At 43.0% G+C, this 72,089-nt stretch overlaps 3 protein-coding genes across 3 annotated transcripts in view; all 3 read right to left on the bottom strand.

The window, feature by feature from the left end:
- Positions 1–10,264, bottom strand: part of mx (interferon-induced GTP-binding protein Mx) — an 11,486-nt gene extending 1,222 nt beyond the window's left edge. The window contains 11 exon segments of the mRNA NM_001171901.1: positions 367–606; positions 757–833; positions 1,024–1,182; positions 1,358–1,499; positions 1,720–1,842; positions 1,942–2,020; positions 2,161–2,359; positions 2,456–2,594; positions 2,719–2,873; positions 3,083–3,220; positions 9,919–10,264. Coding sequence (NP_001165372.1) covers positions 367–606; positions 757–833; positions 1,024–1,182; positions 1,358–1,499; positions 1,720–1,842; positions 1,942–2,020; positions 2,161–2,359; positions 2,456–2,594; positions 2,719–2,873; positions 3,083–3,220; positions 9,919–10,108 — 1,641 coding nt within the window. The 5' untranslated portion in view covers positions 10,109–10,264.
- Positions 10,265–21,017: 10,753 nt separating this feature from the next.
- On the bottom strand, positions 21,018–26,821 carry LOC110494493 (interferon-induced GTP-binding protein Mx3). The gene is made up of 12 exons (XM_021569609.3): positions 26,368–26,821; positions 25,436–25,573; positions 25,085–25,239; positions 24,837–24,975; positions 24,542–24,740; positions 24,288–24,366; positions 24,066–24,188; positions 23,718–23,859; positions 23,373–23,531; positions 23,097–23,173; positions 22,699–22,944; positions 21,018–22,458 (listed from the first exon to the last, which is right to left on the bottom strand). The coding sequence occupies exons 1-12, from the start codon at positions 26,555–26,557 to the stop codon at positions 22,234–22,236; spliced, it is 1,872 nt and encodes a 623-aa protein (XP_021425284.3). The 5' UTR covers positions 26,558–26,821; the 3' UTR covers positions 21,018–22,233.
- An 11,685-nt stretch (positions 26,822–38,506) lies between these two features.
- mx2 (Mx2 protein) lies at positions 38,507–50,800 on the bottom strand (the record flags this gene model as incomplete). The annotated part of the gene is given in 12 exon segments (NM_001124751.1): positions 38,507–38,856; positions 38,956–39,240; positions 39,373–39,449; positions 40,098–40,256; positions 40,569–40,707; positions 40,790–40,912; positions 41,031–41,109; positions 46,163–46,361; positions 46,463–46,601; positions 46,741–46,895; positions 47,085–47,222; positions 50,551–50,800. Coding segments are annotated over 12 exon segments (1,908 nt in total). The 5' UTR covers positions 50,741–50,800.
- Positions 50,801–72,089: the final 21,289 nt, after the last annotated feature.

The following is a 72,089-nucleotide window of genomic DNA, read 5'->3' as shown; positions in this document are numbered from 1 at the left end:
CGATAAATTATGCCCAATGCTGTCTGGATATGTGTGTTTCTGCTATAAAGGATCTCAGTTGCAATGTGTAAGAGACTCTCAGAGAATTCATTGATAGACACTGAATTGATCTGAGAGTCACAGGGTTGTGATAGAGCTCATATAATTAAAGATGGGCTTTGATAACTAACTCTGACTTGTGTGTGGTTTGTTCTCATGATTTGGTAAATAGAGGAAATTTCCACGACAACATGCAATATTATAATCTAGCTTTCAGGGAATTGGTGAAGAAATGAGTTTAAGAATCAGCAGTTCCATTCAATCTCTGAGTTAGTGATTTACACAGTGATTTACACAGTGCTTACTAGTGATTTACACAGTGCTTACCCAGTAGTAGGACTTGAGGTGCAGCATCATCTCCTGTAGGGTGGCATGGTTGTCTGTGCTAAAGATCGTACTCCTTATCTCAGTTAAGGGTTGGTCTTCGTCCTCCTCCCTCTTCCTCTCACACAGACTGTGGCTGTAGGTGCTGTCCTGTGTGTACACTATCAGCTCCATCTTGAACTGAGTCCTCAACATGGACTCAGCTGTAGACTCATTCACCTGCTTAATGGCCTCAATCTTTGTCTGTAGTTAACAAAACACAACTCAGTCAATCAACAGGAGATAAATGTAGTTGGTGCATGTCAGCCATCTCATTCACATACAGGTTGATGACCAACTGTGGGAATATCAGAGATAAATGGTGACATTAATATTGCATGGTGTGAGATAAACCTTCGCTGATTTCAGGAGGTTAGGAAATCCAGTGAAGCTGCTCTGAGCCAGCAGTAAGAACACCTTCCTAACGGCATCTAGAGAAGGGAAGAAACACCATAACATCACTCTGACACAGGACTCACAGATAGATTACATTCTTGGATGGAAAATATACATAAAGAATCTTGGCTTTATAGTTTGGCAAATAGGGCCCCCATATTAAATAAAATCACAAACTGGGTTTCAGTATATGTATAAAATAAAATGATCAAACATATACTATACCTGAAATCTCCTTCAGTTTCTTGACTGCTGGTTCCTCGAGTTGTTTGATCTGGTCTTTCACCATCACCTCAAATGTCTTGTAGTTGATGAACCCTGGGAGCTCCCTTCCACGGTACGTCTTCTCATAATCATCCACTTCTCCCTCAATCCTCTGGTTAACTGTAATATACAAAGGATGTCACTGTTGCATTAAATTAAATAAGCACGTGTATAAGCCTTCCTTGTTGAATACAAATTTGGTACAGAAATCTAAATTCACATAGCTATTATTTGTTATCTAGCACACTGAAATGAGCCATTGTTTTCGATGGGTGTGTGATAATAGTACACTCACAGATTTCTCCAGAGCGTTCCAGGTGTAACTTCCATTTCCCAAACTCTTTTCTGAGTGTGGAGAAGACGTTGAGACGAACTCCGCTTTTCATCTCCTCCCCAGTGCTCAGGTTGATGGCATCTTGGGTGAATGCAGTCACTTTCTGGGACACAGAAAAATAAGTTGTTGGATACATGGAGAGGGATAGACGGATAGAAAGAGAAAAAGCTATGGATATAAAATGTTATCAACTTTCAAATTATTTCCCGAATTTTCCAATTTTGCTAACAAAGACTAACATGACTGGGTCAAGAGTCAAGGTCAAAGCAGAGTGAAAAAGACTGTAACTAAATAATCTGGGGATTGCAGGCTGGGGGACTCACATCGATCAGGAAATACAGCCTCTCTGCCGAGTCCTCAGGGGGTCCGGTACCATATCTTTCCAGCTCGGCATGTGTCTCTGACAGCTTTGCCTCAATCTGCTCTTCTAGACGAGGCAGGGATTTCTAAAGGGCACAACGCAGAGTCATGGCTTATGGCAACAGTCACTCAGTAACAAATGTATAGGATTTTGTGCAGTGAAATGTAATGGAAGAAGAATTTACCTCGATATGATGCACCAATTCAAGAGTTAATTTCTCTGCCAGTTTAGGGATGGTGGCATGGCCCTCATCATAAAGTGTGCTGCACAAATGATAGGAATTTTTTTTCTCACAACTTCACAAATAGTTTGGTTACCACACAGGTACAAACTTTATTTAAAAAGCTATAAAATAGATTGTATTGTATAAAATCTGAGGTACACATCAGCCTAGAGGACCAACCTGAGATGAGCGTGCTCTTTGAAGAAAGCCTTCTCCCTCTCTGTGGCCTCGGTCAGTGAGACTCGCTCCATGATCTCTTTCTGGCCCCTGCACTTGACTATCATGTAGCCCTTAGTCAGCTGGATAACCTCATTATGAACTATGTCCACCACAGTCTCCTCTGTGCCTTTGTCTACCAAGTCAGGCTTAGTCAGGATGCCTGTTCAATGGGAAACGCACACAAGTCTAACTCATTAAAGTCAACATAAGTCAACATGGTTCATAATAGTTGAGTAAATAATAAAAGGGGGATTACCTAATGTCCTTTCCCCTTCAGGGTCCACCTCTTGTGCCATCTTCAAAGCCTCTGTGGTTGCAATGTCAACGTTGCATGGCACAACCACCAAGCTGATTGTTTCTTGCTTCATGATGAATTTCCGTATCAGTCTCTTAATCTGAAAATGTCGAACATTATCATACATAACATGTTGTGGGGGGACTTGGTTTCTGTTCTAAAACTGGGGTTAAAAATGCACAGTGTTTTCCCACTAACATTGTGGGTGGGGTGGAAGGGTGTACCTGTTCACCAATGTTCTCAGGTTGACCTTTGACAGCTACCCGGGCGATGCCTGGCAGGTCGATGAGTGTGAGGTCTGGGACGTCAGGGGAGCCAATCTCTAGGCTGATGAGGTCATCACTGATACCCACCCCCACACCTGCCATTTCATCCTGGGCTGGAGGGAGGAATAAGAATACAGAACACCGTTGCTAGAAACCACCAGGGTTCCAACAGCACAATAGTAAAGTGGATCAAGTTATCTTTTTTATTGGCATTTAGGTATTTAATACTTATGGGTGTGCTGTCTTATGGAGTAGAGAACATAGATAAGACTTTAGAGACTTTCATCTTTGCCATGATCAGCAGACCAATGAATGACCACACCTTCACGAATTTTCTTCTCCACATCAGAGGGATCCTCAATCTCCTCCTCATGGTCTTGGTAGCTGATTTTTCCGTGCCATTCCTCTCCTTCTTTCTTCCTTTTCATCTTCAGCTCGAGAGGGCATCGTGTTACAATACCTGTCAGAGTTGACAGAGGAGGAGGAATTAGAGAGAGTGGGATCAAATGAAACTGTACAAAAGCCCATACATCAACTAAAGCAACCAGAAATAAATTACTTTTAATGAATTAAATTGTCCAATGCTTAATTACCAAGTGAAATTAGAGATCAAATGATAATCAAATCAATATAGGCAATATAGGCTTCTTAAACCTATTTGAGACTGATATTGATAAATAAACAAGGCTACAGTAAACATGTCGTCCCCCACAAATGATGCAACCATACAGATACGAACCCTGTTTAGGGTAAGGATACAAACATGGTTTAGGGTAAGGGTTTGGGTTAGGTGGTCAAGTGGCATCTCTAACAATGAAAATAAATGTCTTCAAAAATGGAAAGCAGTTAGCCTGGGTACCAGTATCTTTCGGTAATCCACTCCCTGTTCTCCATGTCATGCACTGAGGCATAATAAGAATTAGAGACTGCCTCCACGATGACCAAGCTTTGTTTTCAATGTAATCTACTCACATTCACTTTTTCGTGGTTGCTGCCATCTTTCTTACTGGGATTAAGAAGCCTGCGCACTAGCACTCAGTGCACACTGAACAGACAGCAGTATCGAGCAAACATTCTCCAGCAACTCTGTCAGATCATATGGACAGCTAAACAAGCCGACCAGCACTTCCCCAGGCTAACTGGGATCATGATCTCAGAGCATGAATATAAAATGTTCATATCCTAATAACCACTTTAGTCAGCGTTGCTGCGCGCCCTGCACCCTGTATGCACTGAGTGCTAGTGCGCATGTGATGTTGGTCCTTATAAACTGGATGCAACCCGGGTATAGAGGGTCCATGAATCTGCCTATGCAAACATGAATAGATTACCTTGAAAACAACAAGCGGACGCAGTCTCCAGTTCTTATTATACCTCAGTGGAAGAGGGAAGATCAGTGGGACCAATGATGTGTATAAACCCACAATGACTGACAGAGGGTGCTGTATTGATGTTAACACGCTACACGCTACTACCACGCTATCTTGCTACTTCTCCTCCATGGTAAAAAAAGATTTAGGAAACTATAGAAATTAATTTATTCATGTCTACATTCATTTTTCACACGTTTATTATATTACAGACACCTTAATGTATACTTTAAGTTATATTATGTGAGATAAACATACAAATCTATTTGTATGTTTTGCTCACGTAATATAATTTAAAAGTTTGAAGGTCAGTCAATCCAGATAATTTCAAGATCTTTGAAAGTTTCTTCAAGTGCAGTCACAAAAACCATCAAGCGCTATAATGAAATTGGCTCTCATGAGGACCGGCACAGGAAAGAAAGACGCATAGTTACCTCTGCTGCAGAGGATAAATTCATTAGAAATTGCAGCCCAAATAAATGCTTCACAGAGTTCAAGTAACAGACACATCTCAACATCAACTGTTCAGAGGAGCCTGTGTGGAACAGGCCTTCATGGTCGAATTGCTGCAAAGAAACCACTACTTAAGGACACCAATAAAAAGAAGGGCCAAGAAACACGAGCAATGGACATTAGACCGGTGGAAATCTGTCTTTTGGTCTGATAAGTCCAAATTTGAGACACAGAGTAGGCGAACGGATGACCTCCGCATATGTGGCTCCCACCGTGAAGCATGGAGGAAGAGGTGTGATGGTGTGGGGGTCCTTTGCTAGTGACAATGTCTGCAATTTATTTTGAATTCAAGGCACACTTAACCAGCCTGGCTACCACAGCGTTCTGCAGCCATCCCATCTGTTTTGCGCTTAGTAGGACTATCATATGTTTTTCAACAGGAAAATGACCCAACACACCTCCAGGCTGTGTAAGGGCTATTTGAACAAGAAGGAGAGTGATGGAGTGCTGCATCAGAAGACCTGGCCTCCACAATCACCCTACCTCAACCCAATTGAGATGGTTTTGGATGAGTTGGACCGCAGAGTGAAGGAAAAGCAGCCAACAAGTGCTCAGCATATGTGGGAACTCCTTCAAGACTGTTGGAAAAGTATTACAGGTGAAGCTGGTTGAGAGAATGCCAAGAGTGTGCAAAGCTGTCATCAAGGCAAAGGGTGGCTACTTTCATTTGAATCTCAAATATAAAATATATTTTGATATATTTTGAACACTTTTTTGGTTACTACATGATTCCGTATGTGTGATTTCATAGTTTTGATATCTTCACTATTATTCTACAATGTTGAAAATAGTATAAAGTAAGAAAAACCCTTGAATGAGTTTGTGTGACCAAACTTCTGACTGGTACTCTATTATTTATTTTTTTACTAACGCTACGGTCCCACTACTATTGTTTTTTATTAAACATGTAATTGAAATACTGGAAATACTGTAGAATTCCATTCATTCCTATGGAGGAGTGCCAATTTGGCTGACTGACCAGTGGCTTCAAGCCTCTCAATGGCCAATAGGCTACATGGCATCAGCAATCCAAAGTTTATATACATCATTGGGTGGGACCATTTTCAATTTGTATTTATTATGGACCCAATGTGACCAGCAAAATTAAGGCAGTTACTTCTAGCTAAGAGGATAGATATGCGTGTGAACAATGGGTGCAACTCCAAAATAAGTTGCCGGGATGTCATGTGTCCTACTTATCAGAACACTCCTAACAATCTATGCACACACAAAAAATATATTCAATCAAATAAGCCACACATACTGAATAAGCCATTCCATTTTTGTTAACCACATTTCAACACTTTCTCATTGACCTCTATATTAAAACGCCACCTGCTGGAGAAGACAGATTTCAGGCCTAGATATGCCTCTTGCTTCGCCTCTTCCTCTCTGGTGACTCACACATTTCAATGAATTATTATAGTAATAATTATACATATAATAATATAATAATAATAATATAGAATATAATAAATATAATTACAACTTTCGAACGGACACCGTTCCACAAAATCAAACAGACAACGATCTACAGTCCCCTCCTTATCATAGAGAACAATAATCATGATCTGTTTCATGAATTATCCAGCATGGTCTCATATTTAAATTTTAGCAGACGCTCTTATCCATAGCAATTTACAGTAGCGAGTGCATAATTTTTAATAGATGTTTCTAGGGATGCACGATATATCGGTGAACATATCGGAATTAGCCGATATTAGCTAAAAATGCCAACATCAGTATCGGCAGATGTCTAGTTTAACACTGATGTGCAAAACCGATGTCAAAGCTGACATGCGTACCGACGTAATGACACCACATAATAGTTTGCGCTATACGTGCAACCAGCATTCCTAAACTAGCCCACAATGTCTGCTGTGTGGATCGAGCAGTCATTTGAAAGAGTAACACAATTTCAGCAAGACAACTCAAAGGCGAAATCCATTAAAGCCAAGATAATGGAATTCATTGCCCTTGACAATCAACTGTTCTCTGTTGTGGGTGATGTTGGCTTTCGCCAACTGGTCGAGCACCGGTACACACTACCAAGTGTGCTATTTTTCAGATGTTGCCCTACTGGAGTTACACAGCAATAGTGTCACTGCTATTAGCTTCACAACATGCATACTATGGAACGCCATTTGGGTCTTTGTGTGTCAAAAAATATACAGTAGCTCTGTCAAAGCTGTACAAAAAAGTTTGCAAACAAGAAAACACCGGCCACTAACAATGTGTTTACAATACCACGTTGGGTAATAAAGCATCATTTGTTCGAGCGCAACTTCTGGAATAGCTAGCTTTAGCTTGGTATTACCTAATGTTAGCTAGCACCAATACAACCAGCCTGAAAACAATGACCAGTAGAAACTGTAGTAATTTCCATTATTCTTAGCAATGGTTTAGGAATCCTTGTGTAAGTATTAGCTAGGTTGCCACTTGTTCGCCTATTGAAACTGAACTTCAGTTCATGAAAAGTAAATAGCTATCCAGCTACTTAACCCTGTTATAAGCCGCCAGCTAGCTAGCTTCATCTGGCTATTTCAGCTTCATCTGGCTCGACCAGACCGGGTTATGTGTTGTGAAGGTAGCCACAATAAGGATTAGGCACAATAGTGGAATTTGCGGATTGCCTTCAAAATAAAAGTATGTAAATGACAGTGATGCAAATTAATACAAATAGTATAATTATGCCATACTTTTATTTTGAAGGCTAACCGCAAAGTCCACTATTGTGGCCAATTCTTAATTGAGGCTGGCTTCACATAGATGGGTCCGATGGGTCAAATAAGAACTGTTTTAAAAATTAGGGTTATTTTAGATGATGACACCCTTTTTGTTTTACGTAGTGATTACACCTTGATTACACTATCACTCGTATTTCATATGTCACAACATTTCATCGATACGTATGCTACATTGCTGGTAAAATTGTCTCGCGCACCTACAGTGCTGGTCATCTAAAAAAAAAGCTAGCTAGCTCATGGATGCAAAAAAAAAATCTTCCCCAAAACATAGCAAAACGACATAATCTGTTTCAGTAGCTATACGATTCATCGATACGTATGCTACATTGCTGGTAAAATTGTCTCGCGCACCTACAGTGCTGGTCATTTTTTTTAAACTAGCTAGCTCATGGATGCAAACAATGTTCTTCCTCCAAAACATAGCAAAACGACATAATCTGTTTCAGTAGCTTGATTACACTCACTCGTATGTCATATGTCACAACGATTCATCGATACATATGCTACATAGCTACTGAAACAGATTATGTCGTTTTGCTATGTTTTGGGGGAAGAACGTTGTTTGCATCCATGAGCTAGTTAGCTTTTTTTAAATGACCAGCACTGTAGGTGCGCGAAATACGAGTGAGTGTAATCAATGTGTAATCACTACGTAAAACAATTATGAACGCTTTAAATTATTATGTGACGTGTAGTCATATTCAGGACCTGATTGGTCAACAAGCTTATTTGACACGTCAAATAGTGTTATTTGACACATCAAATAGTGGTAAATAGTACATTTTTTGACACGCAAAGATCCAGCCCCAAAAAATAGCTAGCAAGCTAACTGGCTAAATTGCCGTATATGTCTAAGGCTTTTCGACCTGTCCCCAAATTAATGTGAATGGTTCAGAGTTTGTTTTGATATTTTAACTTGCGTGTCGTGATAGCGTTTGGTGTAGGGGGACAAACTAAATGTGTGCACGATAGCGCACGAGCGCAGCCGGTTTGGGTTCCGTGTAACAGTGGGGAAAAAAGTAGTCGGCTTGAGGATAAATTCAGCCACTATTTATTGTTGAACTCAGCTGGTTTTGTTTGGCTAATAGCCTACACATATGGGCTGCAATATTCTAGGTACATTTAAATTAAATGCAATTTGAGTTACTCCCATGGTGTCCTGAAGTCTGCATCTTCTGTGTGCACGGCCTGTAGGTCCAGGTTGCGGGCCGACTGTTTTCTATACTCAGTATTGCCAACCCATACAGTATTTCCTGAGACATTGTGCATTATGTTGATACATTTAGTCTTAAATGATGCATGCCAAGATATTGATGCATGCCAAGACTATTGATATTGCAACCACACAACTCAGACTCCGGTTCGACAGTATGAATGAAGGCTGGGCTGCAATGAAATCGCAAACAGCTTTTCTTGTTCAAGCCCTTAACAATTTGTCTGCTAAAGATGATAACCTGTTTGCATCTGTTCATTTATTGGCTGTCCAGTATCCAGACGACCTGTCCCGAGAGCTTCCTATAAGGTTAATCGCTTTCCGTAACGTGTTGAGGCCGGTGGGTACACACTCAATTCTTTATTGCTGTGACTTGCTTGCTAGTTGAGATTTCTGCTCTTCACTCAAGTTATCGGTTTAGCCTACATTTCACTGATCTTAGTAGCCGAAAGCATTTTTTTATCTGTGTCCTTCAAGGCAGCTGTCAATGATCACGTTAGGCTGCGTTTCACTTATTTTTTTTAATGGTGGTTTGATCGCAGGGGAGGAACTAATAATGTCTGCAGTTTTCGGTTTGGCTATTTGTTTCAAGTGTATTAGTCTATAAATACATCTCTTTGACACAATTCGTCATCTCTCCCATGTGTTATTCGACTAGTAGTTGTTCCGAAATTGTTATTGCTTACCTACATTTTACTCCCCCTATGTTTATGTGGCCGATGTGAAGTGGCTAGCTAGTTAGTGGTGGTGCGCGCTAATAGTGTTTCAGTCGCTGACGTCACGCTCTGAGACCTAGAAGAAATTTTTCCCCTTGCTCTGTGGAGCAATGGTTAAAGATGCTTCGTGAGTGACTGGTTCGAGTCCAGGTTGGGGCTCATTTACATTTACAACACCGAATGACATGCATGACTAATGTTACAGAACTCCGACCAGTTTCCCTGATGTTGCTACGGCAATCAAACTGTTAAATCTGTCGCTTCTACTAAGATCGTTTTCTCTTCTAAAACTAAGAAGAATTAGGCTAAGTAAGCTCCACTCATTGCACTGGCGTCTGGCGCCATCTTAGCCTTGATCACGGCATCTATTCAAGGATATACCCATATACTTTCAATCAGTAATATATTTTTTAGTCACATTCCTGAAGCACAAGAACGTAGCTTCCTAGTACATAAGGTTATTAATGACTTTTTTGAGTGTTACTGTATAAATTATTTATTAAATACATTTTTAAAAAACGCATCGATAAGCTGGGGCTGCGGGTGTGTCAGGTACGCCAGTGCGTCTATCCATGAGTCCAGGTCTAATTATCACTCACCGCTACCCCTTGGCAAAGCCACTCCAGACAGCGCCTCCAACACGGAGCTCTTCCCCGAACTCTGGTCCCCTATCACGGCGATGGCTGGCAGCGCAAGATCCTTCTCTACGCCAAGGGAGCGCAGGGAGTCGATGAGGTCGATACAGGGCCGCACCTTCTCTTCGTAATGTTGGTTGAGCGTATTATTCATGGTGTATTATTATTTAGTGATACAACTTAAATAAAAAGCAAGATTTTATCTATCTGATGCCCACTGCGGATGTTGAAAGGTTATGAAATGATTGGCAATGCATATATTTCAAAAGTAGTCTATTCCCTCCTCAAACTCCAGTCCCTTCTACGAGAGGGAGAGTTTTTACTCTCGACTCGTTTTTATAACAACCGGTTTTGTAAAACGGAGGGAGTATCATTCCTGGGAATCGAATCTTACACGGTATGTTTCACTTTCATGTCTCAATTGAAAGTTAGTGCTGAAGCTGGATGCTGCCATGGGATGGGGTAAGGCTATATGGAAGGGTTCCCCAACAACGTCGCCTATGGGCATAAACACACCGTCGCTAGACCAGACAGGACTGGCAAAAAGTGCTCTTCACCGACGAGTCGCGGTTTTGTCTCACCAGGGGTGATGGTCTGATTCGCGTTTATCGTCGAAGGAATGAGCGTTACACCGAGGCCTGTACTCTGGAGCGGGATCGATTTGGAGGTGGAGGGTCCGTCTTGGTCTGGGGCGGTGCGTCACAGCATCATCGGACTGAGCTTGTTGTCATAGCAGGCAATCTCAACGCAGTGTGATACAGGGAAGACATCCTCCTCCCTCATTTTGTACCCTTCCTGCAGGCTCATCCTGACATCAACCTCTAGCATTACAATGCCACCAGCCATACTGCTCGTTCTGTGCAGGATTTCCTGCAAGACAGGAATGTCAGTGTTTTGCCATTGCCAGCGAAAAGCCCAGATCTCAATCCCATTGAGCACGTCTGGGACCTGTTGGATCGGAGGGCGAGGGCTAGGGCCATTCCCCCCAGAAATGTCCGGGAACCTGCAGGTGCCTTGGTGGAAGAGTGGGGTAACATCTCACAGCAAGAACTGGCTAATCTGGTGCAGTCCTTGAGGAGGAGATGCAAAGCAGTACTTAATGCAGCTGGCGGCAACACCAGATACTGACTGTTACTTTAGATTTTGACTCCCCCCTTTGTTCAGGGACACATTATTCCATTTTTGCTAGTCACATGTATGTGGAACTTGTTCAGTTTGTCTCAGTTTTTGAATATTGGTATGTTCATACACATATTTACATATGTTACATTTCCTGAAATTAAATGCAGTTGACAGTGAGAGGACGTTTCTTTTTTTTGCTGAGTTTAGTTGATGATCCCTGCTATAAAGACCGAGGTAAAGTCAGTGTCAGGTTGGATATTCAACTGATATTCGCGCTTTCAAACCTCAATAGCCTTCAAACATTCAGAATGGACTAAATGCATTTTTTTCTCTCACCAATCTACACACAGTACCCCATAATGACAAAGTAAAAACAAATGTTTAGAAATGTTTGCAAATTCATTGAAAATAAAATACAGAAATATCTAATTTACATAGGTATTCACAAGCTCTGTCAAATTGGTTGTTGATCATTGCTAGACAACCATTTTCAAATCTTGCCGTAGAGTTACATTACCAGTCAAAAGTTTGGACACATTCAAGGGTTTTTCTTTATTTTAACTATTTTCTACATTGTAAAATAATAATGAAGACATCAAAACTATAAAATATCACATGTGGTAACCAACACTTTTTTCAACAAGCTTGAGAGCTTTACACACTTTTTTAACTAGGCAAGTCAGTTAAGAACAAGTTATTAACTGCCTTGATCAGGGGCAGAATGACAGATTTTTTACCTTGTCTGCTCGGGGATTCTATCTAGCAACCTAACCGATCTACCTGCCGCCCCTCTTGGCATTCTCTCAACTAGCTTCACCCTGAATGCTTTTCCAACAGTCTTGAAGGAAAAGGTTAAGTGTGCCTTGAATTCTAAATACATCACCGACAGTGTGACCAGCAAAGCACCATCACACCTCCTCCATGCTTCATGGTGGGAACCACACATGCGGAGATCGTCCGTTCACTTACACTGCTTCTCACAAAGACACGGCGGTTTGAACCAAAAATGTCAAATTTGGACTCATCAGACCAAATTACAGATTTCCACCAGTCTAATGTCCATTGCTTGTGTTTCTTGGCCCAAGCAAGTCTCTTCTTATTATTGGTGTCCTTTAGTAGTGGTTTCTTTGCACCAATTTGACCATGAAGGCCTGATTCACCCAGTCTCCTCTGAACAGTTGATGTTGAGATGTCTGTTACATGAACTCTGAAGCATTTATTTGGGCTGCAGTTTCTAAGGCTGGTAACTCTAATAAACGTATCCTCTGCAGCAGAGGTAACTCTTTCCTTTGGCGGTCCTCATGAAAGCCAGTTTTATCATAACGCTTGATGGTTTTTGCGATTGCACTTGAAGAAAATTTCAAAGATCTTGACATTTTCTGGATTGACTGACCTTCATGTCTTGAAGTAATGATGGTGTAACACTTTTTTTGGTTACTATATGATTCCATATGTGTTATTTCATAGTTATGATGTCTTATTCTACAATGTAGAAAATAGTAAAAATAATAAACCCTTGAATGAGTAGGTGGTACAGTAAGTCAACCCTTTAACTAGGCCACTCAGGAACATTCACTGTCTTCTTGGTAAGCAACTGCAGTGTAGATTTAGCCTTGTGTTTTAGGTTTTTGTCCCGCTGATTAATTAACCCTCCTGTTGTGTTTGTTTCATGTTAATTAATTCTGTGTTCCCGGTACAAAATGACCTCTTAATTATAGCTGATTATAAATCCATAATAATATATTATCACCTAATGTTGTGTTAGATCTTTTTATCAACTTAAGTTCTTGTGAACATTACACGTTTTGAACTTCTATTTGCTATTTATGGCCAGTATGACCTGAGCTCGTACAACCCGTTTTTGAGTTTAAAAAAACAATGTATGGATTATTTTGACTAACAAATACTCAGATGAAACATATTGTGCTATTTATCACAGATTACTTTGTGTCAAAGTTTAACAAGGACTCTCTCCTCCTCACCAGTGTCATGATCAAAGATATGATCAAGAGCCTCACATACAGTATATCGTTTGGTTATTGTACTGCCACAGAACGAATTGTTAGCAAGGCCTCAAAAAAGCTTTATATACCAGAGCTGCGAGAATTTCTATATATTATTGAAACAATATTGCGATTGTTTGTGAGAATGCCAATAGGTGTGATTCCCGTTTGGGTTGCCTTTCTAGCCAAGAAGGGGAGTGAGGTGTGTGTTTGTTTGATCAAACTCACATGCATGTGGGGGTCTGGGAGAGGAAGTATGTCCATCTGATGAATGGGCATGTGCCTGAACTCAATTTTATACACTAATTGTAGTCTCACCCATTAATTTCTAATGACCGGTCATTTTTGACCGGGAACACCACATGTGTTCAAAAGTTATATTAAACACCCAAAATGTAATGAAAATCCTCAATGTATTTTGTGTGTTCAGATGACCTGTGTGGACAGTCATGGAACCTTATGACAATCAGATTAAATTAACTACAGAGAGAACTTGTAAATAGGTCTAATTCGACCGGAAGACAACAGGAGGGTTAATCTCTGTGTCTGGTGGAAAGCAGACAGAACCAGGTTGTCCTCTAGGATTTTTGCCTATTTTATTTGATTTAATCTTTATTTAACTAGGCAAGTCAGTTAAGAACAGATTCTTATTTACATTGACGGCCTACACGGCCTGTGCTTAGCTCCATTCCGTGAATGTTTTTTTATCCTGAAAAATTCCCCAGTCCTTAACAATTACAAGCGTACCCATAACATGATGCAGCCACCACTATGCTTGAAAATATGGACAGTGGTAATCAGTAATGTGTTGTATTGGATTTCCCCCAGAAATAACACTTCATATTCAGGACAAAAAGTTAATTGCTTGGCCACATTTTTTTGCAGTATTACTTTAGTGCCTTGTTGCAAACAGGATGCATATTTTGGAATAGTTGTATTTTGTACAAGCTTCCTTCTTTTCACTCTGTCAATTAGGTTAGTATTGATGAGTAACTACAATGTTGTTTATCCATCTTCAGTTTTCTCCTATCACAGCCATTAAACTCTGTAACTGTTTCAATGTCACCATTGGCCTCATGTTGTAATCCCAGAGCGGTTTCGTAACTCTAGGGCAACTGTGTTAGGAATGACGCCTGTAGTGATTGGGTGTATTGATACATCATCCAAAGTGTAATTAATAACTAACTACACCATGCTCAAAGGGCTATTCAATGACTGCTTTTTAAATGTATTTTTACCCATCTGCCAATAGGTGCCCTTATTTACGAGGCATTGGAAAACCTCCTTGGTCTTTGTGGTTGAATCTGTGTTTTAAATTAACTGGTCGACTAAGGGACCCTACAGATAATTGTATGTGTGGGGTACAGAGATGAGGTAGTCATTCAAAAATCATGTTAAATACTATTATTGCACAGTCAGTCCATGCAACTTATTATGTGACTTGTTACATATATAGGCTTGCCATAACAAAGGGGTTAAATACTTATTCACACAAGACATTTCAGCTTTAAATTTTTTGTAAATTTGTGAAAATGTCAAAAAAAGATAATTCCACTTTGACATTACTATGCATTGTGTGCAGGCCAGTGACAAATATCAATTTAATTCATTTTCAATTCAGGCTGTAACACAACAAAATGGGGGAAAGGTCTAGGGGTGTGAGTACTTTCTGAAGGCACTGTATTAGAACCAATCGTAACCTATTAAGCATTTAAATCTAATTTTATTTGTCACATACACATGTTTAGCAGATGTTAATGCGAGTGTAGCGAAATGCTTGTGCTTCTAGTTCCGACCATGCAGTAATATCTAATAAGTAATCTAACCTAACAATTTCACAACAACTACCTTACACGCAAGTGTAAAGGAATGAATAAGAATATGTACATAAAAATATATGAATGAGTGATGGCCGAACGGCATAGGCAAGATAATTTATTCAGTAGGTTTTCTAATAAATGTGTTAATTAATTAACAACTAGGATGTTGCTGGGCTCAGTAAAGGACAGTGTTGTTCCCCTGGTGTTCTGGTACCAGTGCCATGAGAAAGGATGCTAGGCTTAGGCAGTGGAGAGACACACAGATATACTGCCAGTTCCTTAATATGTAATAGTAATTAGCACTAGGGTAGGGAGGCACAAATATGACACAATCCTAATTATGTCTACTAATACACACTTAAACTGCTAATTAGTTTAATGTCCCTATAATTGACTAAGTGTTTTTATTCATTGACAACTACGATGATGCAAGGCCTAGCCCAGATAATGATGATGCCCAGGTCCATCATAAAGCTGAAGAAAGAGAACAAGAGAAGCAAATGGGGTGGTGTAGCAAAAATGTCAGGGAAGAATTTTCGTCCCAGTTTGCCAAGGCAGTGCAGGGAGTTAATTAAAAAAAAAGAATGTATTTAACCTTTACTTAACTAGGCAAGTCAGTTAAGAACAAATTCTTATTTCCAATGACGGACTACTCCGGCCAAACCCAGACAACGTTGGGCCAATTGTGTGCCGCCCTATGGGACACCCAATCACGGTCAGATGTGATACAGCCTGGATTCAAACCAGGTACATAGTGATGCCTCTAGTACTGAGATGCAGTGCCTTAGCCCGCTGCACCACTCAGGAGCCCAAAAGTTCTATACAGGAATGCACCTTCTCATAATGTTGGTTCAGTGTGAATGATTATTTAGTGATAAAACTGAAATAAAAAGCAAGATGTTCTGTTATCTGATGCCCACTGCAGATGTTGAAAGGTTATGAAATTATTGGCAAAGCATTTATTTTAACACTGTTCACCTTACAAAAATGATTGCAGTCAGAGTGTATTATAACTGCGGTATGCAGCAAATACTGCCTCCAAAATAAAACATTTTTACTGCTGTAATTTTACAGTGTAATTCTCCAATTACTGCATCTAAAATACCACAGTCTACTACCGTCTTTTTTGTAAGGGTCCCTCATGCAGCTCCAGTCGAGCACTATAAATGACACCGCATTTTACACTCGACTCGTTTCTATAAATGGCTCAAAACAGCCGGTGTCATCCCTAGGAATCGAGTCTTACATGATATGTTTCAGTTCTGTGGACCATAGGCCCACCATCCAGACATGGTAAAAAAGGAGACACCATAACAATAAAAAGTGTCATTGCAGAAATATAAACCTATCAATAAAAATATAGCATTTGGGAACAGAGAAGGAAGTGCAATTAGGCAGCCACCAGGTAGACTAGCTGCTTGCCTTCATCAGGCATTTGAGTTTAATATTATAAACAAGAAAGGATAGCAAAGAACTTGATTGCATAGTAACTTATATTACAGTTGCTCTGCAATGAACTGAGATAACAGAATCTACCCCAAACCCCACTGCAATGCTGCCGGAGGCTTACTTCCATTGACCAACTATCTGGCATTAGTCACAGAAACGGAAACAGAAACTGAAACGGTGGCAGCGTGTGCGTTTTTACTAGGAACGATGTGCATTTTAACCTTCGTTCAGATCTGAAAACGGATGGTCTTGAGGTTGCATGGGTAGATATTCTTCTTCCTATATGTCGTCCTATACTTGTTGGTGTGTGCTATCGGCCTCCTAAGCAGAATAATTTATATGGTATATTATATACTTGAATCGAATTGCTGTGATCACAATGTATTTGCTGATAGGGAATATTTTCTGCTTGGGGATTTTAATACAAATGTGCAGTTATCACCCAAGAAAAGTACACTATACGTAAATGCCCTGTATAACTTTAAGCAATTATTTGGACTAAAACAACTGATTGAGCCAACCCGGGTGTGTATTGACAGTAAATCAACTTTGGATTTGATTATTGTATCAGACCAAGAGAATGTCTGCCAGTCAGGAGTCTTAAATATTGGTTTTAGTGATCATATGGTAACCTACTGTACCCGTAAGACATCCAAAATGCTACTAGAGCCAGGTAATAACTACATAAAGGTCTATGAAACAATAATCAAAGGAACGTTTTGTAGAAGTACTTGGCATTATGGATTGGTCTCATGCACTAAACTGGGATGCTGCTCAAGCTTGGTATCCTTTTAAAGATCGGTTTCTGTCTGCACTCGACTCTCTGGCTCCTACTAAACAAACTCTAAACAGTGGTCAGGGAAATGGATCACTTCCCGAGATCTTATACCTCAAAACGAAAATGGATCACAACCTGGCCAGATTCAGAAGGACAAATCTGTAACAAGATTATGATGGTTATATTAACAGTAGAAACCAGGCAAGATACAAAATGGAAAAGGGCAAATCCCAGCATTACATAGACGCTGTTAATGAAAACTTACATCAGCCTCGTAAACTGTGGAACATTTTTAAGGACATTGGCTCAACTCCCCATGAGGTAAAATCCTGTACTATTGGCCTGGATATTGATGATGTTTTATGCTATGACCAGGAAAAGGTTGCAAATTATTATTTATTTTTTTACTACTATAGCCTCATCTCTGGTAAAGAAGTTACCGACCTGCTCTGGACACTATGGCCAGTCTTTCATTAAGAACGTTTACCATAGCAAAGCTATCACAAATTATTTGTTTGAGCTGTGAATTGTAACAGAGGACAAAGTTTCAAATCTAGTATGCTTAATGAGCAAAAACAAAGCAACTGGGCTGGATAATCTTCCTGCAAGATTCATCAAGTATAGTGCTTGTGTCACTGCTAAAATGATAACGCATATTGTACATTTTTATTAGTAGTGGTACATTTCCCAATGATCTCAAAACAGCTGGGGTGGATCCGCTCCACAAGAAGAGCAGTAACATTTTAATCCACTTGAGGGATACCTTCTCGAGCACAAACTTCTTTATGAACTACCATCTGGCTTTAGAACAGCTCATTCCACTGATACTTGCCTTATCCACCATTTAGACCACATTAAGCAGGAAAGTGAGAAGGAGGAACTATACAGGTATGGTCATGTTAGACTTACAGAAAGCTTTTGACACTGTGGACCATGATATTCTCCTGATGAAACTGAAATGCATGGGTCTAAATGATGTAGCAGTGAATTGGTTGAGGTCTTTTCTGACCAACAGAACACAAGTATGTAATGTTGGTGATGTTCTGTAAGAGGCCAAAGAAATATCCTGTGGAGTACCGCAGGGATCAATTTTAGGGCCTCTCTTATATACGTTAATGATATGCCAGATACAGTAAAGCGCAAACTCCTTCATTATGCTGATGATTCAGCAATGCTGGTATCAGCGAAGGATACAGTTTACATAGAGGAGACCCTGAGTAAGGATTTGCATTTTGTTAGAGATTGGTTGACTGACAACAAATTGTCTCTACATTTGGGAAAAACTTAATTATATTTTGTTTGGAACAAAATGTAGATTGCTTAGGGCTGACCAGATATAGGTAAACTGTGCAGGCAAGGAGATTGAATCTAAAACAAGTGTAGCTTATCTTTTGTGTGTCCCTAGATCAATCCCTTTCTGGAGACCTGATTGCTGCTAAATTTCTTTCTACAACGGCAAATAAACTGAAATGTTTATATCGTAACTGTCACGTTCGTGAGGAGAGACGGGCCAAAGCTTGATATGGGTTCCACATCTTTTAATTCGTGAAATGCACAAAAACAATAAATAGCAAACGACACGTGAAGCTATGGAGTGCTCACAGGCAACTACACATAAACAAGATCCCACAAAAACCAGTGGGGAAATGGTCCCCAATCAGAGACAACGATAAACAGCTGCCTCTGATTGGGAACTATACCTGGCCAACATAGATATAAACAACCTAGATTACCCACCCTAGTCATACCCCGAACTAAACAAAATAGAGACTAAAAAGGCGCGACAGTACCCCCCCCCCCCCCCCCCCCCCCAAAGGTGCGGACTCTGGCCTCAAAACCTGACTCGATAGGGGAGGGTCCGGGTGGGCATCTAGCGTCGGTGGCAGCTCTGGTGCGAGATGAAGAACCCGCTCATCCCGCGGATCCAGCCTTTGACCCGGGCTGAACACTGGGCCTGGACTGGACCTCGGTGCAGAGGAAGGCTCCTGCCATGGAGCGGGACTGGACGCCGTGCCTGGACTGGGCACCGGCGCAGAGGAAGGCTCCCACCATGGAGCGTAACTGGACGCCGTGCCTGGACTGGGCACCGGCGCAGAGGACGGCTCGGCCTTTGAGCGGGACTGGACGCCGTGCCTGGACTGGGCACCGGCGCAGAGGAAGGCTCCTGCCATGGAGCGGGACTGGACGCCGTGCCTGGACTGGGCACCGGCGCAGAGGAAGGCTCGGCCTTTGAGCGGGACTGGACGCCGTGCCTGGACTGGGCACCGGCGCAGAGGGAGGCTCCTGCCCTGGAGCGGGACTGGCCACCGTGCCTGGACCGGGCATCGGCACAGAGGAAGGCACCGGCCTTGGAGCGGGACTGAACACCGTGCCTGGACTGGGCACCGGCGCGGAGGAAGGTTCCTGCCCTGGAGATCGACTGGACACCGATGCTGGACTGGACACCGCCGCTGGACTGGACACCGTGCCTGGACTGGGCACCGGCGCAAAGGAGGACTCCAGCCATGGGGCTGGGCTGGACACCGGGCCTGGACTGGACCTCGGTGCAGAGGAAGGCTCCTGCCATGGAGCGGGACTGGACGCCGTGCCTGGACTGGGCACCGGCGCAGAGGAAGGCTCCTACTATGGAGCGTAACTGGACGCCGTGCCTGGACTGGGCACCGGCGCAGAGGACGGCTCGGCCTTTGAGCGGGACTGGACGCCGTGCCTGGACTGGGCACCGGCGCAGAGGGAGGCTCTGCCTTTGAGCGGGACTGGACGCCGTGCCTGGACTGGGCACCGGCGCAGAGGAAGGCTCCTGCCATGGAGCGGGACTGGACGCCGTGCCTGGACTGGGCACCGGCGCAGAGGAAGGCTCCTACTATGGAGCGGAACTGGACGCCGTGCCTGGACTGGGCACCGGCGCAGAGGAAGGCTCGGCCTTTGAGCGGGACTGAACACCGGCGCAGAGGAAGGTTCCTGCCCTGGAGATCGTCTGGACACCGATGCTGGACTGGACACCGGCGCTGGACTGGACACCGTGCCTGGACTGGGCACCGGCGCAAAGGAGGACTCCAGCCATGGGGCTGGGCTGGACACCGGGCCTGGACTGCAGACCGTCACTGGAGGCTCTGGACTGCAGACCGCGGCTGGAGGCTCTGGGCTGCAGACCGCCGCTGGAAGCCTGGTGCGTGGAGCTGGCACAGGACGTACTGGGCTGTGGAGGCGTACTGGAGGTCTGGTGCGTAGAGCCTGCACAAATTGTCCCGGACAGATGACACACTCCGCACGGCGAGTGCGGGGAGCTGGCACAGGACGTACCGGACTGAGAAAGCGCACTGGAGGCCTGGTGCCTAAAGCCGGCACAAGTGACACCGGACTGGTGACACGCACTTCAGGGCGAGTGCGAGGAGCAGGCACAGGACGTACCGGACTGGGGAGGCACACTGGAGGCCTAGTGCGTGGAGCCGGCCATAGGTGGTACCGGACTGGTGACACACACCTCAAGGTGAGTGCGGAGAGCTGGCACAGGACGTACAGGGCTGGGGAGGCGTACTGGAGACCTGGTGCGTGGAGCCGGCACAGATTTTACCAGACTGATAGCACGCTCCTCAGGACGAGTACGGAGAGCTGACTCGCCGACCACCCCTTGTCCCCCCCCAAAAACAATTTTGGGCTGGTTTTTGTGCTTTCTTTGTGGCCGTGAACCCCGGCATCGTAGCTGTCCTCCCTTCTTTCCTTGCATCTGCCGCCAAGGAAGGCTATCCTGTCCTGCCAGGATCCCTTCCCATCCAAGAGCTCCTCCCAAGTCCAGGATCCCTTCTCCTCCTGGGCACGCTGCTTGGTCCTGTTGTGGTGGGATCTTCTGTCACGATCGTCATAAGAACATGAGGACCAAAGCGCAGCGTGATATGGGTTCCACATCTTTTAATTCGTGAAACACACAAAAACAATAAAGAGCAAACAACACGTGAACCTATGGAGTGTTCACAGGCAACTACACATAAACAAAATCCCACAAAAACCAAAATGGCTGCCTAAATATGATCCCCAATCAGAGACAACGATAAACAGCTGCCTCTGGTTGGGAACCATACCCGGCCAACATAGATATAAACAACCTAGATTACCCACCCTAGTCACACCCCGACCTAACCAAAATAGGTAATAAAAAGGCTCTCTATATGGTCAGTAACACTAGATATTTTAACATCAAAGTTTAGAACTGCTTGTTTCAACCTTGATTCAGTGTCATTATGATTATGCCTGCTCTGCTTGGTATATTGGGCTATCAAAAACGCTGAAAAAGACGCATGCAAAATAATGCTATCAGGTATATGCTGAATGTCCTCCCTAGGATCCACATAGGGAGGTGGGCTTGTTGCCTTTGGAGTACAGAGTGGACCAACTTAAAATGGATCATATGTTTGACATCTTAAATGATCATGCCCCAGGTTATATGAAAAACCACATTGATATGATCTATAACCAGCACAGTTACAATACCAGAGCTAGTGTCATGTCTTGTAAAATCCCAAGAGTAAACGTACTGCGAGGAGCACATTTTTTTTATAAAGGCATTTGTCTCTTTGGAGTAGCCTCCCCTTCGAGATCAAGCAAAGAAAAAGTAAAAAATAGGTTTGAAAAGCAGGCAAATGTTTTCATTTGGAGAAGGTTGTCTGAGTAAGAGAAACCACTCCACTGCCCCGTGTGCCCCCTACTGCTGGTCAGGTGTATTTATTTGAAGGATCGGTATGATGTCCAATTAATAGTTTGTTTGAATGTGAAATGAATATAGTTGATTTAAGGTAAGTTAAGACCCCATGAAATGGACAAACAGGTAAGGGAAAAGTGCAGTGAATAGTGCCACTTTTTAGGACGTCAATATAAATGAATGTATTTATGGTTTGTAATTTTGTCTTGCCTTTTAATCATTTATATGTGTTATTGTTTTTACCATTGAGGACCACTTTGGAAACAAGCATTTTAATTCATACTTTCAAGTGATATCCTCTGGGTCCACATTGTACATTTAGTTGAATATGTCTGTTATCCTCCCAAAAAATACATTCAATTTAAAAGAAAAAAAACCAAGACCATCCTAAATGTTAACAAGCAGCTGTCCATGCTAGAACTCCACTAGGTAGCTGCGTGCCTTCATCAGGCGTTTGAGCTTGTTCTGCAGTGCAGCCCTCTTGCTGCCGATGTCAAAGTCCTCCTTCAGCAGCTGCTCGATGTTGTCCTTCTCCTGCAGAGTCTGAAGCATCTCCCTCTGCAGCTGGGAAGCAAACTCCTGCAGGACCAGGTAGCGGATCACCATGGGAATCTGATCAGCCAGACGCTGACTGGATATCTGTCAAAGATAAAGAGACAGACAAGACAAAACACCTATTAATAAAATAGACATAGCACATTTACATATAACAATATAATCTAGCTTTCAGGGAATTGGTGAAGAAATTAGTTTAAGTTCCATTCAATCTCTGAGTTAGTGCCCTCTTATCCCTAGTCTAAAGAGCTGGTGGAAATACAGGTAGGTTCTTGTTTAGGGTGTTAGGCCAGCATCTAAGATAGTGATTTACACAGTGCTTACCCTGTAATAGGACTTGAGGTGCAGCATCATCTCCTGTAGGGTGGCATGGTTGTCTGTGCTAAAGATCGTACTCCTTATCTTAGGGGTTGGTAAGGGTCGGTCGTCTTCCTCCTCCCTCTTCCTCTCACTCAGACTGTGGCTGTAGGTGCTGTCCTGTGTGTACACTATCATCTCCATCTTGAACTGAGTCCTCAACATGGACTCAGCTGTAGACTCATTCACCTGCTTAATGGCCTCAATCTTTGTCTGTAGTTGAAACAAAACACAACTCAGTCAATCAACAGGAGATAAATGTAGTTGGTGCATGTCAGCCATCTCATTCACATACAGGTTGATGACCAACTGTGGGAATATCAAAGATAAATGGTGACATTAATATTGCATGGTGTGAGATAAACCTTCGCTGATTTCAGGAGGTTAGGAAATCCAGTGAAGCTGCTCTGAGCCAGCAGTAAGAACACCTTCCTAACGGCATCTAGAGAAGGGAAGAAACACCATAACATCACTCTGACACAGGACTCACAGATAGATTACATTCTTGGATGGAAAATATACATAAAGCATCTTGGCTTTATAGTTTGGCAAATAGGCTCCCATATTAAATAATATACTTGGTTTTAGTATATGGATAAAAAGTGGGAAAAAATAAGAACCTTCTCAAACATATACTATACCTGAAATCTCCTTCAGTTTCTTGACTGCTGGTTCCTCGAGTTGTTTGATCTGGTCTTTCACCATCACCTCAAAGGTCTTGTAGTTGATGAACCCTGGGAGCTCCCTTCCACGGTACGTCTTCTCATAATTAGACACTTCTCCCTCGATCCTCTGGTTAACTGCAATATACAAAAGGATGTCATTATGTTGCATTACACTAAATAAGCAAGTGTGTGAGCCTTCCATGTCAAATACAAATTCTGTACATCAATCTCAATTCAAATAGCAATTCTTTGTTATCTAGCTCGCTGAAGTAAGCCATTGTTTTTGATGGGTGCATCGGAGCATGATAATGGTGAACTCACAGTTTTCTCCAGAGCGATCCAGGTGTAGCTTCCATTTCCCAAACTCTTGTCTGAGTGTGGAAAAGACATTGAGACGAACTCCACTCTTCAGCTCCTCCCCAGTGCTCAGGTTGATGGCATCCTGGGTGAACGCAGTCACTTTCTGAGACACAGAAAGAGAAGTTATTAGATACTTGGGAGGGGTAGATGTGTAAAGAGAAACAGCTATGGATAAGATTTCATCAACTTTCAAATGCTTTCCTGAATTGATAAGTTTTGCTAACAAAGACTGTTGTGAGTTTGGATCAAGGCCAGAGCTGAGTGAAGGAGAGGGTAACTAAATCATCTGTTGCAGGCTGGGGAGCTCACATCGATCAGGAAGTATATCCTTTCTGCCGAGTCCTCAGGGGGTCCGGTACCATATCTTTCCAGCTCGGCATGTGTCTCTGACAGCTTTGCCTCAATCTGCTCTTCTAGACGAGGCAGGGATTTCTAAAGGGCACAACGCAGAGTCATGGCTTATAGCAACAGTCACTCAGTAACAAATGTATAGGATTTTGTGCAGTAACATCTAATGGAAGAACAATTTACCTCGATATGATGCACCAGTTCAAGAGTTAATTTCTCTGCCAGTTTAGGGATGGTGGCATGGCCCTCATCATAAAGTGTGCTGCAGAAAGGTTAGAAAAACAGGTTTTCACAACATACCAAGTAGTTTGGTTACCACACAGGTACACAATTCAATTAAAAACTAACACACTTTGAGTGTTTAAAATGGGCACTGGATCAAATTTGCTTCATGCTTTCCAAGACAGCTTTTAAAATCTTCAACCCAGAGGACCAACCTGAGATGAGCGTGCTCTTTGAAGAAAGCCTTCTCCCTCTCTGTGGCCTCGGTCAGTGAGACTCGCTCCATGATCTCTTTCTGGCCCCTGCACTTGACTATCATGTAGCCCTTAGTCAGGTGGATAACCTCATTATGAACTATGTCCACCACCGTCTCCTCTGTGCCTTTGTCTACCAGGTCAGGCTTGGTCAGGATGCCTGTTCAATGGGAAACGCACACAAGTCTAACTCATTAAAGTCAACATAAGTCAACATGGTCCATAATAGTTGAGTAAATAATAAAAGGGGGATTACCTAATGTCCTTTCCCCTTCAGGGTCCACCTCTTGTGCCATCTGCAAAGCCTCTGTGGTTGCAATGTCAACATTGCATGGCACAACCACCAAGTTGATTGTTTCTTGCTTCATGATGAACTTCCGTATCAGTCTCTTAATCTGAAAATGTCATATATATTATACATAACATGTCGTGGGGGGACTTGGTTTCTGGGTTAAAAATGCAGTGTATTCCCACAAACATTGTGTGTGGGGTGGAAGGGTGTACCTGTTCACCAATGTTCTCAGGTTGACCTTTGACAGCTACCCGGGCGATGCCTGGCAGGTCGATGAGTGTGAGGTCTGGGACGTCAGGGGAGCCAATCTCTAGGCTGATGAGGTCATCACTGATACCCACCCCCACACCTGCCATTTCATTCTGGGCTGAAGGGAGGAATAAGAATACAGAACACCGTTGCTAGAAACCACCAGGGTTCCAACAGCACAATAGTAAAGTGGATCAAGTTATCTTTTTTTTGGTATTTAATACTTATAGGTGTGCTCTCTTATGGATTGGAGAACATAGTTTAGACTTTAGAGACTTTCATCTTTGCCATGATCAGCAGACCAATGACCACACCTTCACAAATTTTCTTCTCCACATCAGAGGGATCCTCAATCTCCTCCTCATGGTCTTGGTAGCTGATTTTTCCGTGCCATTCTTCTCCTTCTCTCTTCCTCTTCATCTTCAGCTCGAGAGGGCATCGTGTTACAATACCTGTCAGAGTTGACAGAGGAATTAGAAAGCATGAAAGAGATTAAATTAAACTGTAAGAAACACAGAAAAAACAGTCCATATACAACATTTTCCCAGTACAATCAAATTAAATTGTGAAATATTCCATCTTTCTGTGCTTGTAGTTGATCCCCAAAAACATTTGACATCTTGTTTTAAAGAAAATTGATAGTCACATTTTGCTCAGTCATCAATCATTGATCATAATGCATTATGAAAATGTATCGAAAGCATGTTAGAAAACGCTCCAAACCAATTCTGAATGATGTCTCGGCACAAAAAATATATATACTGTATAATGTTCCACTGTCCCATAAATCCGTGTTGCTGTTGTAAAGAGCATCATTCAAACATGGATTCATGGCACAGTTGATTTATTTTGTATTTTTATGAGTGCAGAGACATCATTCAGAGTCAGAATGGGATTTTGATGTAATAATTGGTGTGGAGTGTTTTAATGTTTTCTAATATGCGTTACACATATTTGCATATTGCAATACAGTCAATGGCAAGTGATGACTCAGCAAAATGGGAAGTATAATTCTCTGTAATGAAAAAATAAATATATATAATACAAAAAAACATTGGGGAATCAATTACAATCACAGAAAAAGTGAAAATAAAGCCGCATATAAAATGGGTGAACTTCCTCTTTAACATATTAAACTAAGAGATCAAATGATAACCAAATGAATACAGATTCACTTGTTAAACCTCTCTGAGACATTGATAGATGATAAATACTTGTTACCTCAATTTATCAAACTATCACTCACCACTCCCCCTTGGCAAAGCCACCCCAGACAGCGCCTCCAGCACCGAGCTCTTTCCCGAACTCTGGTCCCCTATCACGGCGATGGCAGGCAGCGCAAGGTCCTTCTCCACACCAAGGGAGCGCAGGGAGTCAATAAGGTCTATACAGGGACGCACCTTCTCCTCATAATGTTGGTTTAGAGTGTTATTCATGGTGTATTATTATTTAGTGATAAAACTTAAATAAAAAGCTAAGTGTACTGCTCTCTGATAACCACTGCGTGTCCCTTTTCTCCGATACAGGAGATTTTACGTCTCGATACGTTTTATAATGGGTAAAACAACCGGTTCCGTGTGTTCAGTGTCATCCCTGGGAATCGAATCTTAAGCGGTTGTTCCCACTTTCATTTCTTAATCGAAAGTTAGTGCCGAACCTGGAAGCTGCATCCAACTGAACCAAACGACGTGAGACATGGCGTCATTTCTAGGCTACACCACTAGATGGCCCTGTCTCACTAAATAAGTTATAGACTACTTTAGGTTTCTTGTGTGGCCTGCCTGACGTGGACTGATAAAGAGCGCAATGCATTTGACAGCTCAAAACGGTTTTTAATTTTCACATATTTTTAATTTTGACAATAGATTTAAAAAACAATTGGTTTAACACTCCAACTAAATCCAAATAGGTCAACCTAAACTGGGAGGCCATTCCCACTGGGCACAGACGTAATTTCAACGTCTAGTTTTGATTTACTTTTGGTTGCGTTGTCAACTAACGTGAATTCAACTTGGAATCAACAAAAATTATCACCCCTTCATTGGATTTAAGCTATTTTTCACCATAGAACTTTATAATAAAGGATTGCATGCCTCTATCATCACATTTGTAGGCTAATGCAAGCCTACTATTCCTAATGTGATTATTAGATTGGATAGTGGTAATTTAGGCTATTAATAAACGTGTAGTGGGATAGGTTTATAAACTACAGTTGAAGTCGGAGGTTTACATAAACTTAGGTTGGAGTCATTAAAACTTGTTTTTCAACCAGTCCACACATTTCTTGTTAACAAAATATAGTTTTGGCAAGTCGGTTAGGACGTCTACTTTGTGCATGACACAATACATTTTTTTCCAACAATTGTTTACAGACAGATTATTTCACTTATAATTCACTGTATCGCCTACCTTCAAACTCAGTGCCTCTTTGCTTGACATCATTGTAAAATCAAAATAAATAAGCCAAGACCTAAAAAAAAAAAAATTGTAGACCTCCACAAGTCTGGTTCATCCTTCGGAGCAATTTCCAAACGCCTGAAGGTACCACCATCATCTGTACAAACAATAGTACGAAAGTATAAACACCATGGCCGTAATACTGCTCAGGAAGGAGACGCGTTTTTTCTCCTAGAGATGAACATACTTTGGTGCGAAAAGTGAAAATCAATCCCAGAACAACAGCAAAGTCCTTGTGAAGATGCTGGAGGAAACAGATACAAAAGTATCTATATCCACAGTAAAACGAGTCCTATATCAACATAACCTGAAATGCTGCTCAGCAAGGAAGAAGCAACTGCTCCAAAACCGCCATAAAAAAGCCAGACTACGGATTGCAACTGCACATGGGGACAAGATTGTACTTTTTGGAGAAATGTCCTCTGACCATCGTTATGTTTGGAAGGTAAAGGGTGAGGCTTGCAAGCCGAAGAACACCATCCCAACCGTGAAGCATGGGGTTGGCAGCATCATGTTGTGGGGGTGCTTTGCTGCAGGAGGGACTAGTGCACTTCCCAAAATAGATGACTTCATGAGGAAGGAAAATTATGTGGATGTATTGAAGCAACATCTCAAGACATCAGTCAGGAAGTTAAAGCTTGGTTGCAAATGGGTCTTCCAAATGGACAATGACCCCAAGCATACTTCCAAAGTTGGCGCAAAATGGCTTAAGGACAACAAAGTCACGGTATTGGAGTAGCCATCACAAAGCCCTTTGAGGGCAGAACTGAAAAAGCGTGTGCGAGCAAGGAGACCTACAAACCTGACTCAGTTACAACAGCTCTGTCAGGAGGAATGGACCAAAATTCACCCAAGTTATTGTGGGAAGCTTGTGGAAGGCTACCCGAAACGTTTGACCCAAGTTAAACAATTTAAAGGCAATGCTACCAAATACTAATTGAGTGTATGTAAACTTCTGACTCACTGGGAATGTGATGAGAGAAATAAAAGCTGAAATAAATCACACTCTCTACTATTATTCTGACATTTCACATTCTTTAAATAAAGTGGTGATCCTAACTGACCTAAGACAGGGAATTTTTACTAGGATTAAATGTCAGGAATTGTGAAACTGAGTTTAAATCTATTTGGCTAAGGTGTATGTAAACTTCCGACTTCAACTGTATATCAGAGACGTTTCCTTTGAGCGTGAAAAATATGTCCCTTGATAAACATTTCATGCAATTCTACCACACTTTATACGACAGAATAATGGTAGCCTAGGCCTTCTCTACTGACAACAGATCAATAAAAAAAAACTTGTATTGAATGCAACCATGTAATCTAGGTCTATGAAAAAGGGCTTGGCTAAAAGGGATCCAGCTTTTGTCAAATTGTCAGAAGTAAAATAATAATAATAATAATTGTGTTTTAGCTAACCCTAACTCTTTTCCTAACTTTAACACAATTCTCCTAACCTGCTACGAAATGTCAAATATGACGTTAATTTGACAAAAGCTGGATTCCTTCTAGGCATGACCATGAAAAGGGGGAAACGCAACATTGTTGTCCAAAAAAACTCCAGTGGTATCATATTGTATGGCTAGATTATAAATTAACAAATGTCCAGACAGAGGTTTGAGTTTACGAATTCCCGGTTTATAAACAGCCTACTGTTTGGCCGTAGCCCACGCCAAATAAATCAAGGATCACAGTATAAAATAACAGTGACCATCTCTTCATAAGACAAAACCTAAGAGAGAGAACAATAGCTAAGCATGGTCTTAAACTTGCGGCAAAGATGTTCTAAGATTAGATGTGGTCTATCGTTTCCAATGGAGGCAAGTGAGCCGAGTCGGTGGGATCGTGTGTCGAGATGGGTTCTTCAAAGTCACGTGTATTAGTCTATGAGATGTCAGTCAGTTGGCTTAGTGACGTCAATAAAAATATTGTCATCATCATATTAACATATATATCATCATATTCGAATTAGGTTAAAAATGAGATGCAGACGTTGGACTGGAGATTTGGAGAAGAGGGACTTCGACATGTTTTGATGTATCTAACGTTAAGTAGCTATTCGTTGTTGAGCCTTGTATAATGCCACCAAGATAGAAAAGTAAGTTACAAATATATAGTTTAATGTTATACATGTTATATAAATGATTACTTAAACGTTTTGTAGTGGGCGTTAACTGTTTGGCTAGCTATTTTCCGGTAACATGCTGAGGGACAGTAACGGTAAATTAGCTAACAGTTAATAACGTTAACCTGTTAGATCTCTAGGGGCGCTATTTCATTTTTGGATAAAAAACGTTCCCGTTTTAAGCGCGATATTTTGTCACGAAAAGATGCTCAACTATGCATATTCTTGACAGTTTTTGAAAGAAAACACTCTGAAGTTTCAGAATCTGCAAAGATATTGTCTGTAAGTGCCCCAGAACTCATTCTACAGGAACCAAGATGATGCGTCAACCAGGAAATTAGCAGAATTTCTGAAGCTCTGTTTTCCATTGTCTCCTTATATGGCTGTGATTGCGCAAGGAATGAGCCTACACTTTCTGTCGTTCCCCCAAGGTCTTAGCAGCATTGTGACGTATTTGTAGGCATATCATTGGAAGATTGACCATAAGAGACTACATTTTCCAAGTGTCCGCCTGGTGTCCTGCGTGGAATTCGGTGCGCAATTGCCAGCTGCTTGTACTTTTCCATTTGATATAGGGGAGAAACCATGCGTCCAAGAACGATATATCAATGAAGAGATATGTGAAAAACACCTTGATGATTGATTCTAAACAACGTTTGCCATGTTTTCAGTCGATATTATGGAGTTAATTTGGAAAAAAGTTCGCGTTTTGAGGACTGAATTTTCGGGTTTTTTTGGTAGCCAAATGTGATGTATAAAACGGAGCTATTTCTAATACACAAATAATCTTTTTGGAAAAACTGAGCATCTGCTATCTAACTGAGAGTATCCTCATTGAAAACATCAGAAGTTCTTCAAAGGTAAATTATTTTATTTGAAGGCTTTTATGTTTTTGTTGAAATGTTGCGTGCTGGATGCTAACGCTAATGCTAATGCTAAATGCTACGCTAGCTAGCTACTTTTACACAGATTATTGTTTTCCTATGGTTGAGAAGCATATTTTGAAAATCTGAGATGACAGTGTTGTTTACAAAAGGCTAAGCTTGAGAGATGGCATATTTATTTCATTTCATTTGCGATTTTCATGAATAGTTAACGTTGCGTTATGGTAATGAGCTTGAGGCTGTAGTCACGATACCGGAGATCAGAGAGGTTAAATTAGCTGGGCTCCGAACATGCAAGAAACTAGCTGAGGACTAGTTAACAGTTGTCATTTTGCTAACCAATACTGAAGATTATTGGTAAAATATAATTGAGTGAGGTTATTAATAGCTAACCTGTTACTCTTCTCTTAAAACTTGTTGAGGATAGGGGGCAGTATTTTCACTTTGGATGAATTGCGTGCCCATAGTGAACTGCATCAAACTCTGTCCTATATTGCTAATATATGCATATTATTATTACTATTGGATAGAAAACACTCCGAAGTTTCAAAAACTGTTTGAATTATGTCTGTGAGTATAACAGAACTCATAGGGCAGGCAATCTTCCAAACAAGGAGTGAAATTCTGAAAGTTGTAGCAACTTTGACGTCATTGCCCCCTCCTTTCCCAACAAGATATGGATCTGGAAGCACTTCCTACGCCTTCCACTAGATGTCCTCATTCAGTAGAAAGTGTAATGGAGCACTTGCTGTGAACTTTGACTTAATGGGAGGGAAAATAGTCAGTGTCGCAACAGAATGCCATTTTGCTGTGGCGCATTTCTCTGTGGCTGCTACGGCTGTTCCATTCGGCCCCAGATGAAAACGTATGATCCGGTTGGAACGTTATTGGATATATATGATAATAACATCGTGAAGATTGATTCTCTACTTAGTTTGACCAGTTTATTTCACCTGGAATATATCTTTTGGAAGTTTTCGTGCAAGTTATCTTGGACCAGCAGTCAGTTTTTGGGCACGTGAGCTGAAAGTGATAGCAAATGCAGCTACTTGGACACTAGTATTGGACATTATGGAACAAAACAACGATTTATTGTGGAACTAGGACTCCTTGCACTACATTCTGATGAAAGATCATCAAAGGTAAGGGAATATTTATGTTGTAATTTCGTATTTCTGTTGACTCCAACATGGCGGTTACGTCTGAGCGCCGTCTCAGATTATTGCAATGTTAGGCTTTTTCCGTAACGTTTAAAAAAAATCTGACACAGCGGTTGAATTAGAACCAGTGTATCTTTAATTATATGTAGAACATGTATCTTTAGTCAAAGGTTATGATGAGTATTTCGGTTATCTGGCGTAGCTTTCTATAATTCCTCCGGATATTTTGGAGGAATTTCTGAACATGGCGTCAATGTAAACCGAGATTTGTGGATGTAAAAATGCATATTATCGAACAAAACATAAATGTACTGTGTAACATGTCATATGACTGTCATCTGATGAAGATTTTCAAGAGGTTAGTGATTTTATTTCTAATCCTGCTTTTGTGATTTTATCTTTGGCTGGAAAAAATGGCTGCGTTTTTTCTTTGGTTTGGTGGTGGTCTAACATAAATATATGTTGTGTTTTCGCTGTAAAACATTTTAAAAATCTGACATGATGGGTAGATGAACAAGGTGTTTATCTTTTATTGGACTTGTTAATGTGTGAAAGTTAAATATTTCGAAATAATATTTTTGAATTCCCTGCGCCACCTTTTCAGCTGAACGGGGGGGTGAAGTTCCCTGAGGGGAACTCCTTGCCCCAACAGGTTTTAATATATGTTATAATTTCACATTGGCAAGAAGAGAGAAATAGTAGATAGCTTGATATACAATATTGTAATGAAACAGCAGGGAGCAGGTCTCGAACCCTCGACCTTCTTGCCCGAAGTCCAGCGCGCTATCAACTGTGCCGCAAAACCCAGGGTCGCTACACTACTCCCTTCTTTCAAGAGTCTTATAGGAACGCGCAAAACATTTAAACGTGTTAACCCTCGCAAGACTGCAGGCCCAGACGGCATCCCAAGCCGCGTCCTCAGAGCATGCGCAGACCAGCTTACAGACATATTCAATCAATCCTTATCCCAGTCTGCTGTTCCCACATGCTTCAAGAGGGCCACCATTGTCCCTGTTCCCAAGAAAGCTAAGGTAACTGAGCTAAACGACTACCGCCCCGTAGCACTCACTTCCGTCATCATGAAGTGCTTTGAGAGACTAGTCAAGGACCATATCACCTCCACCCTACCTGACACCCTAGACCCACTCCAATTTGCCTACCGCCCAAATAGGTCCACAGACGATGCAATCTCAACCACACTGTACACTGCCCTAACCCATCTGGACAAGAGGAATACCTATGTGAGAATGCTGTTCATCGACTACAGCTCAGCATTTAACACCATAGTGCCCTCCAAACTCGTCATCAGGGGTCCCTGGGTCTCGACCCCGCCCTGTGCAACTGGGTACTGGACTTCCTGACAGGCCGCCCCCAGGTGGTGAGGGTAGGTAACAACATCTCCACCCCGCTGATCCTCAACACTGGGGACCCACAAGGGTGCGTTCTGAGCCCTCTCCTGTACTCCCTGTTCACCCACGACTACGTGGCCATGCACGCCTCCAACTCAATCATCAAGTTTGCGGACGACACTACAGTGGTAGGCTTGATTACCAACAACGACGAGACGGCCTACAGGGAGGAGGTGAGGGCCCTCGGAGTGTTGTGTCAGGAAAATAACCTCACACTCAACGTCAACAAAACATAGGAGATGATCGTGGATTTCAGGAAACAGCTGAGGGAGCACCCCCCTATCCACATTGATGGGACAGTAGTGGAGAGGGTAGTAAGTTTTAAGTTCCTCATAGTGGAGAGGGTAGTAAGTTTTAAGTTCCTCGGCGTACACATCACGGACAAACTAAATTGGTCCACCCACACAGACAGCGTCATGAAGAAGGCGCAGCAGCGCCTCTTCAACCTCAGGAGGCTGAAGAAATTCGGCTTGTCACCAAAAGCACTCACAAACTTCTACAGATGCACAATCGAGAGCATCCTGTCGGGCTGTATCACCGCCTGGTACGGCAACTGCTCCCCCCACAACCGTAAGGCTCTCCAGAGGGTAGTGAGGTCAGCACAACGCATCACCGGGGGCAAACTACCTGTCCTCCAAGACACCACCCGATGTCACAGGAAGGCCATAAAGATCATCAAGGACATTAACCACCCGAGCCGCTGCCTGTTCACCCCGCTATCATCCAGAAGGCGAGGTCAGTACAGGTGCATCAAAGCAGGGACCGAGAGACTGAAAAACAGCTTCTATCTCAAGGCCATCAGACTGTTAAACAGCCACCACTAACATTGAGTGGCTGCTGCCAACACACTGACTCAACTCCAGCCACTTTAATAATGGGAATTGATGGAAATATATGTAAAATATATCACCAGCCACTTTAAACAATGCTACTTAATATAATGTTTACATACCCTACATTACTCATCTCATATGTATATGTATATACTGTACTCGATACCATCTACTGCATCTTGCCTATGCCGTTCTGTACCATCACTCATTCATATATCTTTATGTACATATTCTTTATCCCTTTACACTTGTGTGTATAAGGTAAAAGTTTTGGGATTGTTAGGTTAGATTACTTGTTGGTTATTACTGCATTGTTGGAACTAGAAGCACAAGTATTTCGTTACACTCACATTAACATCTGCTAACCATGTGTATGTGACAAATACATTTGATTTGATTTGATTTAATGTACAATGTTACACCTCCATAAGAGACAAAGTTTAGTCAATTATGTCCTCCATTTTTGTTATTCCAATCTATAAGATGACGACGAAGTTGGTTTTGGTGGCTTTTAGTCTTGTGGCATGCCTACTTTGCATTTGCCTGTTGTGAATTTGACAACTTCCTTTCCAGGAGCTGTATTCTCTTAAAGTAACATCTGTATGAGATTAACTTTGTGATTGTTTTGTTTCAATGTGTGTGCAATTAATCACTGTGGGTGCATTATTATTATTATTATACTATAGACCTTCAATTGGATGATGGCCTCCTCCTGCATGACACCTGAGCTACATTCTGCTTCCTTTCACGCCTGAGCTTCCTCTATCCTCCTGAGGAGGACTCCTTTCGCTACCTCTGTCACCTGAGCTTCCTCCTGTATGCATGTGAGGAAGCCTCCTGCCACCTCTGTCACCTGACAAACCACCTCCTGCAGACCACCTGAACTAAATTCAGCATCTGCTGCTTCCTCTGCTGGGTCTATGCTCTCCTTCATTCTCTTGTTCTCTCTGACTTTCTCACCTAAAACTCCTACATCTGCTTCCCTGTCCTCTCCTTCAAAAATAGACAATTCAAGACTTGAAACCTGTTGATAAAACAATAATGATCCATCTTTAATTGCTACGAACTTTGTGGTTGGCTTACTACTTTTTGTATTTATTTATTCTGGTAGGTACTGCCTCGGAAGACAGTGTTTTCCATGAACCCTGTTGAAAGACATTTTTATCAGAAAAGTATAATATGACTGAAATGTATTTTTATTGACCAAGATAATAATCAGAATAAATCACTCTTCAAAGTGCGCCTCACACACAGAGTAACCCCCTTTCTTCAGGTCCTCAAAGGACTTCTGCAGACTGATGTCCCTACGCCTGGTTTAATCTCACATTTGATTGAATTCAGCTAGATGTTGGTCTATGTTTAAGGTCTCCTGTTTTATAGTTAACTTAAGAGTGTAGTGGTTGCTATAACATCTGTGGTAGTATATTGTAGATAATAGTTCATGTCCTCTATCCCTGTTATTCACCCTGATTTTTACTTTTTAATAGTACTCTACAGTTAATTATACAGCTGCCGGGTTGTTTTTCTCTCTGTATGTGTAAGAGGAGTGCGACATACACTCCAAAACTGACACTCCTCTGTGAGACACCACCTTAACAACCATCGCCTGATTAGCAACACCTCCAAAAGTACATATTATAGAATAAAGACCCACACATTATCCTGTCCTATGAAACATTAGAATAAAGACCCACACTTTATCCTATGAAGCATTTTCAATTGCTGCCCTCTTAAACCTGATTGATCTTTTGAAGCTCTGCTCTAATGGAACTTGTTCAGTTTGTCTCAGTTGTTGAAACTTATTATGTCCATACAAATATTTACACGTGTTAAGTTTGAAAATAAACGCAGTTGACAGAGAGAGGACGTTTCTTATTTTTCTTTGCTGAGTTTATATAGCTATATCCTATTATAATCTATATTTTGTTTTCTCCTATTGCAACTAAAAAGGATAAAGTTCACATTATCATAGGAGAGTTCGATGGTTACAAGCTCGGTGACAGAGGGTACCCCTGCCAGCCCTATTTGCTGACCCCTTACCCTGAGCCCGGCCTGCAGCAAAGTTATAACTTGGCTCACCGCAGGACACGAGCCAGGGTAGAGGACCATTGGGATGCTCAAGGCCCTGTTCCAGTGCCTTCATAGGCTCTGGGTCACCCCAGAAAGGGCATGTGACATTATTGTGGCATGTGTGATTCGCCACAACATTGCCACAATTAGAGGAGAACAATGTCCTACTCAACCAGTGAACGGTCTTGATGACGATCCTGACCACCCCGCTGACACACGAGATGAAGAGCATTAAGAGATACAATATGCTACCATAATTTTTGATTGATCCATCACCTCCCCAGTGTCAAATAAAGACAATATGCCTTTCTTTTCATGAAGTCTTTATTTCCTGCTAGTACAAATGCAGTACAGTAGTTCATATTTTTGTTGTTCAAACAAGTAAAATAATTTACCTGTGGGCACCTCACTCACCTTTAACTGATGTTCTACCTGTGAGCACCTCACTCACCTTTAACTGATGTTCTACCTGTGGGCACCTCACCCACCTTTAACTGATGTTCTACCTGTGGGCACCTCACCCACCTTTAACTGATGTTCTACCTGTGGGCACCTCACTCACCTGTAACTGATGTTCTACCTGTGGGCACCTCACTCACCTTTAACTGATGTTCTACCTGTGGGCACCTCACCCACCTTTAACTGATGTTCTACCTGTGGGCACCTCACTCACCTTTAACTGATGTTCTACCTGTGGGCACCTCACTCACCTTTAACTGATGTTCTACCTGTGGGCACCTCACTCACCTTTAACTGATGTTCTACCTGTGGGCACCTCACCCAACTTTAACTGATGTTCTACCTGTGGACACCTCACCCACCTTTAACTGATGTTCTACCTGTGGACACCTCACCCACCTTTAACTGATGTTCTACCTGTGGGCACCTCACCCACCTTTAACTGATGTTCTACCTGTGGGCACCTCACCCACCTTTAACTGATGTTCTACCTGTGGGCACCTCACCCACCTTTAACTGATGTTCTACCTGTGGGCACCTCACCCACCTTTAACTGATGTTCTACCTGTGGGCACCTCACCCACCTTTAACTGATGTTCTACCTGTGGGCACCTCACCCACCTTTAACTGATGTTCTACCTGTGGGCACCTCACCCACCTTTAACTGATGTTCTAGCAGTTGTATTTCTATTTTTATATTTTGCATCTGCAACCTCATGTGGTCAATTTTCCAATTTGTTCCTCTAAGTACAACTTGTACAGCTGTTTCACAGGGAGCTATAGTAACACAAAAAAAATACATTGAATTTCACAGTGCCAGGTCTACTTAGTTTCATTGTAAGTCATGGGCCAATGCTGAATAACATCTTAATGAGGTTCTGCTGTGGAGCTGGATGGACCCTCTTCCTCATTGTAATTTCCAGCATTGCGCTGTTAGAGAAAAAGAAGGTGCAAGTTTTATTATGGTACAACACTATCATCAACTGTTAGATGTGATTTTTAATTTTTAAGGCATAACCCTCAATAGGCCTCTCTCCACTTTAATAATGGGAATTGATGGGAAATTATGTAAATATATCACTAGCCACTTTAAACAATGCTACGTTATATAATGTTACTTACCCTACATTATTCATCTCATATGCATACGTATATACTGTACTCTATATCATCGACTGTATCCTTATGTAATACATGCATCACTAGCCACTTTAACTATGCCACTTTGTTTACATACTCATCTCATATGTATATACTGTACTCGATACCATCTACTGTATCTTGCCTATGCTGCTCTGTACCATCACTCATTCATATATCCTTATGTACATATTCTTTATCCCCTTACACTGTGTACAAGACAGTAGTTTTGGAATTGTTAGTTAGATTACTTGTTATTACTGCATTGTCGGAACTAGAAGCACAAGCATTTCGCTACACTCGCATTAACATCTGCTAACCATGTGTATGTGACAAATAAAATTTGATTTGATTTGATTTGATATACTACAGGTGACACAAAATCCTATAGGACTGTGAGAATCCTATAGAATCCAATATGATTACTTTTTTTATTTCCAATAGATTCTAATAGGATTCCAAAAGGATTCTGATAGAGGTGACGAGATTCTATTGAAAAAAATCACTAATCCTATAGGATTTTTTCACAAGGGCTGAAATGATGTAGAAACAATGTTGATTCAACCAGTTTTTGCCCAGTGGGTAAGTTGATGTTCTGTGGTCCCCACAGGCCCATCCAAACATGATAAAGAGGAAGCATGTAAAAAATGAAATATATTTTTTCAGAAATATAAACTATAAAACACAAGTGAAAATATCAGAAATAAATTATACATTGCCTATTAATAAAAAGATTGCACTTCCTTCTCTGTTCCCAAATGCTATCAGGCAGCTTCCACTCCACCAGGTAGGCTAGCTGCATTTGAGTTTAATATTATAAACAAAAAAACGATAACAAAGAACTTGACAGCATAGTAACTTTATTATAACTTAGATAACAGAATCTACCCCAAACCTCAATGCCTACTTCCATTAACCAACCTATCTGAAGTTAGACAAGACCATCCTAAATGTTAACAAGCAGCTGTCCATACTAGAACTCCACTAGATAGTCGCGTGCCTTCATCAGGCGTTTGAGCTTGCTCTGCAGTGCAGCCCTCTTGCTGCCGATGTCGATGTCCTCTTTCAGCAGCTGCTCGATGTTGTCCTTCTCCTGCAGAGTCTGAAGCATCTCCCTCTGCAGCTGGGAAGCAAACTCCTGCAGCACCAGGTAGCGGATCACCATGGGAATCTGATCAGCCAGACGCTGACTGGCAATCTGGCAAAGAAAAAAAAACGAAGAGGAGTGTATCAGCTCTTGGGCATGAGACAATGAACTTCTTTTAACAGTAGCCTGCTGTAAATACTCCTGACTTACATGATAATAGGACTTGAGGTGCAGCATCATCTCCCGTAGGGTAGCATGGGTGTCAAGGCCATTGACAGTACTCCTTACAGAAACAACAGGTAACCCTTTCCAACTCCCTAAATTATTTTTAACTAACTCTCCCTCCTCCAACTCTTCCTCCTCCCTCTTCCTCTTCTTCAGGCTAGAGCTGTAGGTGCTGTCCTGTGTGTACACTATCAGCTCCATCTTGAACTGAGTCCTCAACGTGGACTCAGCCGTAGACTCCTTCTCCTGCTTGATGGTCTCGATCTTAGTCTGAAGGCCAAAAGACAAGTTATTCAATGTGTTATCTCCGCATCTTGTTTAGGTTGAACTTGATGGCCTGCTGTGGCAATATATATGGAAAAGTATGGGAAAGTATATAGAAACAGTTATGAAAACAGTTACCTTTGCTGTTTTCAGAAGGATAGGGAAACCTGTGAAGCTGTTCTGAGCCAGCAGTATGAACGCCTTCCTAGCAGCATCTAGAAAAGGGAAGAAACACCACTGTGATACATACAGATGTCTTAATTTGATCACTCTTTTGTTGCTAAGAATTATTTTGTTGCTAATGAATGCAGATGAGCTTCATGATTTACATAAATCCACTGAAAACACACAATAACACAAGGTTATATTAACGGAATTGCACACACACACACATAATTGTTTATTTGTATTGTTTGTATATTGTTGTATTTAACATTTCTGTGACTGTCCTTGTTTATCAGTGTATCACTATTTTGTTACTTGTCATATTATGTGTTTCTTGTGGACCCCAGGAAGAGTAGCTGCTGCTTCTGCAAAAGTTAATGGGGATACAAATAAACAAATAGGCATTTTGCATATAGCCTAATCTTGGCCAGCTGATAGCCTAACCACCAATCAAGCAACATTATGGACTAAATGTTAAAATCCTGTTGCTGCAGGAACATTTTGCTGCGACAATACTGGTCAAACTAAGATCTGACATCGGTAGGACTCAAAACTACTACCAAACTCAAAGATAGACTACATTCTTGGATGTAAATCGGTAAATGGTTGAATCAAACCCAATGACTGGGTTTCAGGATAAGTAAAAATATATATATATATATATATTTTTTTAAAGATCTATGTACTCAATACTGTACCTGATAACTCTTTCAGCTTCTTGACTGCTGGTTCTTCCAGTTGTTTGATCTGGTCCTTCACAATCACCTCAAAGGTCTTGTAGTTGATGAACCCTGGGAGCTCCCTTCCACGGTACCGCTTCTCATAATCATCCACTTCTTTTTCAATCTTCTTATTAACTGCAATATGAGGCATCCACATTATCCTGTTGTTAACCTAAATGTGTGAGTGTAAGCATTCAATGTGATTTTAGATTCACAAGAAAGATGCTATGAGGCTACATTAATTTTATATATCTATGTTAACAATCTACAACTTTGATATGATATTTTGTTTGTCTTGAAATATCTGGGCCTACATTTGACATTTTGATGATGGATGACACAGGAAAAGAAAACATTTTGACATAAATGGCAACTCTCGGTTACCAAACTTCCTGACCCAGTATTTATGGCCAATGTTTGATTGGTGTATGAGAATTGTGTACTCACAGTTCTTTCCAGAGCGATCCACGTGTGCCTTCCATTTCCCGAACTCTGTTCTGAGTGTGGAGAAGACATTGATGTCTCCACTTTTCAGCTCCTCCCCAGTGCTCAGGTTAATGGCATCCTGGGTGAACAAAGTCACTTTCTGCCACACGGAAAGAGGAAGTATCACGTCAGTGTATCCTAAGAATGAGGGACTATGATTGCTTTGAGCTTCAGGGACTCACATCGATCAGAAAATACAGCCGTTCTTTTGGGTCTTCAGGGGGTCCGGTACCACATTTCTCCAGAGCGGTGCGTGTCTCCTCCAGCTTTTCCTCAATCTGCTCTTTTAGACGAGGCATGGATTTCTAAACACAAAGAAAGACATTCAAACAAGGCATATAACAATACACCCTGCAAATAATCCCGGTATATTCACATAAAGCCAGAGAGGTACAGGGACATCATAATGTAAGAGGAATTCACCTCGATATGTTGCACTAGTTCAAGAGTTAATTTCTCCGCCAGTTTGGGGATGGTGGCATGCCCCTCATCATAAAGTGTGCTACATAAAGGATAGAGAAAATGTGAAAACACAATGCAAACCTTTCAGAAAATGTTGATGCATTTGTCAGACAATAAGACAACAACAACAACAACACAGATCTGAGAATGATAGGGGAGACAGCCTAAAAACACACCGGTAGGATTGTCAGACGTTTTCCGTCAACAATACTCTGAACAGAATGTCACAGTCAATCTCTTTTGTGCTCACACAGCAAAGACCTTGAAGTCATTAGCCAGTCAGAATTGTTCAAATAACTCAAACCAGAAGGTGGCAATAGTGTTGCTTGGAAATTCATGTCTGTGTGTGTTGCTTTATGGTCTAGTCCAGGTATTCCCAAACTGGGGTACGCGCAATGCCGTTGGGGGTACGCCAAATAAAAATGATTGATAAAAAATAAAATATATATTATTCTTCACATTTTTAAACAGTTCTATTTTCCAACAGGGCTATATATTTGGGTAAGGTTTTTTTCTCGCCTGAGTAGCCTCGTTTCACTGCCAAAAATACAATTAAACCATCTAGTAAACCATCTAGTTTAACTTTGTTAAAGCAAGGCCCCTGAACTCTCATGTGTTTTCTGCACAATACAATGATATGGGCAGCGACTATGTAACGCGTTTACAACATACAGAAGTGCGCTGGTTATCAAGGGGCAAAGTATTGACACGTTCTTTTGAATTGAGAGACGAGCTTAAAGTTTTCTTTACTGACCGCTTGCATGATGACGAGTTTCTCACACGACTGGTCTATCTGGGTGATATTTTTTCCTCGCCTCAATGATCTGAATCTAGGATTATAGGGACTCTCCGCAACTATTTTCAATGTGCGGGACAAACTTGAATCCATGATTAAGAAGTTGGAGCTCTTGGAGTCTGCATTAACAAGGGACAACACACAGGTCTTTCCATCATTGTATGATTTTTTTGTGTGCATATGAACTCAAGCTTACGGACAATGTCAAATGTGATATAGAGAAACACCTGAGTGAGTTGGGTGCGCAATTACGCAGGTACTTTCCTGAAACGGATGACACAAACAACTGGATTCATTATCCCTTTCATGCCCTGCATCCAGTCTACTTAACATGCTCCAAACACTAGTATGTACATACATAAATAAACATGGGTACGAGGACCCGCCGCGCACCTATACAACCATAAAACAACACTGACATAAAACAATCTCTGACAAAGACATGAGGGGAAACAGAGGGTTAAATACACAACAGGTAATGAATTGGATTGAAACCAGGTGTGTGGGAAGACAAGACAAAACCAATGGAAAATGATACGTGAACAAGAGAGCCTCATCGAAATTTCAACATGCGGTTCTGTGAAAATTGAATTTAATCAGAAGCCACTGCCAGATTTCTGGATTGGGCTGCGCTCAGAGTATCCTGCCTTGGCAAGTCTTGCTGTTAAGACACTGATGCCCGTTGCAACCACATACCTATGTGAGAATGGATTCTCAGCCCTCACTAGCATGAACACTAAATACAGGCACAGACTGTGTGTGGAAAATTATTTAAGACTGAGACTCTCTCCAATACAACCCAACATTGCAGAGTTATGTGCATCCTTTCAAGCACACCCTTCTCATTAACCTGTGGTGAGTTATTCACAATTTTCAATGAAAAAATAAGGTTTTATATGTAAGGTGGTTAAATAAAGAGAAAAATGATTGATTATTATTATATTATTATTTGTGCCCTGGTCCTATAAGAGCTCTTTGTCACTTCCCATAAGCCGGGTTGTGACAAAAACTCACACTCATTCTTATGTTTAATAAATGTATAACATAGTGTGTGTGTGGCAGGCTTACAATGATGGCAAAAAACAACATTTGAGAGTGCGCTGACCCTGGTGCTAGAGGGGGTACATAGCTGGAGGTTGAATGTTTGAAGGGGTTGTCACGACTTCTGCCGAAGTCGTTGCCTCTCCTTGTTCGGGCGATGCTCGGCGGTCGACGTCACCGGTCTTCTAGCCATCATTGATCCATTTTTCATTTTCCATTGGTTTTGTCTTGTCTTCCCACACACCTCGTTTCAATCCAATTCATTACCTGTTGTGTATTTAACCCTCTGTTTCCCCTCATGTCTTTGTCAGAGATTGTTTTATGTCAGTGTTGTTTTATGGTTGTATAGGTGTGCAACGGGTCCTCGTACCCATGTTTATTTATGTATGTACATACAGTGCCTTGCGAAACTATTCGGCCCCCTTGAACTTTGCGACCTTTTGCCACATTTCAGGCTTCAAACATAAAGATATAAAACTGTATTTTTTTGTGAACAATCAACAACAAGTGGGACACAATCATGAAGTGGAACGACATTTTTTGGATATTTCAAACTTTTTTAACAAATCAAAAACTGAAAAATTGGGCGTGCAAAATTATTCAGCCCCCTTAAGTTAATAGTTTGTAGCGCCACCTTTTGCTGCGATTTCAGCTGTAAGTCGCTTGGGGTATGTCTCTATCAGTTTTGCACATTGAGAGACTGAAATGTTTTCCCATTCCTCCTTGCAAAACAGCTTGAGCTCAGTGAGGTTGGATGGAGAGCATTTGTGAACAGCAGTTTTCAGTTCTTTCCACAGATTCTCGATTGGATTCAGGTCTGGACTTTGACTTGGCCATTCTAACACCTGGATATGTTTATTTTTGAACCATTCCATTGTAGATTTTGCTTTATGTTTTGGATCATTGTCTTGTTGGAAGACAAATCTCCGTCCCAGTCTCAGGTCTTTTGCAGACTCCATCAGGTTTTCTTCCAGAATGGTCCTGTATTTGGCTCCATCCATCTTCCCATCAATTTTAACCATATTCCCTGTCCCTGCTGAAGAAAAGCAGGCCCAAACCATGATGCTGCCACCACCATGTTTGACAGTGGGTATGGTGTGTTCAGGGTGATGAGCTGTGTTGCTTTTATGCCAAACATAACGTTTTGCATTGTTGCCAAAAAGTTCAATTTTGGTTTCATCTGACCAGAGCACCTTCTTCCACATGTTTGGTGTGTCTCCCAGGTGGCTTGTGGCAAACTTTAAATGACACTTTTTATGGATATCTTTAAGAAATGGCTTTCTTCTTGCCACTCTTCCATAAAGGCCAGATTTGTGCAATATACGACTGATTGTTGTCCTATGGACAGAGTCTCCCACCTCAGCTGTAGATCTCTGCAGTTCATCCAGAGTGATCATGGGCCTCTTGGCTGCATCTATGATCAGTCTTCTCCTTGTATGAGCTGAAAGTTTAGAGGGACGGACAGGTCTTGGTAGATTTGCAGTGGTCTGATACTCCTTATAATTTCAATATTATCGCTTGCACAGTGCTCCTTGGGATGTTTAAAGCTTGGGAAATATTTTTGTATCCAAATCCGGCTTTAAACTTCTTCACAACAGTATCTCGGACCTGCCTGGTGTGTTCCTTGTTCTTCATGATGCTCTCTGCGCTTTTAACGGACCTCTGAGACTATCACAGTGCAGGTGCATTTATACGGGGACTTGATTACACACAGGTGGATTGTATTTATCATCATTAGTCATTTAGGTCAACATTGGATCATTCAGAGATCCTCACTGAACTTCTGGAGAGAGTTTGCTGCACTGAAAGTAAAGGGGCTGAATAATTTTGCACGCCCAATTTTTCAGTTTTTGATTTGTTAAAAAAGTTTGAAATATCCAATAAATGTCGTTCCACTTCATGATTGTGTCCCACTTGTTGTTGATTCTTCACAAAAAAATACAGTTTTATATATTTATGTTTGAAGCCTGAAATGTGGCAAAAGGTCGCAAAGTTCAAGGGGGCCGAATACTTTCGCAAGGCACTGTACTAGTGTTTGGAGCATGTTAAGTGGAAATTTATTAAAAGACTCCATTTACACTCTGTTTGACTCTCCTGCGCCTGACTTCCCTGCCACCTATACACACGATTCTGACAGTGGTACAGGACTATAAAAAGTTTGGAAACCACTGGTCTAGTCAATAGCTAGATGCGCTAATGTTGCTACTGTTGTAGAAAGCCCTTGTTGATACTAGCCAGATGGCACCAGCTAGATAACTAGCTAGCAATATTTTAATTCACTCTCCATAATTGCATACGTTAGCTAAATTGTTAGCATGATTCAATAGCTACCCATTGTGCTAGCTAAAGTAATGATACTGCATTTATACTAGGCATCCAGCAACAGGCAGCTGCTACATGGAAACGTATCCATTGTGATATAACTATGTTACTGGCTATAGTGGCCAGATAGCTAGCTTGGTAAAGCATTTAGTGTTGTGCGCATTGTGCTGCATTGTGCTGCACTTATTGCCACTCCCTTCATTTCATATGAGGTGTGTGTGACTGCCTTGCTCAGTTAGGAAGCTAACTAATAAGCTAGTGCACATTGTCAAACCTAACAAAAACAAAAAAAACGTATTCAAGCACAAAACTCCTTTGTTTTGTGCTTGAAGAACAATTCTCATAAGTGCCCTATTTTTTCTTTTTTCTTGTCACTCCCCTCACAAAACATTATAGCAGTTTTGAAACTGCAGTAAAAGTGCAGTAACTGCAGTAACTGTAGTATTTTGGACGCAGTCGTTACAGAATAACTGCAGTGTACTGCACTGTAACTGGTTATTTTGAACGCTGTATTTGCAGCATACTGCAGTTATACTGCACTCTGACTACAATCGTTCTTAAGGGTCCAGTCGCCTCCCCCACGTGGAGGTCTGTGCTCTCTGATTGGCTCAAAGTCAAGTTGTTGGCCACAGCTGAGTGTTGCAATTCTACAAGTAGAAACTGCAGTTTCATAGGTACCAGGTCAGTACACAGCAGGTACGTATTTTATTCTAGCAAGAGAAGGAACGGCATCATACTGTGATCAGTACCTATCGGCAGTCTCAGATTCTCAGTGTGTTTCATGCTTAAGATGGTCTGGCTTGATGGCTGGAATCTTTGGTAAATCTTGTTATCTTGTGGGGTAAAGAGCAATAATTGGCTGCAGAATGTTCATGACTAATTGTCAACCCTCTGTGTACCAGACTTAAAGCACACTTCAATCCAGAGGACCAACCTGAGATGAGCGTGCTCTTTGAAGAAAGCCTTCTCCCTCTCTGTGGCCTCGGTCAGTGAGACTCGCTCCATGATCTCTTTCTGGCCCCTGCACTTGACTATCATGTAGCCCTTTGTCAGCTGGATAACCTCATTATGAACTATGTCCACCACAGTCTCCTCTGTGCCTTTGTCTACCAAGTCAGGCTTAGTCAGGATGCCTGTTCAATGGGGAAACACACACAAGTCTCACTCATGAAAGTCAACATTACACAAGAGCTTGCTTCATAATAGTTTAGTAAATAATAAAAGGGTGGAATACCTAATGTCCTTTCCCCATCAGGGTCCACCTCTTGTGCCATCTTCAAAGCCTCTGTGGTTGCAATGTCAACGTTGCATGGCACAACCACCAAGTTGATTGTTTCTTGCTTTGTGATGAACTTCCGTATCAGTCTCTTAATCTGGAAATGCCAAAGATTATTATACTGTACATAACGTGTGGTGGGGGGATACGTGTCATTTTGGTTTCTGCTCTAAAGCTGGGGTGACAAATGAACAGTGGTTCCCCACAAACATTGTGGGTGGGGTGGAAGGGTGTACCTGTTCCCCAATGTTCTCAGGTTGACCCTTGACAGCTACACGGGCGATGCCTGGCAAGTCGATGAGTGTGAGGTCTGGGACGTCAGGGGAGCCAATCTCCAAGCTGATGAGGTCATCACTGATACCCACCCCCACACCTGCCATTTCATCCTGGGCTGGAGGGGGGGGGGGGGGGGGGGGGGAATAAGAATACAGGTGCCTTAGAACTAGTTAACTGTACCAACAGTTAATTATATTTTTAATGGTTTTAGGTATATATGAAAATAGTATGTTAGTGAAGAATAGTGACTCTGTTTAGACGCTTGAGGTAATGAGAGTGGTTCAATGACAGTGACCACACCCACCTTTCCGAATTTTGTTCTCCACATCAGAGGGATCCTCAATCTCCTCCTCACGGTCCTGGTAGCTGATTTTTCCGTGCCATTCCTCTCCTTCTTTCTTCCTCTTCATCTTCAGCTCGAGAGGGCATCGTGTTACAATACCTGTCAGAGTTGACAGAGGAGGAGTTAGAGAGTGTAAAAGAGATTAGATGACTCTGCAAGAAACCCAGAGAAAAACAGCCCATATACATCACCCTGTCAGAGAGTTCATTGGAAGAAGAGGAGTGAGAGAGAAGAAAAAAAGAATATCAACTTACAGTGCCTTCGGTGTTGATATGTTACAGCCTTACACTAAAATGAATTACTTTTTTTTTTTTAATCCTCAGAAATCTACACACAATAACCCAAATGACAAAGCGAAAACAGGTTTAGACATTTTTGCAAATGCATTAAAAAAAAATTAAAAAACAGAAATACCTTATTTACATAAGTATTCAGACCCTTTACTATGAGGCTCGAAATTGAGCTCAGGTTCATCCTGTTTCCATTGATCATCCTGGAGATGTTTCTATAACTTGATTGGAGTCCACCTGTGGTAAATTTGATTGATTGGACATGATTTGGAAAGGCACACACCTGTCTATATAAAGTCCCACAGTTGACAGTGCATGTCAGAGCAAAAACCAAACCATCAGGTCGAAGGAATTGTCCGTAGAGCCTCGAGACTGTATTGTGTCGTAGGCACAGGTCTGGGGAAGGGTACCAAAAAGTGTCTGAGCATTGAAGGTCCCCAAGAACACAGTGGCCTCCATCATTCTTAAAATGGTAGAAGTTTGGAACCACCCAGACTCTTCCTAGAGCTGGCCGCCCGGCCAAACTGAGCAATCGGGGGAGAAGGGCCCCCGATCAGGCCTTTATAGTAGAGTGGCCAGACGGAAGCCACTCCTCAGTAAGGCACATGACAGCACTCTTGGAGTTTGCCAAAAGGCACCTACAGACTCTCAGACCATGATAAAAAAGATTCTATGGTCTTACGAAACCGAGATTGAACTCTTTGGCCTGAATGCAAAGCGTCACATCTGGGGGAAACCTGGCACCATCCCTAAGGTTAAGCATGGTGGTGGCAGCATCATGCTGTGAGGATGTTTTTCAGTGGTAGGGACTGGGAGACTAGTCAGGATCAAGGCAAAGATGAACGGAACAAAATACAGAGAGATCCTCGATGAAAACCTGCTCCAGAGCACTCAGGACCTCAGACTGGGGAGAAGGTTCACCTTCCAACAGGACAATGACCCTAAGCACACAGCCAAGACAATGCAGGAGTGGCTTCGGGACAAGTCCCTGAATGACATTGAGTGGCCCAGCCAGAGCCCAGACTTGAACCTGATCTAACATTTTTGGAGAGACCTGTGCAGCAACGCTCCCCATCCAACTTGACAGAGCTTGAGAGGATCTGCAGAGAAGAATGGCAGAAACTCCCCAAATACAGGTGTGCCAAACTTGTAGCATTATACCCAAGAAGACTCGAGGCTGTAATCACTGCCGAAGGTGCTTCAACCAAGTACTGACTAAAGGGTCAGGATACTTATGTAAATGTGATACTTCAGTTTTTATTTTTAATACATTAGCAAACATTTATAAAAACCTGTTTTTGCTTTGTCATTATGGGGTAATGTGTGTAGATTGATGAGGGGGAAAAAAACAATTTAATCAATTTTATAATATGGCTGTAATCTAACAAAATGTGGAAACAGTCTAGGGGTCTGAATACTTTCCAAAGGCACTGTACATATCAACTATAACATCAGAAACGAAACATAGAAACTAGCAAACACAATTGCATTTTATCGATGGCAAATTTAATGCACAAAAATACCGTGATGAGATCCTGTATCTGTGACCAACAGATGCATATCTTTATTCCTAGTCATGTGAAATCCATAGATTTGGACCTAATTTATTTATTTCAATTGACTGATTTCCTCATTTGAACTGTAACTCAGTAAAATCAATTAAATTGTTGCATGTTGCATTTATATTTTTGTTCAGTAAAGTTGATTGCAACATACTGGCTGCGTACTCATATTATTTATTGGATTACATGTCATTTAGGGACCTACTTTCCCACTGCCCTCATCTCTTATTTAAAAAAATTTGATTTTTATTTATTAACAACAATAACAATACAGAGTGTACATGAGGGAACACAAGTATATATAGATTATATACAATGGACAATTGAGCTAGGGGGTACAATATCACACTACACAAAGACCTTAATCAGGGACATACATACACTTATAATTCTAACAGTTTTTTTGTTAGTAGAGTATTTAATTGTCTTAAAATACAGTTCAATTTCTTTTTGTAGGGTAAGAAAATGTGTTTTTTTGTTTGTAAATTGACATTTGTGAATATGAAATTTGGCCAAAAGAATAATGAAATGAATATGTTTCAATAATGAACATAAAAATGTTTCAGCTTATTCCCATCGTAGGTAAAGATTCCAAGCAGTTCATCTCTTCAATTAGAAATCTACTGTTGTCTTGCGACAGTTTTCGTACATGAATACAATGACAAAAAAGATGCAACACTGTTTCTGGGTGGTTACTACAAAAGGAGCAATTTGAGAAAATCTTCATATAGTAGTTGGTAGGATAATATTTATGAATAATTTTAAAGGAAACTTCCTTAATTCTGTTAACAAGTAGGTATGTGTGTGGCAACATCCAAACTTTTTTCCAACAGATACTATCAATAAATCCATTCCAATAAGGCATGACATAAGGTCCTGACATACAACATCGCTCTGTTGTTGAATGGACCAAAAGAGAAACAAATCTTTCCTACTGATGAGTCAACAGGGACAATAGAAGGCAGGCTCTGAGGCTCAGGTCTTGACACGTTCCTGAATAATAGAGCAACACCTGAGGGAATGGCATCTAAAACAATTGCAAGATCTTTAGGTGTTACAGGGACCTTGTAAAGTGATATGAATTCCTTATAACTGAGTGCATTTACCAGTTGGCTCACCAATATGATATTATTTCGGAACCAATATTATAAAAACCACTGCCCTCATCTCACCTGTTTCATCAGAATCTAAGTCACTTTTATTCGCCAAGTACATTTACATGGGGCGGCAGGGTAGCCTAGTGGTTAGAGCGTTGGAGGTTGCTATATCAAATTCCCGAGCTGACAAGGTTAAGAAAAATCTGTCTTCTGCCACTGAACAAGGCAGTTAACCCACTGTGCCTAGACGTAATTGAAAATAAGAATTTGTTCGTAACTGACTTGCCTAGTTAAAAAAAGGTACAAAAAAATAAACATGTACCTACCAGGAATTTGACATGATGAAGCCACATTAAACACAGAATGTACACTATCAACATGTACACTATGTAGAAAAACAACAACTACAGACACTGTGAACACTATAAACTACACGATAAATTATGCACGTACAGAATGTTCATGAATTATCACTCACCGCTACCCCTTGGCAAAGCCACCCCAGACAGCGCCTCCAGCACCGAGCTCTTTCCCGAACTCTGGTCCCCTATCACGGCGATGGCCGGCAGCGCAAGATCCTTCTCTACGCCAAGGGAGCGCAGGGAGTCGATGAGGTCAATACTAGGACGCACCTTCTCCTCATAATGTTGGTTCAGTGTATAATTCATGATTTGCTATTTTTTTTTTAAACGGTTAATACACTGCAACTGACTACACTGCAACTGACTACTGGCTGTACAGGATCTGTAGAAATAGTAATCCCCGGGAAACGATTCTTAACCATAATAGAGTTTCACTTTCAGTTCTTCAACAGCGAGGTAACCTGTGTTTCATCTCACTCGATGTTACATACATTTTTTCAAATGTTCAAATTTCAATAGCTCAACCATCCTGAGGCCAGAGAGTAATTAATTGACTTGCAGCCTGTACGTGTTGATGTGAAATATTAAGTATGTCTTAAACTGTAAACCACGGACAAAGTGTCAGAGACTCAACAATATTCAGATTAACATCATGTCAATTTAAACATCATAATAGACAGGTCGGAACTAACATGGCTGAGGGACCTCGAACTGATGCTAAAGTTCGCACCAGACAGACGCGGGAGTCTATCCAAATCTTGTGTCATTAGTAAGCCTTTGAAATAATCAATCATATTTTTTAAAAGTTTTGATGGAAAAGTAGGTAAAAAAGTGTATTTTATGGTCGTCACAATTGTGACCAGTGGGATAATGTGATGTATACTGAATTAATATATTTCTCCTATATCCCAGCTGTCACGCCCTTGCCATAGAGAGGCTTTTTATTCTCTATTTTGGTTAGGCCAGGGTGTGACTAGGGTGGGCATTCTATGTCCTTTTTTCTATGTTTTGTATTTCTAGGTCTTGGCTTGGTATGGTTCTCAATCAGGGACAGCTGTCTATCGTTGTCTCTGATTGAGAACCATACTTAGGTACCCCTTTCCCCCACCTGTTTTGTGGGAAGTTAACTTGGTCTTTGTTCAGGGCACATAGCATCACGGTTTGGTTTATGGTCTTCAATTGTCGGCGTCATTTTGAATAAAGAAAAAATGTATGCTTACCATGCTGCACCTTGATCCAGTCCTTCAGCCAGCTGTAACACCAGCCCAGTTATTAACACATTTAGAACTGTCACTGGCAGTCCCCAACATTGCTACTAGAATGCCCCATCACATTTTAGTGTGACTATTTTACATATCTAAAACCCTTTTATATCACTGATATGAATACTGAGAGCAAAAACAAAAATCAACAACCATCAAGGTATTTCAACATTGTTACTTTAGTGCAACATGTATTGAAACATTACTTTTGTAACTTTATTGTAACATTTGAACTTGTACATTAGTGCAATATTCATTGAAACATTGTCATTGTGACATTTTAGTGCAACATTCACTAACAACTGTATAGCAGTTGTGTCATTCATTCACATTGAACATAAAGGTAACATTTAGGATAGAGGTAGCCTATAGAACATGCATTCAAGTAGAGGCCAACACTGAACAAAATGTAAAAATATATATATATTATATATATACATATACATATGTATATGTATATGTATGTGTATAATATATATATATATTTTTTTTAAATGTTTATCAACTTTCAAAGCAGAATTACTTTCCCATTGTTCCTAAAAATAATGCAGTGTATCGTATACCATTTTATCCAACGTAAGAAAAAAAACTATTTCAGATTTTGCTACATAAGACCGATTTGAGCCGGTTAGTCACATATTGTTCCATTATTCACTTTTTGGACGTTAGAGTTTTGGGTGGGCAAAAGTCTCTCTAGACAAAGGCATTATTTTAGTTGATACTAAAGGGTAGAGAGAGAGTTAAAGTAATCAAAACAGGAACATTTTACATTTGGCTAGAAATTCAAAAGGAAATTATCTTAACAGAGAAAAATATTCTCCTGTGTGCTACCTAAATCCCCCCACTAGAATCCCCATACTTTAATAAAGACAGCTTCTCCATCCTGGAGGTGGAAATCAATCATTTCCAGGCCCAGGGACATGTACTAGTCTGTGGCGACCTAAATGCCAGAACCGGACAAGAACCCGACACCCTCAGCACACAGGGGGACAAACACCTGCCTGCAGGTGACAGCATTCCCTCCCCCATATGCCCCCCTAGCACAACTATGACAACATAACCAACAAAAACGGGTCACAACTCCTGCAGCTCTGTCACACGCTGGGTATGTACATAGTCAATGGTAGGCTTCGAGGGGACTCCTATGGTAGGTACACCTATAGCTCATCTCTTGGCAGTAGTACTGTAGACTACTTTATCACTGACCTCAACCCAAAGTCTCTCAGAGCGTTCACAGTTAGCCCATTGACACCCCTATCAGACCACAGCAAAATCACAGTCTACTTGAACAGAGCAATACTCAAACATGAGGTATCAAAGCCAAAGGAACTGAGTAACATTAAGAAATGCTATAGATAGAAGGAATGCAGTTTGGAAACCTACCAAAAAACAATTAGGCAACAACAAATTCTATCCCTTTTAGACAATTTCCTGGGTAAAACGTTCCACTGTAATAGTGAAGGTGTAAACTTGGCAGTAGAAAATCTTAACAGTATATTTGACCTCTCAGCTTCCTTATCAAATCTAAAAATCTCAAATAGAAAACTGAAGAAAAAGAACAACAATGAAAAATGGTTTGATGAAGAATGCTAAAATCTAAGAAAGAAATTGAGAAACCTGTCCAACCAAACACTTAGAGACCCGGAAAACTTGAGTCTACGCCTTCACTATGGTGAATCACTAAAACAATACAGAAATACACTACGGAAAAAGAAGGAACAGCACATCAGAAATCAGCTCAATGTAATTGAAGAATCCATAGACTCTAACCACTTCTGGGAAAATTAGAAAACACTAAACAAACAACACGAGGAGTTATCTATCCAAAATGGAGATGTATGGGTAAACCACTTCTCCAATCTTTTTGGCTCTATAACAAAGAATAAAGAGCAAAAACATATACAGGATCAAATACAAATCTTAGAATCAACTATTAAAAAGACTACCAGAACCCACTGGATTCTCCAATTACCTTGAATGGACAAAATAAAAACCCTCCAACCCAAAAACGCATGTGGTGTTGATGGTATCTTTAATGAAATGATCAAATATACAGACAGCAAATTCCAATTGGCTATACTAAAACTCTTTAACATCATCCTTAGCTCTGGCATCTTCCCCAATATTTGGAATCAAGGACTGATCTCCCCAATCCACAAAAGTGGAGACAAATTTGACCCCACTAACTACCGTGGGATATGCGTCAACAGCAACTTTGGGAAAATCCTCTGCATTATCATTAACAGCAGACTCGTACATTTCTGTCATGTATTGTCATGTTGTGTCTTGTTTCTGTCCTTTCCCTTCACCCTGTCTCCCTCTGCTGGTCGTTATTAGGTTACCTTTTCTCCCCCTCTTTCCCCCAGCTGTTCCTTGTCTCCTCCTAACTACCTCGTCACCCCTTTTCCCACCTGTTCCCTTTTTCCCTCTGATTAGTCCTCTATATCTCTCTCTGTTTTTGTTCCTGTCTTTGTCGGATTCTTGTTTGTGTTTTTCATGCCTGAACCAGACTATCGTCATGTTTGCTGCAACCTTGTCCTGTCCTGTCGGAATCTGCCGGTCCATCTGAGCCTACCTATGTTTTGTTATTAAAGAAGTTCTGTTTACGTTAATTCGCTTTTGGGTCCTCATTCACGCACCATAACAGAAGAATCCGACCAAGAATGGACCCAGCGACTTCGGATCCTCTCCACTCAGCCGTCGAGATCCAGGGAGCGATGCTAGGCAGACACGAGCAGGAATTGTCTGCTGCTCGACATGCCGTTGAGACCCTGGCCACCCAAGTCTCCAACCTCACAGAACAGGTTCACCATCTCCGCCTCGATCCACCGGCCACTTCCAGGGCTTTCGAATCTCCGGAGCCCAGAATCAATAACCCGCCGTGTTACTCTGGGGAGCCCACTGAATGCCGCTCGTTCCTCACCCAGTGTGATATTGTGTTTTCTCTCCAGCCCAACACTTACTCCAGGAGCACTGCTCGTGTCGCCTACGTCATATCTCTCCTTACTGGACGGGCTCGTGAGTGGGGCACGGCAATCTGGGAGGCAAGGGCTGAGTGTACTAACCAGTATCAGGACTTTAAGGAGGAGATGATACGGGTTTTTGATCGATCTGTTTTTGGGGAGGAGGCTTCCAGGGCCCTGTCTTCCCTATGTCAAGGTAATCGATCCATAACAGACTACTCTATTGAGTTTCGCACTCTTGCTGCCTCCAGTGGCTGGAACGAGCCGGCTTTGCTCGCTCGTTTTCTGGAGGGTCTCCGCGCAGAGGTAAAGGATGAGATTCTCTCCCGGGAGGTTCCTTCCAGCGTGGATTCCTTGATTGAACTCGCTATTCGCATTGAGCGACGGGTTGATCTTCGTCACCGAGCTCGTGGAAAGGAGCTCGCGTTCTCCGTTGCCCCCCTCTCCGCATCACTACCATCTTCCTCTGCCGGCTCGGGTGCTGAGCCTATGCAGCTGGGAGGTATCCGCATCTCGACTAAGGAGAGGGAACGGAGAATCACCAACCGCCTCTGTCTCTATTGCGGTTCTGCTGGTCATTTTGTCACTTCATGTCCAGTAAAAGCCAGAGCTCATCAGTAAGCGGAGGGCTACTGGTGAGCGCTACTACTCCTGTCTCTCCTTCAAGATCCTGCACTACCTTGTCGGTCCATCTACGCTGGACCGGTTCGTCAGCTTCCTGCAGTGCCTTAATAGACTCTGGGGCGGAGGGCTGTTTTATGGACGAGACCTGGGCTCGGGAACATGACATTCCTCTCAGACAGTTAAGGGAGTCCACGGCCTTGTTCGCCCTGGATGGTAGTCCTCTCCCCAGGATTCAGCGTGAGACGCTACCTTTAACCCTCACTGTTTCTGGTAATCATAGCGAAACCATTTCTTTTTTAATTTTTCGTTCACCTTTTACACCTGTTGTTTTGGGCCATCCCTGGCTAGTTTGTCATAATCCTTCCATTAATTGGTCTAGTAATTCTATCCTCTCCTGGAACGTCTCTTGTCATGTGAAATGTTTAATGTCTGCTATCCCTCCTGTTTCCTCTGTCTCTTCTTCACAGGAGGAGCCTGGTGATTTGACAGGGGTGCCGGAGGAATATCACGATCTGCGCACGGTGTTCAGTCGGTCCAGGGCCACCTCTCTTCCCCCACACCGGTCGTATGATTGTAGTATTGATCTCCTTCCGGGAACCACTCCCCCCCGGGGTAGACTATACTCTCTGTCGGCTCCCGAACGTAAGGCTCTCGAAGATTATTTGTCTGTAGCTCTTGCCGCCGGTACCATAGTCCCCTCCTCCTCTCCCGCCGGAGCGGGGTTTTTTTTTGTTAAGAAGAAGGACGGGTCCCTGCGCCCCTGCATAGATTATCGAGGGCCGAATGACATAACAGTGAAGAATCGTTATCCGCTTCCTCTTATGTCTTCAGCCTTCGAGATCCTGCAGGGAGCCAGGTTTTTCACTAAGTTGGACCTTCGTAACGCTTACCATCTCGTGCGCATCAGGGAGGGGGACGAGTGGAAGACGGCGTTTAACACTCCGTTAGGGCACTTTGAATACCGGGTTCTTCCTTTCGGCCTCGCTAACGCTCCAGCTGTCTTTCAGGCATTAGTCAATGATGTCCTGAGAGACATGCTGAACATCTTTGTTTTCGTTTACCTTGACGATATCCTGATTTTTTCACCGTCACTCCAGATTCATGTTCAGCACGTTCGACGTGTCCTCCAGCGCCTTTTAGAGAATTGTCTTTTTGTGAAGGCTGAGAAGTGCTCTTTTCATGCCTCCTCCGTCACATTTCTCGGTTCTGTTATTTCCGCTGAAGGCATTAAGATGGATCCCGCTAAGGTCCAAGCTGTCATTGATTGGCCCGTCCCTAAGTCACGCGTCGAGCTGCAGCGCTTTCTCGGCTTCGCGAACTTCTATCGTCGTTTCATCCGTAATTTCGGTCAGGTGGCAGCTCCTCTCACAGCCCTTACTTCTGTCAAGACGTGCTTTAAGTGGTCCGTTTCCGCCCAGGGAGCTTTTGATCTCCTCAAGAATCGTTTTACATCCGCACCTATCCTTGTTACACCTGACGTCACTAGACAGTTCGTTGTCGAGGTTGACGCGTCAGAGGTGGGCGTGGGAGCCATTCTTTCTCAGCGCTCCCTCTCTGACGACAAGGTCCACCCTTGCGCGTATTTTTCTCATCGCCTGTCGCCGTCGGAACGTAACTATGATGTGGGAAACCGCGAACTGCTCGCCATCCGCTTAGCCCTAGGCGAATGGCGACAGTGGTTGGAGGGGGCGACCGTTCCTTTTGTCGTTTGGACTGACCATAGGAACCTTGAGTACATCCGTTCTGCCAAACGACTTAATGCGCGTCAGGCGCGCTGGGCGCTGTTTTTCGCTCGTTTCGAGTTCGTGATTTCTTATCGTCCGGGCTCTAAGAACACCAAGCCTGATGCTTTATCTCGTCTCTTCAGTTCTTCAGTAGCCTCCACTGACCCCGAGGGGATTCTCCCTAAGGGGCGTGTTGTCGGGTTGACTGTCTGGGGAATTGAGAGGCAGGTAAAGCAAGCACTCACTCAAACTCCGTCGCCGCGCGCTTGTCCTAGGAACCTTCTTTTCGTTCCCGTTCCTACTCGTCTGGCCGTTCTTCAGTGGGCTCACTCTGCCAAGTTAGCCGGCCATCCTGGCGTTCGGGGTACGCTTGCTTCCATTCGCCAGCGTTTTTGGTGGCCCACCCGGGAGCATGACACGCGTCGCTTCGTGGCTGCTTGTTCGGTCTGCGCGCAGACTAAGTCCGGTAACTCCCCTCCTGCCGGCCGTCTCAGGCCGCTTCCCATTCCCTCTCGACCGTGGTCTCACATCGCCTTAGATTTTGTCACCGGACTGCCTTCGTCAGCGGGGAAGACTGTTATTCTTACGGTTGTCGACAGGTTCTCTAAGGCGGCTCATTTTATTCCCCTTGCTAAGCTTCCTTCTGCTAAAGAGACGGCACAAATCATCATCGAGAATGTTTTCAGAATTCATGGCCTTCCGTCAGACGTCGTTTCGGACAGAGGTCCGCAATTCACGTCTCAATTTTGGAGGGAGTTTTGCCGTTTGATTGGGGCTTCCGTCAGTCTCTCTTCCGGCTTTCACCCCCAGTCTAACGGTCAAGCAGAACGGGCCAATCAGACTATTGGTCGCATCTTACGCAGTCTTTCTTTTCGCAACCCTGCGTCTTGGTCAGAACAGCTCCCCTGGGCAGAATACGCCCACAACTCGCTTCCTTCGTCTGCGACCGGGCTATCTCCTTTTCAGAGTAGCCTCGGGTACCAGCCTCCGCTGTTCTCATCTCAGTTCGCCGAGTCCAGCGTCCCCTCCGCTCAGGCTTTTGTCCAACGTTGCGAGCGCACCTGGAAGAGGGTCAGGTCTGCACTTTGCCGTTATAGGGCGCAGACTGTGAGAGCTGCTAATAAGCGTAGAACTAAGAGTCCTAGATATTGTCGCGGTCAGAGAGTTTGGCTCTCCACTCAGAACCTTCCCCTTAAGACCGCTTCTCGCAAGTTGACCCCGCGGTTCATTGGTCCGTTCCGTATTTCTCGGATCATTAATCCTGTCGCAGTGCGACTTCTTCTTCCGCGATATCTTCGTCGCGTCCACCCGGTCTTCCATGTCTCCTGTGTCAAGCCCGTTCTTCGCGCCCCCGCTCGTCTTCCACCCCCCCCCATCCTTGTCGAGGGCGCACCCATCTACAGGGTCCGTAGGATTTTGGACATGCGTCCTCGGGGCCGTGGTCATCAGTACCTAGTAGATTGGGAGGGGTACGGTCCTGAGGAGAGGAGTTGGGTTCCCTCTCGGGACGTGCTGGACCGTGCGCTGATCGATGATTTCCTCCGTTGCCGCCAGGTTTCCTCCTCGAGTGCGCCAGGAGGCGCTCGGTGAGTGGGGGGGTACTGTCATGTATTGTCATGTTGTGTCTTGTTTCTGTCCTTTCCCTTCACCCTGTCTCCCTCTGCTGGTCGTTATTAGGTTACCTTTTCTCCCCCTCTTTCCCCCAGCTGTTCCTTGTCTCCTCCTAACTACCTCGTCACCCCTTTTCCCACCTGTTCCCTTTTTCCCTCTGATTAGTCCTCTATATCTCTCTCTGTTTTTGTTCCTGTCTTTGTCGGATTCTTGTTTGTGTTTTTCATGCCTGAACCAGACTATCGTCATGTTTGCTGCAACCTTGTCCTGTCCTGTCGGAATCTGCCGGTCCATCTGAGCCTACCTATGTTTTGTTATTAAAGAAGTTCTGTTTACGTTAATTCGCTTTTGGGTCCTCATTCACGCACCGTAACAATTTCCTCAATGAAAACAATGTACTGAGCAAATATCAAATTGGCTTTTTACCCAATTACCGTACAACAGACCATGTATTCACCCTGCACACCCTAATTGACAACCAAACAAACCAAAGCAAAGGCAAAGTCTTCTCATGTTTTGTTGATTTCAAAAAAGCCTTCGACTCAATTTGGCTTGAGGGTCTGCTATACACATTGATGGAAAGTGGTTTTGGGGGAAAAACATACGACATTATAAAATCCATGTACACAAAAAACAAGTGTGCAGTTATAATAGGCAAAAAACATACTAATTTCTTCCTACTGGGCCGTAGGGTGTGACAGGGATGCAGCTTAAGCCCCACCCTCTTCAACATATATATCAAGGAATTGGCGCTGGCACTAGAAAAGTCTGCAGCACCCAGCCTCACCCTAATAGAAACTAAAGTCAAATTTCTACTGTTTGCTGATGATCTGGTGCTTCTGTCACCAACCAAGGAGGGCCTACAGCAGCACCTAGATATTCTGCACAGATTCTGCCAGACCTGACAGTAAATCTCAGTAAGACCAAAATAATGGTGTTCCAAAAAAGGTTCAGTCGGCAGGACCACAAATACAAATTCCATCTAGACACCATTGCCCTAGAGCACACAAAAAAATATACATACCTTGGCCTAAACGTCAGCGCCACAGGTAACTTCCACAAAGCTGCTAATGATCTGAGAGGCAGGGCAAGAAGGGCATTCTATGCCATCAAAAGGAACATAAAATTCAACATACCAATTAGGATCTGGCTAAAAATACTTGAATCAGTCATAGAGCCCTTTATGGTTGTGAGGTCTGGGGTCCACTCACCAACCAAGATTTCACAAAATGGGACAAACACCAAATTGAGACTCTGCATGCAGAATTCTGCAAAAATATCCTCCATGTACAACGTAGAACACCAAATAGTGCATGCCGAGCAGAATTAGGCAGATACCCACTAATTATCAAAATCCAGAAAAGAGCCATTAAATTCTACAACCACCTAAAAGGAAGCGATTCCCAAACTTTCCATAACAAAGCCATCACTTACAGAGAGATGAACCTGGAGAAGAGTCCCCTAAGCAAGCTGGTCCTGGGGCTCTGTTCACAAACACAAACACATCCCACAGAGCCCCAGGACAGCAGCACAATTAGACCCAATCAAATCATGAGAAAACAAAAAGATAATTACTTGACACATTGGAAAGAATTAACAAAAAAACAGAGCAAACTAGAATGCTATTTGGCCCTAAACAGAGACTGCACAGTGGCAGAATACCTGACCACTGTGACTGACCCAAACTTAAGGAAAGCTTTGACTATGCACAGACTCAGTGAGCATGGCCTTGCTATTGAGAAAGGCCGCCGTAGGCAGACATGGCTCTCAAGAGAAGACAGGCTATGTGCACACTGCCCACAAAATGAGGTGGAAACTGAGCTGCACTTCCTAACCTCCTGTCCAATGTATGACCATATTAGAGACACATGTTTCCCTGAGATTATACAGATCCACAAAGAATTTGAAAACAAACCCAATTTTGTTAAACTCCCATATCTACTGAGTGAAACTCCACAGTGTGCCATCACAGCAGCAATATTTGTGACCTGTTGCCACAAGAAAAGGGCAACCAGTGAAGAACAAACACCATTGCAAACAGAACAGGCCACAGAAGGAGTGTTGTATGGCATTGAAGCTCATTTGGAGGTTAGTTAGCACAGTGTCCAAGGAAGGGCCAGAAGTATACAGAATGGTGTTGTCTGCGTAGAGGTGGATCAGGGAATCGCCCGCAGCAAGAGCAACATTATTGATATATACAGAGAAAAGAGTCAGCCCGAGAATTGAACCCCGTGGTACCCCCATAGAGACTGCCAGAGGTCCGGACAACATGCCCTCCGATTTGACACACTGAACTCTGTCTGCAAAGTAGTTGGTGAACCAGGCGAGGCAGTCATTAGAAAAACCAAGGCTATTGAGTCTACCGATAAGAATACGGTGATTGACAGAGTCAAAAGCCTTGGCCAGGTCGATGAAGGCGGCTGCACAGTACTGTCTTTTATCGGTCAAGGTTATGATATCGTTTAGTACTTTGAGCGTGGCTGAGGTGCACCCGTGACCGGCTCAGAAGCCGGATTGCACAGCGGAGAAGGTACGGTGGGATTCGAAATGGTCAGTGATCTGTTTATTAACTTGGCTTTCGAATACTTTAGATAGGCAGGGCAGGATGGATATAGGTCTGTAACAGTTTGGGTCTAGGGTGTCACCCCCTTTGAAGAGGGGGATGACCGCGGCGGCTTTCCAATCTTTAGGGATCTCGGACAATACGAAAGAGAGGTTGAACAAGCTGGTAATAGGGGTTGCAACAATGGCGGTGGATAGTTTTAGAAAGAGAGGGTCCAGATTGTCAGATTGTCTAGCCCAGCTGATTTGTACTTATCCAGGTTTTGCAGCTCTTTCAGAACATCTGCTGTCTGGATTTGGGTGAAGGAGAATCTGGGGAGGCTTGGGCGAGTAGCTGCGGGGGGCGGGGTTGGAGTAGCCAGCAGGAAGGCATGGCCAGCCGTTGAGAAATGCTTATTGAAATTTTCGATTATCATGGATTTATCAGTGGTGACCGTGTTACCTAGCCTCAGTGCAGTGGGCAGCTGGGAGGAGGTGCTCTTGTTCTCCATGGACTTTACAGTGTCCAAAAACTTTTTGGAGTAAGAGCTACAGGATGCGAATTTCTGCTTGAAAAAGCTAGCCTTTGCTTTCCTGACTGACTGCGTGTATTGGTTTCTGACTTCCCTGAACAGTTGCATATCGTCGGGACTATTCAATACTATTGCAGTCCGCCACAGGATGTTTTTGTGCTAGTCAAGGGCAGTCAGGTCTGGAGTGAACCAAGGACTATATCTGTTCTTAGTTCTGCATTTTTGGAACGGGGCATGCTTATCTAAGATGGTGAGGAAATTACTTTTAAAGAATGACCAGGCATCCTCGACTGACGGGATGAGGTCAATATCCTTCCAGGATACCCGGGCCAGGTCGATTAGAAAGGCCTGCTCGCAGAAGTGTTTTAGGGAACGTTTGACAGTGATGAGAGGTGTTCATTTGACCGCGGACCCATAGCGCATACAGGCAATGAGGCAGTGATCGCTGAGATCCTGATTGAAAACAGCGGAGGTGTATTTGGAGGGCAAGTTGGCCAGGATAATGTCAATGAGGGTGCCCATGTTAATGAGTAAAACTATAAATCCTTTCAAATTCCTTATACTAAACCAGACGCAACAATCTTCATTTATTAATTTTATTGACGGCTAGCCAGGGGCACATTCCAACACTCAGACATAATTTACAAACAAAGCATTTGTGTTTAGTGAGTTTTGAGATCAGATGCAGTAGGGATGACCAGGAATGTTCTCCTGATAATTGTGTGAATTGGACAATTTTCCTGTCAAAATGTAACGACTACTTTTGTGTGTCGGGGAAAATGTATGGAGTAAAAACTACATTATTTTCTTTCGGAATGTAGTAAAAGTAAAATTTGCCAAAAATATTAATTCTAACATAATGATGTGGGAAATGGGTCCGTGGGGAGATGTAGAAAACGAATGTCATATTGTTTTTCATTTTGTGATGTTATTACAAACTGTATGGACCAAATACTGTAACTTGTAAAGGATACCCCCTTTATTTGTCAAGTTTTCATCCAATATGTCGGGCATAGTTATCTCTTATGACTCCTAAAATCACATTCCTATCTTGACAAAAATACCTCCTTCATTTACCATAATGGTTTGTCGCAGGGCATAGCAGGATTTCTTGTAAGCTTCCGGGTTAGAGTCCCGCACCTTGAATGTGGAAGCTCTACCCTTTAGCTCAGTGCCAATGTTGCCTATAATCCATGGCTTCTGGTTGGGGTATGCACGTACAGTCACTGTGGGGACGACGTCCTCGATGCACTTATTGAGAAAGCCAGTGACTGATGTGGTGTACTCCTCAATGCCATCGGAAGAATCCCGGAATATGTTCCAGTCTGTGATAGCAAAACAGTCCTGTAGTTTAGCATCTGCTTCATCTGACCCCTTTTTTATAGACCGAGTCACTGGTGCTTCCTGCTTTAATTTTTGCTTGCAAGCAGGAATCAGGAGGATAGAGTTGTGGTCGGATTTACGAAATGGAGGGCGAGGGAGAGCTTTGTACTTGTCTCTGTGTGTGGAGTACAGGTGATCTAGAATTGTTTTCCCTCTGGTTGCACATTTAACAAGATGGCGTAGCAGTAGGACGTGTTGTTGTGTTCCTTGTATATATCGTTTGTTTTCGTTTCGTTTTCTTCACATATCTTTAAAACTTTTTGCTGAACCTCAACTTCTTCTAAATACTCTCCTGCAACCCGCCTCACCCAACGTAGCTTTTTTTCCTAAAGTATTTATATTTACTTCGGATCTGGAACCCCTCAACTGAAGCTAGCCAACTAGCAAACTAACTACCAGCTTCAGCAAAACATTGCTAGCGGTCTTCAGCTAACCGGTCAGCTAACCGGTCATCAGCTAACCTTTAGCTCGGAAAGCTCTCGCCAGTTCGAACAACGCGACTCTAACCAGAGCATAACGGACCTATCTATTATTTTATTTTTATTTTTCACCCCCGGATTCCCATCGCAAACGGAACATTTTGAGCTCCTGGGCTACAATATCCAGACCCACGACCGGTCCATTGATGTCACCGCATGAAGAGGAATAAACAGACTCCCCCCATCGCGACGTCCCCAAAGGCTAACTCTCTAGCCCTTGCTATCTCCTTGCTTGCAAATTCGGCCTGCTAACTGCTAGCTTGTTTAGCCCGGTCCGCTAACTGCTACCGTGTTTAGCACCGTCTACTAACTGTTAGCTTGTTAGCACAGGCCTGCTAACCATCTGAATCGCCGCGTCCCAAACACTCACTGAACCCATATTTACTTTCTATCCCTTTTCGATTTTTTATTTGTTTATACCTTCCGGTAACCTGCCTCACCCAATGTGATACGGAACCGCTATTATCTTTACACTTTTAGAACACACTCAAGAACCTTCAGAAGCTAACCAGCTAACTGGCTACAAGCTATTTAGTCATTGTTAGTTTTCTAACCTGGATAACACTCGCCAGTCCAGCTTCCCTGCCCCATCCACCGCTGCCCCTTGGACACTGATCACTTGGCTACATAGCTGATGCATGCTGGACTGTCCATTAATTCACGGTAATCCATTCTGCTTGTTTATGTTTTATCTGTCGGCCCCAGCCGCATTTAGGCTCTGTGTGTAGTTAATCCGACCCTCTCTGCCTAATCAATCGCCATTCTACCTGCTGTTGTTGTGCTAGCTGATTAGCTGTTGTTGTCTCACCTACTGTTTTAGCTAGCTCTCCCAATTCAACACCTGTGATTACTGTATGCCTTGCTGTATGTCTCTCTCAAATGTCAATATGCCTTGTATACTGTTGTGCAGGTTAGTTATCATTGTTTTAGTTTACAATGGAGCCCCTAGTTCCACTCTTTATACCCCTGATACCTCCTTTGTCCCACCCCCCACACATGCGGTGACCTCACCCATTACAACCAGCATGTCCAGAGATACAACCTCTCTCATCATCACCCAGTGCCTGGGCTTACCTCCGCTGTACCCGCACCCCACCATACCCCTGTCTGCGCATTATGCCCTGAATATATTCTACCATGCCCAGAAACCTGCTCCTCTTATTCTCTGTCCCCAACGCCCTAGGCGACCAGTTTTGATAGCCTTCAGCCGCACCCTCATACTACTCCTTCTCTGTTCCGCGGGTGATGTGGAGGTAAACCCAGGCCCTGCATGTCCCCAGGCACCCTCATTTGTTGACTTCTGTGATCGAAAAAGCCTTGGTTTCATGCATGTCAACATCAGAAGCCTCCTCCCTAAGTGTGTCTTACTCACTGCTCTAGCACACTCTGCTAACCCTGATGTCCTTGCCGTGTCTGAATCCTGGCTCAGGAAGGCCACCAAAAATTCTGAGATTTCCATACCCAACTATAACATCTTCCGTCAAGATAGAACTGCCAAAGGGGGAGGAGTTGCAGTCTACTGCAGAGATAGCCTGCAAAGTAATGTCATACTCTCCAGGTCCATACCCAAACAGTTCGAACTACTAATTTTGAAAATTACTCTCTCCAGAAATAAGTCTCTCACTGTTGCCGCCTGCTACCGACCCCCCTCAGCTCCCAGCTGTGCCCTGGACACCATTTGTGAATTGATCGCCCCCCATCTAGCTTCAGAGTTTGTTCTGTTAGGTGACCTAAACTGGGATATGCTTAACACCCCGGCAGTCCTACAATCTAAGCTAGATGCCCTCAATCTCACTCAAATCATCAAGGAACCCACCAGGTACAACCCTAACTCTGTAAACAAGGGCACCCTCATTGACGTCATCCTGACCAACTGGCCCTCCAAATACACCTCCGCTGTCTACAACCAGGATCTCAGCGATCACTGCCTCATTGCCTGTATCCGCTACGGAGCCGCAGTCAAACGACCACCCCTCATCACTGTCAAACGCTCCCTAAAACACTTCTGTGAGCAGGCCTTTCTAATCGACCTGGCCCGGGTATCCTGGAAGGACATTGACCTCATCCCGTCAGTTGAGGATGCCTGGTCTTTCTTTAAAAGTAACTTCCTCACCATTTTAGATAAGCATGCTCCGTTCAAAAAATGCAGAACTAAGAACAGATATAGCCCCTGGTTCACTCCAGACCTGACTGCCCTCGACCAGCACAAAAACATCCTGTGGCGGACTGCGCTAACATCGAATAGTCCCCGCGATATGCAACTGTTCAGGGAAGTCAGGAACCAATACACACAGTCAGTCAGGAAAGCTAAAGCCAACTTCTTCAGGCAGAAGTTTGCATCCTGTAGCTCCAACTCCAAAAAGTTCTGGGACACTGTGAAGTCCATGGAGAACAAGAGCACCTCCTCCCAGCTGCCCACTGCACTGAGACTAGGTAACACGGTCACCACCGATAAATCCATGATTATCGAAAACTTCAACAAGCATTTCTCAACGGCTGGCCATGCCTTCCGCCTGGCTACTCCAACCTCGGACAACAGCTCCCCCCCCCCCGCAGCTACTCGCCCAAGCCTCTCCAGGTTCTCCTTTACCCAAATCCAGATAGCAGATGTCCTGAAAGAGCTGCAAAACCTGGACCCGTACAAATCAGCTGGGCTGGACAATCTGGACCCTCTATTCCTGAAACTATCCGCCGCCATTGTCGCAACCCCTATTACCAGCCTGTTCAACCTCTCTTTCATATCGTCTGAGATCCCCAAGGATTGGAAAGCTGCCGCAGTCATCCCCCTCTTCAAAGGGGGCGACACCCTGGACCCAAACTGTTACAGACCTATATCCATCCTGCCCTGCCTATCTAAGGTTTTCGAAAGCCTAGTCAACAAACAGGTCACTGACCATCTTGAATCCCACCGTACCTTCTCCGCTGTGCAATCTGGTTTCCGAGCCGGTCACGGGTGTACCTCAGCCACGCTCAAGGTACTAAACGATATCATAACCGCCATCGATAAAAGACAGTACTGTGCAGCCGTCTTCATAGACCTTGCCAAGGCTTTCGACTCTGTCAATCACCGTATTCTTATCGGCAGACTCAGTAGCCTCGGTTTTTCGGATGACTGCCTTGCCTGGTTCACCAATTACTTTGCAGACAGAGTTCAGTGTGTCAAATCGGAGGGCATGCTGTCCGGTCCTCTGGCAGTCTCTATGGGGGTGCCACAGGGTTCAATTCTCGGGCCGACTCTTTTCTCTGTATATATCAATGATGTTTCTCATGCTGCGGGCGATTCCCTGATCCACCTCTACGCAGACGACACCATTCTATATACTTCCGGCCCGTCCTTGGACACTGTGCTATCTAACCTCCAAACGAGCTTCAATGCCATACAGCACTCCTTCCGTGGCCTCCAACTGCTCTTAAACGCTAGTAAAACCAAATGCATGCTTTTCAACCGTTCGCTGCCTGCACCCGCACGCCTGACCAGCATCACCACCCTGGATGGTTCCGACCTTGAATATGTGGACATCTATAAGTACCTAGGTGTCTGGCTAGACTCTAAACTCTCCTTCCAGACCCATATCAAACATCTCCAATCGAAAATCAAATCAAGAGTCGGCTTTCTATTCCGCAACAAAGCCTCCTTCACTCACGCCGCCAAACTTACCCTAGTAAAACTGACTATCCTACCGATCCTCGACTTCGGCGACGTCATCTACAAAATTGCTTCCAACACTCTACTCAGCAAACTGGATGCAGTTTATCACAGTGCCATCCGTTTTGTCACTAAAGCACCTTATACCACCCACCACTGCGACTTGTATGCTCTAGTCGGCTGGCCCTCGCTACATATTCGTCGCCAGACCCACTGGCTCCAGGTCATCTACAAGTCCATGCTAGGTAAAGCTCCGCCTTATCTCAGTTCACTGGTTACGATGGCAACACCCATCCGTAGCACGCGCTCCAGCAGGTGTATCTCACTGATCATCCCTAAAGCCAACACCTCATTTGGCCGCCTTTCGTTCCAGTTCTCTGCTGCCTGTGACTGGAACGAATTGCAAAAATCGCTGAAGTTGGAGACTTTTATCTCCCTCACCAACTTCAAACATCTGCTATCTGAGCAGCTAACCGATCGCTGCAGCTGTACATAGTCTATTGGTAAATAGCCCACCCATTTTCACCTACCTCACCCCCATACTGTTTTTATTTATTTATTTTTATTTTTCTGCTCTTTTGCACACCAATATCTCTACCTGTACATAACCATCTGATCATTTATCACTCCAGTGTTAATCTGCATAATTGTAATTATTTGCCTACCTCATGCCTTTTGCACACAATGTATATATAGACTCCCCTTTTTTTCTACTGTGTTATTGACTTGTTAATTGTTTACTCCATGTGTAACTCTGTGTTGTCTGTTCACACTGCTATGCCTTATCTTGGCCAGGTCGCAGTTGCAAATGAGAACTTGTTCTCAACTAGCCTACCTGGTTAAATAAAGGTGAAATAAAAATAAAAAACAAATTGATAGAAATTTGGTAGAACTGATTTAAGTTTCCTTGCAATTAAAGTCTCCGGCCACTAGGAGCGCCGCTTCTGGGTGAGTGGTTTCTTGTTTGCTTATTTCCTTATACAGCTGACTGAGTGTGGTCTTAGTGCCAGAATCTGTCTGTGATGGTAAATAAACAGCCATGAAAAGTATAGCTGAAAACTCTCTAGGCAAGTAGTGTGTCCTGAAATTTTATCACAATATACTCTACTTCAGGCAAGCAAAATCTAGAGACTTCCTTAGATGTCGTGCTCCTGCTGTTGTTTACAAAAATGCACATACCCCCCCCCCCCCCCCCCCTCGTTTTTGATGTCCCATTGGTAGGATATTCGTGATCGTACCTTGTCTAATTTAGTGTTCAATTATTGCATGTTGGTGAGTAGTATTGACGGTAAGGGCAGCTTTCCCACTCGCCTTCTCCAGGTCCTGACCAGGCATCCGGCTTTATCCTCTGTACTTCCTCTTGCAAATAACGGGGAAATCGGCCCTTTGGGTTGTTTGGAGAATGTCTTGTGCGCCCTCCTTGTTGTAGAAAAAATCTTTGTCTAATCCAAGGTGATTGATCGCTGTCCTGATATCCAGAAGCTCTTTTTTACCGTAAGATACGTTTGCAGAAACATTATGTACAAAATAAGTTACAAATAACGCAACCCCCCCCCCCCCCCCCCCCTACAACTGCTCTGTTCCCCTCAATGCTCTGAAGAAGAAGGATGTGTCTTGGGCTTTCGAAGACTTAAAAGAGGCCCTAACCAAAGCACCAATGCTACTGTCCCATGGCTCCTGCCTGCCCAAAGTACAAACAGATGCCAGTGACATCGGACCTGGTGCTGTTTTGACAAGAGATTGATGGCAATGAGTGAGTTATCGCCTATGGATCAAGACTGTTGAACTCTGCCGAGAATAATTACTCTTGTCTCTGAGCGAGAGTGCCTAGCAGTCATTTGGGCGGTGGAAAAGTGGCGGTCTTTTCTTGAAGGGAGGAAATTTGAGATCATTACTAACTACTCAGCCCTGGCCTGGGTGTTCCACCATCCAAAGCCCAATTCAAGACTGATAGATGGATGATCATACTACATTTTGACTTCCATGTCACCTACAGAAAAGGACAGTGCAACATTGTTCCGGATACTCTCTCCTGCACCCCGGGTTGGGAGGCAGAAGCATGCTGGGACTGGATATCATGGGCCCTTGACTATTGTAGCAAATGGGTTGAATTGTTCCCCATGCGAGAGGCGAAGACCCCGAAGATAGCCTCTATTCTCACTGATGAAATATTCACCAGATGGGGAACGCCAGCATATCTCACTCGGACAGAGGAGCACAGTTCACCTCCATCCTTCTCAAACAGGTTTGCCAGCAATGGGGTGTTGTCCTAAAGCTGTACCATCACTGTACCATCCAAAAACAAATCTGTCAGAACGCATCAATCGCACATTGAAGACCATGATCACAACCTTCGTGAAGGACAAGCACAACACTTGGGACAGCTGGTTGCCTGAGTTCCGCTTCTCCATCAACACTGCCTGGCAGGAGTCAACAGGTTTCACACCTGCAGAAATTGCTCTCAGGCCGAACCTGAAAGGTCCGCATGAAAGGCTCATCAGCAAGTCACCTGATCCTGGCCAGAATGCCTACTCACTGCTCGAGAGGCAACAGCTCATGCTGAAGTAGGTTAAACGCAATGTCTCTAAAGCTCAAGAAAAACAAGGGCGTTACAACGATCTAAAACTCCAACAAGTTGCTTTTGAGTGTGATGATCTGGTGTGGATCATAGTCCACCCACTGCCCAAAGCTGATGCTTGTTTCCAGCCAAGGTTCTTAAGAGGCTAAACCCGTCAACTACTTTGTAGCCCTCCTTAGCCAGCCTGTGTCGTGAATGAGCCTAGTCAATATGACCTGATGACTCATCCAGTCCTCAGACATAACTCTGGTAACACTGAAACAGGCCTCAACCACAAACAGCTGGAGAGCAGCAAAACCCAGTCAAGGGCAGAGAGGAAATGATTGGTGTGGGTAGACTGTAGGCAGATGATCCTCTGCTGGACAGCGGAGGTTCATCATATATGGTGACGCCCCCGTCAAACCTCGGCCCCTGGGATGGAGCTGGTCGAGTTGCCTGATGCCGCGTGGGCCATGAACTGATGACATCACCTACGATGACATCACCTACGAAGGAACCAATGTGTTACCTGACTCTGTGTAGACAGCACATGTAAAGAAGACAATGTGTTATGTAACTTTGCTTAAATGTCATGTGTAAGGGGAGGATGTGCTGTGTTGCTCCCGAGTGGCGCAGCGGTCTAAGGCACTGCATCTCAGTGCTAGAGGTGGTACTACAGACACCCTGGTTTGAATCCAGGCTGTATCACAACCGGCCGTGTTTGGGAGTCCCATAGGGTGGCGCACAATTGGCCCAGTGCCGTCCGGGTTTGGCCGTTGTAGGGTGTCATTGTAAGTAAGAATGTGTTGATAACTGACTTGCCTCGTTAAATAAAGGTTCAATTTTTAAAAGTCAGAAGTGGCATAGGCAAAAATGGGGTAGAAAAACCAATTTAAAAGATAGGGAAAGTGCAGAAATTCTGGTGCTGATAGATGTATTAGAAGTTCTGGGGTAAGGTAAGAACAGGACTTAATTACTATTGTTAGAAGCTACTGCATTGTAATTGCTACATACAGTGCCTTGCGAAAGTATTCGGCCCCCTTGAACTTTGCGACCTTTTGCCACATTTCAGGCTTCAAACATAAAGATATAAAACTGTATTGTTTTGTGAAGAATCAACAACAAGTGGGACACAATCATGAAGTGGAACAACATTTATTGGATATTTCAAACTTTTTTAACAAATCAAAAACTGAAAAATTGGGCGTGCAAAATTATTCAGCCCCTTTACTTTCAGTGCAGCAAACTCTCTCTAGAAGTTCAGTGAGGATCTCTGAATGATCCAATGTTGACCTAAATGACTAATGATGATAAATACAATCCACCTGTGTGTAATCAAGTCTCCGTATAAATGCACCTGCACTGTGATAGTCTCAGAGGTCCGTCAAAAGCGCAGAGAGCATCATGAAGAACAAGGAACACACCAGGCAGGTCCGAGATACTGTTGTGAAGAAGTTTAAAGCCGGATTTGGGTACAAAAAGATTTCCCAAGCTTTAAACATCCCAAGGAGCACTGTGCAAGCGATAATATTGAAATGGAAGGAGTATCAGACCACTGCAAATCTACCAAGACCTGGCCGTCCCTCTAAACTTTCAGCTCATACAAGGAGAAGACTGATCAGAGATGCAGCCAAGAGGCCCATGATCACTCTGGATGAACTGCAGAGATCTACAGCTGAGGTGGGAGACTCTGTCCATAGGACAACAATCAGTCGTATATTGCACAAATCTGGCCTTTATGGAAGAGTGGCAAGAAGAAAGCCATTTCTTAAAGATATCCATAAAAAGTGTCGGTTAAAGTTTGCCACAAGCCACCTGGGAGACACACCAAACGTGGAAGAAGGTGCTCTGGTCAGATGAAACCAAAATTGAACTTTTTGGCAACAATGCAAAATGTTATGTGTGGCGTAAAAGCAACACACCATCCCCACTGTCAAACATGGTGGTGGCAGCATTATGGTTTGGGCCTGCTTTTCTTCAGCAGGGACAGGGAAGATGGTTAAAATTGATGGGAAGATGGATGGAGCCAAATACAGGACCATTCTGGAAGAAAACCTGATGGAGTCTGCAAAAGACCTGAGACTGGGACGGAGATTTGTCTTCCAACAAGACAATGATCCAAAACATAAAGCAAAATCTACAATAGAATGGTTCAAAAATAAATATATCCAGGTGTTAGAATGGTCAAGTCAAAGTCCAGACCTGAATCCAATCGAGAATCTGTGGAAAGAACTGAAAACCGCTGTTCACAAATGCTCTCCATCCAACCTCACTGAGCTCGAGCTGTTTTGCAAGGAGGAATGGGAAAAAATGTCAGTCTCTCGATGTGCAA

This window comes from Oncorhynchus mykiss, chromosome 17, assembly GCF_057628025.1.
Source record: "Oncorhynchus mykiss isolate SJ-2025 chromosome 17, ASM5762802v1, whole genome shotgun sequence".
Classification (NCBI taxonomy): Eukaryota; Metazoa; Chordata; class Actinopteri; order Salmoniformes; family Salmonidae; genus Oncorhynchus; species Oncorhynchus mykiss.
This window is presented reverse-complemented; position numbering and strand designations above follow the sequence as displayed.

What these genes read in the sequence shown, in the direction of transcription:
- LOC110494493 (XM_021569609.3), bottom strand. Translation starts at nt 26,557, where the DNA reads ATGAATAACACTCTAAACCAACATTATGAGGAGAAGGTGCGTCCCTGT. An exon ending in AAAGAGCACGCTCATCTCAG is followed by an intron (nt 24,367 to 24,541) that starts GTTGGTCCTCTG and finishes ACCTTTCTGCAG; the next exon opens with CACACTTTATGATGAGGGCC. An exon ending in GAAACTGAAGGAGATTTCAG is followed by an intron (nt 23,174 to 23,372) that starts GTATAGTATATG and finishes TCCCTTCTCTAG; the next exon opens with ATGCCGTTAGGAAGGTGTTC.